The following is a 72,089-nucleotide window of genomic DNA, read 5'->3' on the forward strand; positions in this document are numbered from 1 at the left end:
CGATGTCCAGCTTTTTGAGCGATGTGAGGTGCTAAAGCCCATTGATCAAGTATTTGAGATCTGGAAGTCTGCTGATGCAAAGAGAAATGAGACTGTCTGGCAGCAGTCCCCTTTCAGGAAACAACTCCATCGTACTATATCCACCTGTAATCATAAAATGAGCCAGTGACTTCATTCCATGCAAACCCCATTCTGTGCTAGGCAAGATGCTCTCACAATCGGTAATAAACAGAGATTGTAGTTTGAGGGGAAATCCCTCCTTTGGCAACTTATTAAGCTTCTTACAGTGTTTAATCTTCAGCTTTTTCAGTGAGGTGAGACTGTGAAGCCCTTCCCCTAGATTTATGAGATTTGGAAGGTTCCTATTACAAAGGTAAGTGAGAGTGTTCGGTAGCACCCCATATGGAAAAACCTCTAGTTTACCACATCCACCATCAATCATAATACAAGTTAGAGACTTCATTCCATGAATACTCCACTTCTTTAGAGGCATGAGATTTGTGCAATTGGTTATAACCCGAGAATGTAGATTGGGAGACAATCCCTCTTTTGGCATCAACTCGAACTCAACACAACAGCTGATCTCTAGCTTTTTCAATGAGGTGAGACTGTGAAGCCCTTCGCCTAGGTTTATGAGATTTGGAAAATTGTTGATGCGAATGGAAGTGAGAGTGTTGGGTAGCAATTGCTCTTCTGGAAACAACTCTGCCTCACTGCATCCACCTTCAATCTTAAAACAAATTAAAGACTTCATTCCATGTAAACCTATCAGGAAGACATGAATTAGAAGAATCAGAAGTCAGAAAATAAGAAGAAAGGAATGAAGAATAGAACGACACAGCAGCTACAAGATGTTAAATAAATAGCCAAAACTACAAGTAGTTTAGGTATTGATTTTAGTTCCAGATAAGTCACACGTGTTGTTACTAATCCTTGCACGTGCTGTAACTAATTCCCTCATTATTAGGATAGTTAGTTAATTAGTTATACTCTGTTATGGACGTTTAGGTCCAGAGGTTGGGATTACTGTATATAATTCTGTTTTGTGTACAGATTCATTTATTCAATCAATTAGAGAAATTTCTATACCTTTCTCTCTCTCATTTTCTCTGTGATAGCATAGCCTCTTTTCCCTTTATTCTCTTATAAAACCCCATTGCTTCTGAGGCGTGAGATTGTTGTAATTGGTAATGACCACAGATTGTAGCTTCAAGGGGAAACTGTCTTCTGAAAATGGAAGGAGCTTCGGACAATCAGATAATTCCAATTTTGTTAAGGAAGAGTTTCTTCGGTAAACTTTCAATCGAGGACAATCTTGTATTTGAAGCTCTTGGAGGGAAGGGAAAGGGATATCTAGACCATCATGTGTCCACACACTCCAACATGGCAGTTTTATGAATGACAAAATTTTCAGAGATCTGAATGGCTTGATTCCAAACTGACCGTCCCCATAAAATCCAGAATGCAGCAATTGTAATCTTTCCATCTCTACAATGTAGAGCTCTTGAAGAGAAGATAACTGCCCCAATGATGGCAAGGACTCGCAATATTTACACTCGCTCAGTCGTAAGTTGACCATGTTAGAGAAAATGGCATCACCTAACCAATTGGGAAATGTTGTGCCATCATAGTTTTCAATCATAAGCTTCTTCAAATTTTCATGAGGCTGCAGATTAATGAGTACATTTTCATACTGTTTTTGATGAGTCTGCAGATGGGCGTGTACATTTTTATTTTTTACCTGATGATGAGTAGTCCATTTGCAAAATAACTCATTGAGATACTTCTTGCTTTTCAAGTTGGCCTCTAAAGCATGTTTAAAATAGGCTACATTCTCCAGCTTTGTGATGGAAAGTGTACGAAGATGTGAAAGCTGGCCCAATTCACTTGTCTCTGAAGAATGAAGATCTTTGCTTACAACAAAATCAGTCACCACTTGAAGATTCTTTGATCTTCCAAATCTGGGTGGCATCATTCTTGTTAAATATTAGCATTGATACACCATGTTGAATATGCTAGTATGGATGCGGAAGCGAAAGCATAAAGTATAAAACACAATAACACACGAGGGTTACGTGGTTCAGCCTAATGGCCTACATCCACAGAGGAAACCTTAAATGGCTACATCAATAATATATTATAGTGTAGTACAAATCCTGTGTTACAATGAATCATAACATGTGTATATATAGTAGACTAAACCCTAGACTAATAGACTTCTAGTACAAGTAGGAGATTTGGCTTGCACACAAAGTAGAATTAGGCTTGGGCCTATGCTAATGGGCTAATATATCTCTAACACCCCCTCTCAAACTCAAGATGGAAGCTTGATGAAATCTTGAGATTTGATAAGGTTGAGAAGATCCCTTGAATGAAGTTTGGCTCTGTGACGGTAGTTTGAGGAAGGCAATGGTCTTGCAGTGTTGATGCGACTTCTAACGGTGGCTTGACTATACCGGAGAGTTTTAACGGCAGCAGTAGGAAGCCAAAGAAGATGAATGCAGCGAAAAAAAACACCGAGGAAGACAAAGATTGCTCTTAAATATACCGTAAGGACAGAAAACCATGAAATACAATACAATTATTCTGTATTTCTAACATGGTATCAGAGCCACTGCTCTGACCTTTTCTTAGCAGTCTTGTCTTCATTAGTGTGACTTCCTTTCTTTTACTAACGCTTCCGCCATCACAACTGTCGCCGCAGCCTCTCGCCGTTGAACCTCCAATGTCATCCAGCTGTCGTTCTTGGGTTCTGGACCTGCAGACGTCGTCGTTAAGGAGTTTCACACTGCACAGACCACTGCTCCTTGCATCACCGCTGCGAATATTGCTCCGATTTCATTTTTGAAGGTACCACTGAGATCGTCCTGCGCCGATCTACACATTCGTGGAAGCCTCACCGCCATCGGAGACCGCATGCGCCGCTCAAAGTTGCTGCGACGCTGATCACGCGCCACCACGCGCCGCAGTTTCCTTGCACGCGCCGCCACGCGCTGACACGCGCTCTCACGCGCCGGAACCTGGTCTACTGACGTCATCCCCTCTGCCACGTCAGCCCTAGCTGCGTCAGCATCCACTGTTCTGCTGACGTCATCGCCATGTCATCCTGTGACGTCATCTGCTGGCCGTTGACCGTTGACCGACTGTTGACCAGCCGTTGACCGTTGACTTTTCCAGGGTTGACTTTTTCTGTCCAGGTTCTCCTTACCCAGTTTTTCGCGTAGATTTCATTTGTGCAGTCTATTTTTGCATATTTTGCTTCAAAATGAAGAATAGGGACAAGTCTTCTTCCTCTTGCAACAATCGTCGCGACAATCCAACAAACGTTTTTGCAATTTTTGCAAACGTTTTGGCCATAATATTGAGACTTGCTATCAACGCAACAAATCAGCTGTTTCCATTTCTGCTGCTACTGTTGCTAACACTGAGAGTGTCCAACGTATGGCTCCCATCTCTGCAAAGTCTCAGTCTTCTGGATCCACTTTCACCATTTCCAGAGATGACCTTATAAATATCATCGCCAATGTCATTCGTACGGTTGGTAATGCATCTTATTCCTCTTCTCTCTCAGCTTTATCTGGTATGTCTCCTACCTCTTGGCTTATGGATTCTGCTTGTTGCAATCACATGACACCTCACTCGTCCTTATTTTCTGACCTTAAACCTACACCGCACCCTCTTAATATTCGCACAGCAAATGGTTCCACAATGTCTGGTCATAATATAGGTTCCGTTGCGACCTCCAATCTCTCGGTTCCTGGAGTTTTTAATGTTCCTAGCCTTTCTTATAATTTATTTTCTGTTGGACAATTAGCTGAGTTGGGTTATCGCATTATCTTTGATTATTCTGGGTGTATTGTGCAGGATTCGAGGACGGAACAGGAGCTTGGGATTGGTTTCAGAGTTTGGCGTATGTTTCCCGTGGACAACCTTCGTCTTCCACTTGTTGCTCCTGTTTCTGTTGTTGCAGCTGCTACAGCTTCTTCAATTCCTTCCCTTGCACTTTGGCATGCTCGACTTGGTCATGCATCTTCCTCTCGGGTACAACAATTAGCTTCTAGAGGTTTGTTAGGTTCAGTGTCTACAAAAATTTTTGATTGTGTTTCATGCCAATTAGGAAAACAACCAGCTTTGCCTTTCAATACTAGTGAATCAATATCCACTGATATCTTTGACCTTATTCGCTCTGATACCATGTTAAATATTAGCATTGATACACCATGTTGAATATGCTAGTATGGATGCGGAAGCGAAAACATAAAGTATAAAACACAATAACACACGAGGGTTACGTGGTTCAGCCTAATGGCCTATATCCACAGAGGAAACCCTAAAGGGCTACATCAATAATATATTATAGTGTAGTACAAATCCTGTGTTACAATGAATCATAACATGTGTATATATAGTAGACTAAACCCTAGACTAATAGACTTCTAGTACAAGTAAGAGACTTGGCTTGCACACAAAGTAGAATTAGGCTTAGGCCTATGCTAATGGGCTAATATATCTCTAACAATTCTTAAATTGGTGTTACTCACATCTAGATGACGTAAATTAATGAGGCCTCCAATGTTTTCTGGTAACTCACTAAGATCATAACAATTTGACAACAATAATGTTTGCAAATTATACAAAGAACATATCCACTTAGGTAACTCAATAATTTTAGAGTAAGAAAGATCCAAGTATCGTAGACATAGCAAATTTCACCAAGTTGTAAGCAGCTTAGTGATTTTTTGACAAGAAAGCACACGTAAGTGTTTATTTTCTGGCAACCATGTAGTACTAACTATTTCACTTAAAGCAGGGCAATTACCGTTTGACAAGGTTAGTGGAAGGAAAGTCCGCAGAGTCTTTACTTGCATTAAGGTCTTCAAATTTCTCAGCACCATCAAGCTTTCCCATCAAGTATGCAAAATGCCGAACCTTTCCCAAAATTTTATGTGGCTTGCCATGTTCAAACTTGAAACAAAATTCTCCGGATGCAAATTGAGCTAAATCGTTGATAAGGTCATGCATCATAAAGTACCGTTTCTTTTGAGTCGATGGTTGAAAAAATTACCTTGACAACAGTTCACGAAATCACTTGTCTCCAGCCTCTTCCATTGTGTCATTACCACTTGGCTGTTGCAGGAAACCTTCTGCCATCCACATGAGAACCATTTTCTCTTTTTGAATTCATAACTCTTGGGAAATATAGAACAATAAGCAAAACATCGTTTGCGATGTGGAGGAAGATGATAATAGCTTAATCTTAAAGCAGGAAGCATGCTACTCTTATCAATTGGGAGATCCCATATCTTGCTATTCATATATTACGTCATTCGACAGCTTCTACTTCTGATTGCAAAGACCCCCAAGTGTTTTTGCAGCTAAAGGTAGCCCTCTGCACTTTTCCACAATTTTACCACCAATCCTTTTTAAAGTTGGATGTTCATCAGGGTTGCTAGTCTTGAATGCGTGTTTTGCAAATAATGACCAACATTCTTCATCTAACAAATGCGATAGATGATGAGTAACAACTGCCTGCATGATTGATGCAACACTTATATTGCGAGTCGTGACAATAATTCTACTCCCGCAAGCTCCAACTTTTAAGGGAGTTAACAATAACTGCCAATCAATTAAATTCTCATTCCAAATGTCATATAAGACAAACAGAAATCTCCTCCTGCTCAATCTCATCTTTAGTCTGACTTGAAAGAACATTGAGATCTGTGACATTGCAGTCCGTCAAACTGACCGACTCGAAAATTGTTCTTGTTATTTTAAAAACATCAAAGTCTTCTGAAACATGAGCCCATGCTCTGAATTCACCAAAACGTTCCATCACCCTGGGGTCATTATACAAAAGCTGAGCGAGCGTTGTCTTGCCAACCCCAGGAATCCCAACAATTGCAATCACAGGGATTCCAGTTCCTTGTGCAATATCACCAAGCAAAAATTTCATGAGCTCGTCTTTATCTTTATCTCTACCAAACACTTCAGAGTCATCCAGCAAAGAAGTAGTCTGCAATCTGAATGGTGGTTTCACGCTTACACATCCCTTGAGATTGAGGAGATCTCTCCAGTTTGCTAGACTCTCCAGTCTTTCAACTATGTTTTTGAGCCTGTCTTTTACACCATCGTGAAATGGATTTAAAGTAGACGATCACTCCGCTGCCTCATTTTCCCCGGCCTTAGCTTTTCCCTTGAAATAATTAGAAGCAATTTCTGACTTGCGTTTCAAAGAGGCAGTGGCAACCTCCTCCAGCAGATCATCGGCATCGTAGGCAGCATGTTTGAGCTAGTTGAGCCACTCTTTCACCGCTGGATTTGTCATCTGCTTCTCCTCTGCATCAACGAGCACTGCATCAACGGTCAGCAGCGCTGTCTTCAGCTTGTTGATGAGTTTCTCTTCGCTTGCAAACAAGTTTTTCACCTGGCTGCTTGTCAGAATTGTAAACAGTGCCCCCAATAGTGCAGATGCCAATGGTGCGAGCGCCATAACACCAACCATTTTTTCTGCTTTGCAATGGATTAAAGAGAAGAGGTACGTAGGATTGTGAAATGTGCGAAAACCTGTGTTATCTAGAAATTGCTTCTCGCTATAATTGAGTTGAGTCTAGCGAGATTTTCTTCTTCTTTTTCCCGCTCCTTTCTCTACTTTGACTTTGTGGCTGACTGCATGATTTTCAGATTACAAAATTAGTCGTGCTGGCCAGTTTAACCATTTTCCTAGAATCTCGTGGTCGTGGATGAATTATTAGCTTTTGATGTGGTAAATTATTGTTTTCTAGAACTGATTTAACTATAAATAGTGGATGGATGGATAGAATGTAATGCAGCCATCCAAGCTGACACTTGCGAATCAGTCAGTACGTGGACAAAAGAAAAAAAAGTCATCCATGATTTGTTGCCTTTCTATTATTGTTTGGATGAAAAGTGCATAATATAACATAACCATCAATTTATCAAAGATTGAGTTGTATATCACGGCAGAATGGATATCTACCATCTTCTCATTTTATAACTTAACTTCCTAATTCAAGTCTTGAGTTCATAGATCGAGCCTTCTTTTTCTTTTCTTTTTTTTTTAGACTGTAACTTGGAAAAAAAATGATGTATATATTTTTCTAGATTGTATCAATGACTGAATCATTGTATTTTTTTTTTCTTTTCAAGATTGAATCTAAAACTAAGGCCAATTGATTTTTCTTTGTTATTATACATCAATAAAAATGTATTTCATAAAGTTTTTCTTATTTTTTTCTTAATAAAATAAGTGACAATTCTATATACACAAACACAAGCAACATGTCATCCTCGATATGTGTCATCTTCACAACAACACATGCGTGCATGCACTAACAATCTCAAGATTTATTTTCCCATCTATCTACCTCACCTTATTAGTTGGAGTTACTATTGATAGTTTAATAAGCTCCTTTTCTTTTAAAATTATTTTTTTTATGTACACATCCTAGATAGGGATTTTCGTACTGATTTGGTGGCCAATAAAAATACAAAATATATACTAGCTAGCATAGTCAATACCTTAATGCTATGTTTGGAAGTTTGGAAGGAGAAGAGAGTAGAGGGGAATGGTTATTCTCCACTTTATTTGGATGTTTTTAAAATTAAGTAAGAAGAAGGGGGAATAATTAACATTTTCATAGTTTGTAATTTTATTAATATGATAAGGGTAAATTTGATAATTCATTTGGTCAAGCATTTATACTCTAATCTCCCCCCAAATCTCTCCAATTTGGAGGAATAAAAAATGAGGGGTTAGAAGTAGTTAGAATCCCTCCAAATTTCTCCCTCTCCTCCCTTAAAAAACATCCAAATAAGGTAATTTAACTTATTCTCTCTCCCTCTACTCTACTCCCTTTTACTCCCCATCCATCCAAACAAGCAATAAAAGCAAAACCTGGATTGAAATGTCTCATGATTCTAATCTCCTCCTCTAGTACCACACCACCTTCCTCAATTCCTTAATTAAATAACTTTAGGTGTTTAGAAGATTTTCCTCTAGCTCTCTTTACCCCTAACAACCTCATGTTAGTATGTTGAAATAAGAAGATTTACCATTTTCCTTGAGTTTGTAAAATTAATCAAAATCATAAATAATCTCTCTATCTCTCGCTCATAACCGAATTGGATGAATGAGCATAGAGATTGATCAATGTTAACATCAAGTTCGTGTCTTTGTTGCATTTTATTGAGAACATTTTGAACACTATTGCACATCTTTAGCTTGATAGTCATTCTCACTATTTTCTATCCTTCCACTTTTTCATCCCTCGAACCAAATGGACCTAGCGATAAGATCAAATTTCAAAGCTAAACTAAAAAATGAAAACCACCAAAAAAAAAAAAAAAAAAAAAAAATCCAAGAACCATGGTCCATGCTGAGAAGAGCTAGCATGAAAGTGAATCTCATATGACCACCATCATTGTTTGTAGGATTTTGTATCCCTTTTGGTCTTTCAGGCTAAGATTGACGCTTATTGGGTCATTATGAAGATTTTCCCCCTGCTGTGATGCCTGCTATAAGCAATGAAGTTTTTTTTTTGACAATATATATTCTGTGAAGTTTGATATTGCAATCCGTGAATTTTTTAAAGGGTTCCAACTTGCAGGAGAAACTCAAAATATATATCACATCATGGAAAAGTTTGCAGAGAGGTAGTGGGGTTTGTCTCCATGTTGTTTATGTGTAAGTACTTATTTGTATGCAAATGAAGGTGAAAATTCCTAGTCTAAACAGAGAAGCGGCTCAAACAGAGGGTCTGAGGTTTGGGTTTTGAATGAAGAAATTAAGAGAGCCACCGATGACCCACCACAACCATGACACCACTATGACCACCAAAAACAACCCAAAATCTCGTAACGACCACAACCAAAACCCAAATCTCAACCCAATGACCCATACGTCACGCTCCTTATCAAAACCCAAACCTAAAGCAGTTGTGCTCATCCTCCACAAATCAAAACCCAAACCAATACAACCACCTTTGTGCTCCTCCATTGCCACTGTGACCCAAAGCTACTGCCAATCTGAACTAGAGTGAGAGATAAGAGAAACAGATAGAGACATAGAACACGAAAGGCAGTGTCATCTTTTGATTTTCTTTTTTCTTTTTTTTATAAGAAGGAGAGGGATATAAAAGGAGAGCAGAAATACATATTTATCCGTATTTTTAATAGTGGTGGGTTACATAAGACAAACAAATCTTACCTCAAACAGGTAAAGTGACATTTTTTAAACTACGGGTAGATATAACCACAAGTAAGTTTATAGTAATTTCCCCTTATTCTTTTGTTGTTTACTAATTCCTTTAGTGACTGCTTCCTTTATTTATTTATTTTTTTTTTGGTTGAGGGTTCTTCAGTGACTGCTTTAAAAAAAAAAAAAAACCACTCTTTTAGTGACTTGCTAAGAGAGTTGTAGTTCAATTGTTTAGTATTTTCAAATAATACAGTTAACTTATAAATTCCATCACAGTTGTTTAGTGATTTGGTCATTAGGAACTTTGCTGTCCACAGAGGGAATTTTGTGTAAACTCACTTACGTTGAAATAAAATGTTATAAGAGAACTTATATATTATTATAGCTTATTATTATTTTGTTCTCAGTCTCACACGCACCAATCCGCAAAGATCAGCAGAAATGGGGGTTGATCTATGCGAGAGGGATGAAGGTACTTGTGTGATTAGTTTAATGTGTTCATAGGGGCATCTTACATGATTTTATGTCTCTGCAAGAATTTGGAAATAATTATCTTTTAGCTCTTTAAACTTTGAATTTAACAATGAAAATTGTTGCAACATGTGTAATTTAATTACAGTGTCAATCAGGATTGATTGCTTACCTTTTATTTTTTATTTTTTATTATTAATTTAAGGTGACAACTCATGCCATAGTGTGGAGGGAAAAAACAACTAGCCCTTAAAAAATTAATAAAATAAGAAAGTGGCTCATGTTCATGTATGGCTTTATTTCGTTGACTTTAGCATGATTGATCCTGATTGCTTACCCTTATTTATTTATTTATTTAAATTTAATGAGACAATCCATAGTGTGAAGGGAAAAAAAAGAACAATTAGCCCTTTAATAAAGTGGCTGACGTTTGGCTCCATTTCGTGGACAAAAATAATGTGAGAGCATTTGCTAAACAAAGTGAATTATAGATTTACCATCATTAGAGTTGCCTACCATCATCAGTTGGGTAAAGTGTCAGGTGGGTAAATATGGATTCTCTCTTTCTTAACTTAACAAAGCAATTTGAAATTTAAATTGTCTACCTGTTCTCAAATTTCAAATTATAGGTAGGCAAATAAATGGTCAAATTACAAATGAGTAAGTTGTAATTTGCCCTTATTATTTTGTTCTTTCCCTCGCACGTGCCGATCCACAACGATCAGTAGAAATGGGGGTTGATCTATGCAAGATGGATGAAGGTTGTGTGAATATTTTAAAGTGTTCATAAGGGCTTTCTACAAGATTTTATTTATCTGCAAGAATTTGGAAATAATTATCTTTTAGCTTTAACTTTGAATTTAATAAAGAAAATTGTTGTGACATATGTAATTTAATCACAGAGTCAATCAGAATTGGTTGTTTACTTTCTTTTTCTTATCTTTTTTTAAAAAATTTATTATTATTAATTTAAGGAGACAACTCATGCCATATTGTGTAGGGAAAAAACAATAAGAAAGTGGCTCATGGGTGGCTTCATTTCATTTGACTTCAGCAAGATTTGATCCCGATTGCTTACCCATATTTATTTGTTTATTTAAATTTAAGGAGACAACTCATGGTGTTTTTTTTTTGGGGGGGGGGGGGGGGGGAACAATCAAACCCTTTAAAAAATAAAGTGGCTCACGTTTGGCTCCATTTGGTTGACTTTAGTGTGATTGGTTTGATACTTCAATAAAAATAAAAATAGATTTAATTTTTAATGGGAAAAAAATTATTTATAAATTCAATATTACAAATGATGATGTTCTAAGAATCAGTAGGCTGGATGTCCCAGTCCCTTTTGATTCCTTGTTTTCATCTTCCAAGTCTTCAAGATCATCAAGATCCGGAACCTCATCCACAGTCAGTGCTTCCCTGTTGAAACGAGTGATGAAGGACCACAGAATTTCATTTTCTCATTGTTCTATGGTTAACAGACTGGACGATGAATGTTTATGCCTTTGACCTCCAATGAAATTATTAACAAATAACTTACTCAAGTTTTCAAAAGAACTCACTGTATTTGGGGGTATTTTGCTGAACCACACTCATGCCGGTCCTTTAAGAGTAGTAAGGAAGGCTCTATACATAATTTCATCTGGGAACCCTTGAAGGTGCATTGTCGTCTTGAAAGTAGCAATGTGATCAAATGGGTCACGTGTTCCATCGTACGAATCTAATGAAGGCATCTTGAATTTCGGAGGCAAGGGGTGACTGTTGATGGAAACCGTGAAAGGGGAGTCTATTCAGTGGACTAAATCCTCTACTGGATTTGCCCTTCTCATGTTCTCCCTCATCTACTCCATAATTTTCCTCATTTGGTCCACTTCCCTCTCTAAATGTGGGACCCTTCTTGACGTGGTACCCCTTAACTGGCTTTCAGGTTCAACATTTCCTCTATTTTCCTGGCTTGGGGCTTAACCTTTAGTGTACCCCTTGTTGCGTTGCCGCCTCAAATTAATCTCCCTTGTTAATTCCTGATTTTGACAGGTTAACTCCGCCATGGCGGCTGCCATAGACTACATGTGTTGAGCAGAGGATTGTTGCATGATTGGGGCTGATTGTCGATCGCGATGGGGATTGCTTGAAGCATCCCTACTCTCCTGATGGCCTGGGCTGGTAGCCCTCAATCTGGTCCGAACCATTCAGCCTTTTGTCGTAGGAAGACAAATTGTAAGCGGCTGCCATAGACTACATGTGTTGAACAGCGGACTATTGCATGATTAGGGCTGATTGTCGATCGCAATGGGGATTGCTTGAAGCATCCCTACTCTCCTGATGGCCTGGGCTGGTAGCCCTTGATTTGGTCCAAACCATTCAGCCTTTTGTCGTAGGAAGACAAATTGTAAGACAATCGGATGTTTCCCACAGACGGCGCCAACTGATGATGTTCTAAGAATCAGTAGGCTGGATGTTTCAAATCTTGATGATCTTGAAGACCTGGAAGATAAAAACAAGGAATCAAAGGGGACCAGGGTTGACCGGCCACAAACCCTCCGATGATAAAATTAGTTTCTCTCTTTTAGGATATAGAATTCCAGAATTCTCAGAGTTGTGTAAAGAAAAAACTTGCCTTTATTTTGTCGAGGATGGGTGTATATATAGTTCTATGGAGATAGTTATTTGTCTAGTAACTTCCCCACATTTGTGGAGATCAGAGGATAAATGCCATAGGAAGTTAAACATTCAATAGGGAGTTACAATGATACATCAAGATCTCACCACGTGGTTTGATTCATCTAGTCATGTAGACAAAACCTATATTAAGGGCCATCCATGTTTGGACAACCTCATAAGTTCTGGACGACCTTACCAGGTTTGAACGAGGCTCACCAAGTTTGGAGGAGACTTAAGGATCCACATTTGAAGGGAATGACATGATTATCATACTCTTCTAATGAACCACTATTCCAGGACAAGTTCACATTCCTTGGACGACTATTCAAGGATGAGCTATACATAAGTCTTACCCATCAACAAATATGGTGGATTTAAACCCTAAATGTATATATTGAAAATACCAAGAGGTACAAATTGAGTTATAAAATTTTTAACTTAAATATAATTCTTTTCCACGTTAGCTTTAATTGGTCAAGTAAATGAATATATCAAATTTATGGAACCATTTCATTTCCTTTCCAAAAGAGGAGAATGAATTTGAATTTTAAATGTTTATGTGAAAAACACTAAAGACTAAAAGAGTTATATATGTTAAGTTATTTCCTTAATTATATTTTAATTTAGTAGAATATTTATATTATCTATTATAATTTTATAAGATGTTATAAAAATTCAACCAATTAAAAATTTAATAAATTTGGTATATATTTGTCTTCAAATTTTAGTTATGTTTTTAAGGAAGCTATATAACAAGTGAATGAAATAGATAATGACATGATATTTAATATATTCTTTCAATTACTTACTTTGCGGAAAAAAAAGTATTTACCGTCTTATTTTATTATATTTTCAAGTAGTTTTACTTTTTATTTTAAATGTAGCAATTAGATTATATATATATATATGTGTGTGTGTGTATGAGAGAGAGAGAGAGAGAGAGAGAGAGAGAGAGAGAGAGAGAGAGAGAGAGAGAGAGAGAAAATAAAACCTAATAATTTAAATTATAAAAAATATCAATAAATGAAAAAAAATTTAAAATGATAACAAAAATTGAAAATGTTGATGTTTAATATAAAAATAGAACTAAAAATATTAATTTCGATAATTTAATTGTTAAATGTAATGAAATGTATTAAAAAAATAAACAATTATACTCGACACAAGTATTGAAATTCAATTAAGTTGATATATTTTTGTACAAAATGTTTAAATGCGTTTATAGATAATATATATATATTTTTCATTTTATTTTTTTTCTTGTCTAATAAACAAGAGTTTTATTAAATAAATATTTACATATATGTAATCTATATATATATAATAATAGGTAAAGTAGAGAGAAAATCTAATTAAATTTCAAATTGAAATTTAATTAGAGTCAAATTTTGTGCCACGTGTCTCTTCTAATCTAAATTTTAGAATTTTGTATCAAGTGAGTTAATTTAATGTAAAAATTGAATTTCAATTAGAGTTTAATTTTGTGTCATGTGTCTTATCTAATCTAAATTTTAAAATTTTTGTGCTAAATTAATTAATTTAGTGTAGAAAATGAGGAGTCCAATATAATAAATCATAAAAAACATAATCATATAACTAAAAAAAAATTCAAATTTATAAGTCATCTATATATATATATATATATATATATATATTAATAGGTAAAACTTAGAGAAAGTTGAATTAGAATTTGAAAATATAATCCAATTTTGCACGTGTTTAAATTTATGTGGGAACTATACTATAATTATCCACTTAAGCATGTGTCATGGGTCTACTTAAATTTTTTAATCTTTGTATCAAGTGACTTATTGAGTGAAAAATACTAAGAATCCAATATTAATGAACGATAAAATTAAATAAAAAAATTACATATACTCAATAAAAATTACCACATGTTTCTCAATAAATAAATAAAATAAAAATCACCACACGTTCTATCTTATTAAAAATTAGAAAAAAAAAAATGATAATAAGTAGTATTAAATTTAGATAAGAATTTTTATATGTGTCTAATTATCTATATTTTATGATAAAAATTGTGTTTAATTTTAAATGTATCTATACGTATGCGTGATGCATGTGTTACATGTTTTTTAAAAAATAAAAAATAATAATTTGATTAATTATTTATATTTTTATAATAAAAATTTTGTTTAATTTTAAATGGATCCATAGGTTTGCATGGAGTTACATGCTAGTATATAGAATAATACATGTACTATACTAATTATGCAAGATAACTTCATTTTGAGAATCTAACCAAACCCAACCCAATTCCCACAAATTAGGTTAGGTTGGTTTTTAAATTACCATGGGTTCAATGGGTTGAAGATTTATCAATTTGAGGAAGTCGAAATGAGTTGAAAAACATCCCAAACCAAACCCAACCTACCCATGCACACTCCTACTTTCCCCCATCTATTTCTTCCTCTCACACTCCACTAATTTCTATTTCCCTATCTCTCTCCACTCCTATTTCTTTTTTCCCTAGAACAATTTTTGAAAACTCATGACATGGAATTTCAGCTTAAGAATTTGCAAGCACTAAAACGCATTTTTGTAAATCTTATGATCAATACTCACACACAGATTTCCAGCCATTCAACTCTTTAGTGAAAAAAAAAAAAAAAAAAAAAAAAAAAAAAAAAAAAAATAAAAAAACCGTAATTACACCCCCTATCTATTACATCTCAAACAAAGAAATATATTGTGTAAAATAACCCCCTTTTGTTTTTTATAAAGAAAAATGTGTAAAATAACCTTTTCCCTAACCATTTTTCCCCCTCATCAAAACAATACATCAGAATTAATCAAGTACGTAAAAAAAAAAAAAAATCCTCAACAAAAACAAAAAAGTACTTTTGAGGATTCACACTTTTTTAGCATAGGGAATAGGAATAGACAGATACACAGAAACAAAATAGAAGAACCTGAGCTGGGCTAGATCCGACCTGGGCCTGACTTGGATCGTGTTTCTGGGCTGTCTTTCTCCAATAACTTTGTTTGTTCCAACTTTCGACTGGGTCAAATGGGTTTCAAACTTGCACATAAACTGCACCTGTGCTTTCTTTTCCAATTGGGCCTGTATCCATTCATTTTAAAGAAATCCTTGTTTTTGAGCTCACGGCCCAATTATACATTTAGCACCCTTGAACAGCATCATTGAGGCCCACTTAAAAGCCCTTACTTAAACCCAGTTGCTGTGAATGGTATCGAGCCCAGTTGAGCAGCATGCCCAGGCAACGTTGATAAGGCAAGTCTTATTGTGAATCGTAGCTGGGTGCTATTGTTTCTCTTTTTCATCCCCTATAGAACTATTGAAATCTCAACCACATTTGTCACTAAGTTCAACAAGGTTATTATCTAAAAAAAAAAAAAAAATTCAATTAGGGTCTCAAATGTCAACTGTATTGCTAAGAAGCATGTTTGGGTTACTTTTGATTTCACCTTATAATTCTGAGTGTTCTAATATATGTTCTTTTGGGATTTTGATTATTGGTTGTTGTATTTTATATGTTGGATGAAATTTATTTTTTAAGTAATATATGATATTTTGATTCAATCTTTTCCTCTCATTATGTTGTGTAGGCGGCAACCAAAGTAAAAGAATTAGACTATTGTTAAAAAATAAATAAATAAATAAATAAAAAGAATCAAACTATTTTATTATAGAAATTACAGCAATGAAGAGTAAATATACATGCTGCTAGAGGTAACAATGTAAATTGCTTCAAACAGACAATAATTTATTTTGATTTCTTTGTTTGTAATGTCTATAATTTGATTAACTTAAGATTCTTGTCACCAGACTAAGAAAAAGATAACAATAGTATTATATTATTTTCTTTAACCTTGGTTGGCTAGATCAAGCCATTAAGCTTCTATGGAATTATGTGAATTCCTTCCATACATTTTTGGTATAGCTCAATATCGGTGTCCTAATTAACCATTTGTGTGACTCATTGAAAGGAGAGGTTAATTGATTTTAAAAAAGAAAAGAAAGAAGAGGTTCATTTATTTGAAAGAAATTTCTCTCTACCCAAAAAATAAATAAATAAAAAGTTTCTCTCTTCCCCATTCCCAATTTTAACTAAACTTTTTCACAACCTTCTCTTCATTTCCCTATCTTAAGTAGATTTATAAAACGAGTTAAGTTGGGTAAGGTCAGGTTAATTGGGTTTAGATCATAAAAAAATTATCTTAAACGAGTTACAAGGGGTGGGGTTGATTAATTTACGGATCTGATTAATCGGATTACACTATATCAGTATAATAATCATATTATTATTATTCAATACAATACAAAATTAGTTCAAAAATAATATTTAAATAATATAGGGTCAATATTATTCAACTGTTTGGTAGAGAAATTATGCCCAAATGACAACGGAATCAACCAATCAAGTTGAGTCTTCAAGCCTATGTTAGTTCCTTTTTAAATTTCTTTGATTTCCTTAGTTAGTGTGTATGCAGGCTGAGGAGTGAATGCATAACCACCTCTCATTTTGATTTTTTCTATAAAATAAAAAAAAAAAAAAAAAAAAAAAAAAAAAAAAAAAAAAACCAAGCTTTTTTTAATATTTATAGTTGCAAGCCAGGTTAATAATAAAAAAAAATGATTGTAGTAGAAATATGTTTCCTTTCTTTTTCATTTAAAGTCTTGTATTACTTTCCTCAAAATAAATATTGCAAACCCTATAATTACATCCATCTCCTGCTTTGTAACTTGTGTAGCTCATATGCATAATTTAAATTCAATTTCTTTCTTGTATGCATTTAGAAGGATTCAACTTAGTTAGATCCTTAGTTAAACATGGCCTTAGTGATATAAGTGAAGGCTGATCCTTGGATCAGGTGAGTTTGAGTGACTAACACATTCTCAAGCCTGTAACCTAACTTTGGACTCATTTATAGTTAAATTGGACCTCTATATAAGAATTAAAATTAGTTCTTGGACCTATAACCAAATGCAGGCTACTTTTTTTCACCTTAAATATGAGTCAATGATATATTGGCAAACTCATTTTTAGGATGAGCCTACACCAGGCAGCCCTAAGAGAGACATTTAGTTGGCGGGTAGTAGGATTCACAATACATGCATTGAGTGGTTCACAAAAAACATAATATATGATTTATTTTTTATTGTTTGAGAGGGAGAGAGCATGTGCCCAAATATGCTTCGTTTGAGTTTTTATATCTTTCCCAAAAAAAGAAATAAAGATTGAAGAAACTAAAAGTTTATATATTTATATATATATATATATATATATATGTGTGTGTGTGTGTGTGTGTGTGTGTGTGAGGGATTTCACAATTCGCTTCAATACCAGTGGACTTGGTTTGCAATAGAATGCTATAAAATATTTGTGCCCCCTTATCCTTCACCAATTGGTCATTGGATGGATCGGTAAGGCACACGGTCCGACAAGTGGTATCAAAGCCTGATCATAGGTTTGAGTCGTTGAAGCCGCATTGTGAGAGAGGGATTGTGAGGGATTTCACAATTCGCTCAAATATCAGTGGGCTTGGTCTGCGATCGAATACTATAAAAGATTTGTGCCCCCTCATATTTCACCAATTGGTCGTTGGATGGATCAGTAAGGCACACAATCTGACAATATATATATATATTATATGTTCTTGAGTGATGCATTTAGATGCTGAATTATAAGGCTATGCTAATGTTTGTTAATCTATTAACCATTTTGGCCAAATAAATTGTCATTTTCTTTTTTTACAAGATAGAAATTCTACTATAACTTAATCTAAAGTGTGTATGAGTGTCTTTTTTTCTTTTTTCTTTTTTCTTTTTTATTTTAAAAAAAAAAAGGAGAAAAGAAAAGAAAAAAGTGTGCATGTGTGAAACTCTTTTTTAGAGACTTGAACTATAGCCTTTACTTCTCACATCTCGCAAGCACTTATACTTGTGAAGTAATCATCGCGTCAAGGGTGCATGGTGGTACAAATTGTCAATTTTGAAATCCCTTTGCAGTTGGGAATTTTGTTTTGTATCTAGGAACATTAATGACTTTGCTCCTAATTTCGCTTGTTGGACTTCTTTTTGTAAATGAGATAGGCCTATAGCCATCTCTTCTCTTTCTAATTGGGTTCCTTACCCAGAATTTAGGCCCTCACCCTCTCTTTTCTCTTAATATAATCTTTATTTATCAGAAAAAATGTACTCTTAATATTTATCAAAAGTAAGTTGTTTTTTGAATTGTTCCCTATGAATGCCTTCTTAAGGCACTACCATACTAAGGTATATAAGATTATATACTTTTTATTTTTATTATAGAGTTTCAATATATGACGTCCGTTTCTTGATTTTTATTCTTTATTATCAGACCAAGATACCAATCATTTTTTTGTGTATGCGAGAATTGAACTCCGGATCTCTTATTCAATCATTAGATATTTTACAAGTTGAGTTTACTAGAACCCACATAAGATTATATACTTTAATTTCTCATTTGAATGCACAATTTGGATCTCCCTTGGATATTAAATTTGTTTTCTTACTCTTTGTATTTCACATTTTCAATTTCCTTACAATTTTTGTTATGGTTCAGATCTATATTTCTAGTCTACTACATTCAAATTTCATAGATAGTGTCAATATATCAAAATATAAAATGTATATAAAACTTTTGTAATCGATATTGACATTAAATCATGAAAGGGTGATCATTAGAAGAGTTTTTGGGATTATTTGGGAAATTCACCTTCGATTCAATCTTATTATTTTCTTTTCATAAATTGGTTTTTAGTTTTCTTTTCAAAAATTTACCTTGAGACCAACTTTCTCTGCGTACAAGTATTTATGGCATTTGTGTAGAATACTCAAATACATTCGAACCCTTATGCAACAATTTTTTTTTAAATTTTTTTTTTTTACCGAATATCAAATTTCTAAACAGGTCACTATATATTGACCAGAGGGGATTTGAGCGTATGCGTTACAATTTGCAGAAGGTATTTCATTGTTGTTACTTAGGTAAATGGGTATCATGAATGAAATAATGGAATTAATGGGAAATATGAAAGTGGTAATGCATATAGATATACAAAAACCCAATAAACAATTATACTTACTCTTATAATGTTTGGCAATTGAATGATCAATGCATAAAAATTATAGGGACTATAATGAATTATAGAATTTGTCTTAAACATCAAGTTAAGGAATTCAAATTTCCCTGAATCATTTCTTTCTCATTTGTAAGTCACTCTTTCGAAATCTTCATCACATCTCTTTAAAAGTTCCTCATTCAGATTATCTAATTATTTGCAGAAGAGCAACTAAATAAGTAACTAAGTGTTTGATTTTATAGAGCTAAAACAAGAGGAATATATCACCTACAATACTTTTTTCCATACAATTGTAACCAAGATCTAGACCACTCATACAAACACAACAATATCAAATGCATTTTTATGAGAAAATAATTGTCAATTCCTCCTTGCATGCATCATTAGACAACAAATTTTAACATGGTTCGACTAACTATAAGCCTACATCCATGAATATTGCCAATCAATATCTATTACCAACAGTATGAATTACAAACATTCGACCAACTCCTATTAACTAGCAAACCCTCACAAATTTACATCAAGTTTTATCTTATTACAACCAACTCAGACTTCTTATTAGCTGTCACCTAAATCAATGTCAACTTACAATCCCAAGACTTCAATACATATAATGACACACCTCACTCAAAAACATAAACAAACACTTGAACAACATCCAACTTAAAAACATGCATCTTTAAAACCCATAATATACCAAACTAGCTCGTTGAAGAAATCCACTCCACTTATTTTGGTGCCTTCTTCTAATGCTATAACTCCCCCATATAAGAAGATGCCTTTGAGCCACATAATGCTTAGAGCAAATGAGCAATGGGAAATTCCTCAAACTTTTGCAGAAAGCTGGAGTTGGAAGCCCTCAAAAAGATTCACATGACACTTTTGATTGATCACGAAACAAAGGCAGAAATATACACAACAAAAACATGAAGTAGTAGACCCAATGTGAATAACTGCAGAAGAACCCATGTAGAAACCTAAGCAATTACTGGTGATCCAATAAGAAGAAGTCTTCAAAGTAGCCCCAGTTTAAGCGCAAGATGGAAAGAAAAGATTATTAGCAAGTGCAAAAATTGATTCACAATGTAAAGTAAATTGAATTGACATTAAGCAGGGCAATTGTTATTCATATACTTATAGAAAAAGTACCTTACTGAAATTGGATTTTCATTGCTTCAAACTATGGCTCTTCCAGGAGATTTACATCATCGTCAGTTTCCTTGCAAGAGACATCAGCTATCTCGGACCAGTCTTTTATTATTTCATCATCTATTTCTATGCAAGAGATATGAGCCAGCTTGAACCATTCTTTTCCTTTATTATTTAGAAGTTTTGATTTCAGCAAAGAGCACTCCTTGATGCAGAGAAGAGATAGGGAAGATGGCAGACCTTCAGGCAAGGACTGGAGTTCATCACAGCTGCTAATTTCAAGTGAATTGAGAGCAGTAAGGTGTTGAAGCCCATTGTAGTCCAGATATTTGAGATTCGAAAACCGACTGATGCAAAGAGAATTGAGATTGCTGGGCAGCAACTTCTCCTCTGGAAATGACTCCACGTTTTTACATCCACCTTCAATCTCCAACTGACTAAGACGGTGAAGCCTGTGCAAGCCCCACTCCATCCCGAGCATGATTTTATCACAGAAAGTGATACTGAGTAAACATAGGTTGGAAGGCAAACCCCCTTCTGAAAGTGATACAAGCTCTAGGCAATTATTTACAAACATTGACTGGAGAGAAATCAGAGTGTGCAACTGATTAGGCAGTTCCTTGAGACTCTTGCGATTAGAGAAACAAATGGATGTCAAGTTGGGGGCTGGCAATCCTCCTTCTGGAAAAGATACTAGCTTCGGACAATCTCTGATCTCCAAGGCCTCAAGAGATGTGAGATCTTTCTGAAGTCCCTCTGGCATTGTAAGGGATTCCAGATTTGCACAATCCCAAATAGAAAGACTTTTAAGCTTTGGGAAGAAGCCCAATGGGAGGGATATCAGAGGGTCACAGCTACTCCCTAGGCACAAATGTTCAAGAAGAGCATACTGGTTTGTCTTTGATGCAGGTGGGAGAAAATCTAATCTCTTGCAGTTCTGGATATAGAGAACCTTTAAGGTAATGGTTGGATTTTTTTCAGGAAAGGACTTGAGAGAATAACAATCAAAGATATACAAATGTTGGAGAGAAGACTTGTTGTCTATCATTCCTTCAGGTATGTCCTCCAGAGCATCACATCCTTCAATTTTGAGGCCATGTAGCCCCGTTGGCAATTCCATCAGTTGTGATATTTCTGAAACTTCCATGATTTCAAAAGAGGAGAGGTCTTCAAGTCCATCTTGGTCGGTCAGATCATGAGCATCATCAGTGTTTGGAGTCTGACCGGGCAATGAGGATTCTGCAGCCCCTTCATCACTTCTCAACAACATATTACCGTGATAATATAAATTGGTGTCCATCACTCCTTCAGGTATGTCCTCCAGAGCATAACTTCCTTCAAGTTTGTGCCTATGTGGCTCTATTGGCAAGTCCGTCTCTTCTGAAATTTCCACGATTTCAGAAGAGGAGAGGTCGTGCCGTCCATATTGGTTGGACCAGGTGTTGGGCAATGAGGATTTTGTGACACCTTGAGTTATGGTCATTGAGGATTCTGCAGCACCTTCATGTGTAAAGACAGTCCTTTGCTTGATGAATGACTCAGCTTTATCATCACTTCTGAACAAAATCTTATCATGATAACGTAAACGCCATTTGAGTGACGATGCCTGTGTCAAAAGTGTACTCACAAGCTCTTGAGAATCAAAAATTTCAACTTTTTTTATGGAAGGAAATTGCTTGGGTAAGTTCCCCTTCAGCTTGGGGCATCTCCGTATGCAAAGCTCTTGCAGGCAAGGGAATTCTCCACCAGGACATTCAAGTGAAATCCATTCTTCCCATTCCAACATCCTATCAAATGTTAAAGACTTCAAAGAGTGAAATTTCATATTTGGCCCACAGAAGTCAGGACCCACCTTCTTCATTTTATCCATCCCTTCAATAATGAGCACTTCAAGGGATGGCATCCGCCAAAATGGTGGCATGGATAAGCATTTCTTGCAATTGCTAAGACATAGGAACACCAAGTTGAGGAATTCTTTATTCCCCAACCAACCTCGAAAGCTTGTACCTTGATAAAATTTAATGCTGAGCTTCTTCAAATTTGCATGAGGCTCTAGCATCGTAAGCATCTCCCTATCATTTTCTCGGTCAGCACTGTCATCACCCCATTCCAACACTAGCTCATCAAGTCGTGCCTTTTCTTTCAATATGGCCTCAGGCGCATCTTTGGGAGAGACTATGTTCTGCAACTTTGAAATGTGAAGTGTTCCACGAAGATACAGAAGGCCCCCCAACTCTTTAATTGTTGAGCCACTTTCTTTGCCCACAACAAAGTAAGAAAGCGTCTGAAAATTTTTTAATCTGCCCATTTCTTTTGGCATCTCATATAAGTCAGTTCCACTAATATCAAGATGGCGTAAGTCAAAAAGCTTCCATATGCTTTCAGGCAATTCAGTAAGAGTTCGACAATGCAACAATATCAATGTTTGTAATTTGCGTAGAGCACAAACTGATTCAGGTAATCTCCTAATTGCAGTGTGAGAGAGATCCATGTACCGTAAATGTTCCAAATCACCAATTGAATCAGGTAGCTCAGTGATATCATAATGAGATAAAGAAAGCACTCGCAAGAATTGCAGTTTGGGCAAAAGATCCCGCAGTTCATTACTAGTTAAATGGCATGATTCATGATCGAGTGGCAAAAAGGTCCTTAAAAACTTGGCTTTATTAATGGTCTTCAATATCATTGAGGGATCGTATTTACCTGAAAGTGACAAGTACCGGGCCCTTTCAGAGATATGGGAAGAGGAATTATCCTCCAATTTGAAGCAAAATTCCCCAGAAACAGCAATAGCCAGGTCGTTCATAAGATTATGGATCACAAAATGTGATTTATTGCCACTTGATCGTAAAATAAAAGATCTATGAAATAATTCATGAAAGTAATAATCACCAACCTCTTCTGGTGTGAGCTTGCCTTCGGTCTGTGGCAGAAGACCCTCAGCCATCCATAAGAGGATTAACTTATCCTTCTCAAATTCATAACCCGCAGGAAAAATTGAACAATATGCAAAGCATCGCTTTAGCCGTGGAGGAAGATTATCATAGCTCAGTCTTAATACATCGGGAGAACGATAATCCTCTATAAACTGGACTAGTTTAGTGCGCCACTCCTGAAATAGCTGGCCAAATTCCTTATTTGCTTCCAGCCTATTAAACAAGAGGGCACCAAGTGTTCTTACAGCTAAAGGCACGCGGGAACACCTGTACACAAATTGTCTGCCAATATTTTCTAGTTCGGGTTTTGAATTAAGGCGTTCGTCTCCAAAAGCATATTTTACAAGTATCGACCAACATTCTTTATTTGATAATGGCATCAAATAATAAGCAGTGATACGAAAAGGATTGTAACCCTTGGTGCGCATGATTGACTCAACCGCTTGATTGGGTGTAGTTACAATAATACGACTTCCCTTTGCAGCAGCATCTATAAAAGGATTTAGCAACTGACTCCACGAGACATAATTCTCAACCAACACATCATCTAGAACAATTAGAAATTTCTTGTTCTTGAGAATCTCAAACAGTCTATGTTGGAGCGAAGTTAGTTCCTCGAGATCACAAGACTGTGAAGTGAACGACTTAACGATTGCTTTTGTTGCCTGTAACAAGTCACCTTTTCCTGGAAACCAAGCCCAGGCCTTGAGGTCAAAATGTTCACTCACCCTGTGATTGTCATAAACACGGCGAGCAAGAGTGGTCTTTCCCATGCCACCCTCGGCCACTATAGGAATCACAGACAACCGTTCACCAGTTCCATCATCTGATAGCAATAGTTCAATAATTGCTTCTTCATCACGATCTCTTGGGATTCTTGTTGACTCAGGCGGTACAGATTGTTGTGGGTGGCCATGATGCTTAAAATCTTGAACGCTTCAAGAAAGTAGTCTTCGATTTCATTGGAATGAATATTGAAAAACAAGTCCCAAATTGCCACTGCTACCGGAGAGTTAAACATATCGGCCTTCATCGTGAAAAAAAGGGAGTTGAATAATGGAGAAACAAACAGGCGGGCTTTAGATTTTGCAGACTATCAAACGATGCTTGAAAATGTCACACAAAGAAGGAAGAAAGCTTTCTTCAGGGAAATCTGAAGGGTTCTTTTTTTTATTTTTTCACAGGATATCAAAAATTAGACTAGAAAGTAGAAAGGGAAAGGCTAATAAGGGGACAAGAAAGAGTTCAGTAACCGCTTTCGAACATCTTCAACAGGTTCTATAAAGCCATTTTCCTCTCCATTTTGAAGAGCAAACCCACAAATATGAAATATAAGCTCCAACAGTCTCTCCAAAATGCAAACAAAATTGCTAGAGTTAAAAGAAGCAAGCACTGTTCACTCTCCACACCATTTTTTTTCTCCTTAAAAAAATTCCATGAATAAATTGGAATAAAAATTTGGCAACCATTTCTCAATAGCTGCAAATTACAAACTCAGGCCTTATCCTTTCTCTCTCAAACGTCTCATGAAGGGGACACAATTGAAACTCAACATACAATCTTTCTCATTAAACTAATGAAATCAGAATAAAAAAAATAAACAGAAGCTGATCAAACCCACCCGCCTGGGACACATGTCGTTGGCGATGGGGAGAAGGACTAGTGGCAGTGGTGGTGGAGGCAAACGAAGCGGCTTTGCACGTTGAACGTTGATCTCCGCTGGCCCTCACCCTTCAAGCGACTCTCTTTGCCGGCCTTAGTTCTCTCTCTCAGAGCTAGAGATAGCTATATTGGGTCAGACAGAGGAAAAAAATAACAAAGAAGAAGAAGATAAAGATGATCTAGAAACGTATGGATGAAAAAGAAAATAAACATTATATATATTGAATTTGGGCCAAATTCAATCCAAATAAAAAAGAATTGATAAATTTCAAATTTAATTTTTAAAACACGTGTACAAGAGTAACGTAAATTTGATAAATTTCATATATATATATATATATATATATATATAGACAAAACTTAAAAGAATTCAATTAGATTCCATAATTAAAATTCAATTTTCTGTCATTAGTTCTATGTTATTTATTTTTAGAGAAAAATTATTTCTTAATTTTAAGTTAAATGTGAGACCACATCATAAATATCTGTCCAAGTGAGTTATTGCGTACAAAAATCAAAGAGTCTAGAATTAATAAATATAAAAAAATTTAAAAAACAAAAATAAAAAATAAAAAAATTTACATTTTCCACTTAATAATATTCTTACCGAACTTTTTAAAGAGTTAAAAAAAATTAAAATGCCTATTAATATTTAAATTATGTATATAAGAATTATATTATGCATCTTAATATATATCTTTTAAGTATATCCATGCTTATAAGTTAGTTATAATAAAGGCTAACATTAAAAAAAGCATAAAAATTAAAATTAGATGTTTTTACAATTTACTATATGGTTGCCACAAATTCTCTACAATATTTGTGAAAAAAAAAAAAATCCATTAAAAATTTTAAAAATTCTAAAGTTAAGAGATTTAAAAATGTTACATAAATGTTATAAGCTGCTTAAGATGCTTTAGGTTACGACTTTCAAGCAGAAATGGAATAAGTCTTCCTTTATATTAGCATTGAGTCACCTAACCTCTTTCCCCAAAATTTCAAAAGTTTCTCTAATAAAAATTCTGAAATTTTGTTAAGGCAAAGTTTTTATTTTTTATTTTATATCAACAGTGCGACCTATTGGTTCTTTTGAAAAAAGAAAAGGAAAAGAAGAAGAACTGCGCTCTATTAATTCTTAAAAAAAAAGATTAAGAAAAAAAACCTAGCACATCCTATTATAAATTAAAATAGCTTTTAAATTATCATTCTTACATTATTATAAACAAAGTTACGAATACGTTTCTTGGTGCCCATTATGATTTGTCAATTAAAAAGAAATATTTCAATATCAATTTATTTTGACATACAATTTTGAGATTGTAGCATTAATATATATATATATATATATATATCTATTACTAAATATAATTGTAGAAAATAAATCCACAATTTCCTCCTGTTATCCCATGTGGCTTACTTTAAAAATAAAAAAAATTGTTCAAGCCCAGCAAACATAATGTTTCGCCCACAATGCAACACCGCTTAATCCACTTTCATTTAAAATTAATATTAAATAAATAAATGATAACTTGTCAGCCATCCAACTTAAAATTTATCAAATTTATCTTAGTCTTCAAATTATGACCTGGCTATTGCCTCTTTTTTCTCTTTGATACCAATATCCAATGGATATAAAATCCTCTATTTTGTTTTCACATATATTTCATTAAATGGTGTTCTTATTGTCTAAGAAACCTAACATAATAATAGGTTTATAAAAATAAAAGGACTTTTCTAAGTTAGGCTAAAAATGAGTGCATGATACAGATTACAGAGGCTACATATAAATGACGCTGACAATCAGGAAGCTAGTAGATGTTAGATATACTGATACTGTAACAGGTATATTTGCACAAGTACTATAGCAAAAATACGTTTTCCACAATGAATGTATAAACTAATATGGGTGATTTTTCGGTTTGATTCGGAAAGCTTTGGCAATTATGCTATTTTTCATTTATTGATGCGAATGCTCTAATGGTAAAATGAAAGGAAATAACAATATGAATAAATGAAAGAAAACTAAGAAAAAATATATTTGCAACACTCTGGATGTAAAAGAATTCCCATTTTAAGGTGAGGAAGAACCCCTCAATCTCCCCCACATTAAAAGGTTGCTTTTTCTAAAAAAAAAGCACCACTTGTTTCTTTTCTTGTTTGCTTGGTGACATGTCATGATGCGTGTATGTGTTACTAGAGTGATGTATGTGTGAGTAAGTCTCTTTATTTATTTAATAGGGTAATTACAGTAAACTCACCTGTGGTTTTGCCCAAAATCACTTTGTCTATCTGTGGTTTCAAAAATGTTACTTTATCCATCTAAGGTAAGCTTTGTTTGTTTTTCGTAACCCACCTCTGTTAAAAACAAGGGTAAATATGTATTTTTGCTCACCTTTTATATCTCTCTCCTCCAAAACAAAAAAAAAAACACATACAAAACCAAGAGAATACAAGATAAAAAAGGGAAGGTTTTGTAAAATTTAGAAACTTAGCTCAAGAACTCCAATGAATCACAAAATGCCACATACTCATAAGAAAATAACATAAAAGGAAAAATTTACTTACCACACCCATTAACTTACTTCATTTCCTATAGATTAATTTATTTTTCATGCTCTTTCTCTCTCCTCTTCTTCTTTCTCTTTCTACCTCTCTGTTCTATCCATATATCTCTCTCATATCTCACACTCTAGGTTAGATCAGTGCTAGCTTTGGGTCACGGTGGCTTTGTTGGTGATAGTGGAGGAGCATGTGGTGGCTGTATGGGTTTGGGTTTTGATTTGTGGAGGAGCACAACTATTTTGGGTCTGGGTTTTAAGGAGGACAACGTGGCTGTAGGGGTTTAGGTTTTGATTTGTGGAGAAGCATGGCTACATTGGGTTTGGGTATTGAGGAGGAGCACTTCTGCATTGTGATTTTTTTTGGCTTACCTTAGAGCATTCGAGTAGTGGAGCTAAAAATTTAGCAATTTAGCTCCACTAAAAGTTACTTTATCTATTTTACCTACACACATGCTACAGCAGTGGATCTATTTTAGCTTTCAACACAATAAAATAATATAAACATCTCAATAAAATAATATATCTACTACAATAAAATATTCTATCTCACTACAATAAAAACTCCACAAATGGATCCACCACCACGGCCAACCAAGAACAACCGCCCACAGCGACCATGAAATCCAACCAAACCACCATCACAAAACCCAAAGATGGGATGGCGAAAGATCGGCAATGAAGGACTGGGCGATGAAGATTGGCGATGAAGATCAGCGATGAAGGACTGGGTGATGAAGATCAGCGATGAAGGATTGGCGATGAAGATCAGCGATGAAGGATTGGCGATGAAGATCGGCGATGAAGGACTGGGCGATGAAGGATCGGCGATGAAGATTGACGATGAAGGATTGGCGATGAAGATCGACGATGAAGGACGGGGCAATGAAGATCAGCGATGAAGGATTGGCGATGAAGATCGGCGATGAAGGAATGGGCGATGAAGATCGGCGATGAAGGACTGGGCGATGAAGGATCGGTGATAAAGATCGGCGATGAAGATCGGTTATAAAGATCAGCGATGAAGGACTAGGCGATGAACAGTCAGCGAAGCAAAGAGTAGATGAGGGAGAGAAAAAAAAATGAGAAGGAAAAAGGAAGAAAGAAGAGAAGTCGGAGAGAGAAACAGTGAAAAAGAAAGAAAGAGAAAATATTTTTTAAATGAAAGAGATGAGAGAAATTTATTAAAATATTTTTTTTTTTTTAGCTTTCATGAACAATGCACATCTATAGATAGATGTGCACTGCAGCAAATCAGCTAAAAAAAATAAGTATAGCTCCACTGCTGGAGCTTACTTTTTGTGTTTGTGTAGCTAAATTTTAGCAATATAGCAATATGCCTCCACAGCTGTGAATGCTCTTAGGGGGGTAAAGTGAGATTTTTTAAGTTACGGGTAGGTAAAATGATTTTGGGTCAAACCACAGGTGGGGTTACTGTAATTACCTCTTATTTAATTTTATGGAGTCACCACCAATTGTTGGTTTATTCTAAATCTGAGTGGTCATTTATTGTCTAATTCATTTTAATTATCTAATAAACTAAAAGTCATTCCTAAGGGATAATTAAGGTAATATATGTCTCGAACCACATATTCTTGAACTTAGAAGCTTGGTAGGAAAGGTAGGCTCCCTTGTTGTTTATCCAAATGATAGTACCTTATTTTAATTTAATCTCAACAATTCACATTTTGAAATATAACTTAAATACTTGGCATTTTCTTAAGAAACTTTTGTACAACAGTATATATGCATAACATGTGAATAAAATCTTTACGTATAAATAACATGTGCTATTATTTACAAAAGGTAATGTATGTACAAACAAACATCTGAAAATAATTATAAATACGTTGTAAAAAATATTATACATATTTATCATGTGAATATTTAATAAATATTTAGCGTATGAATGTTACTCTACAACGTAATATAAAGGAATGAGATTCTGATTTTAAGGTCTTGGATCTCTTGGTTTTCTAAGCTTTTGAAAATTAAAATAAATAAATAAAACTCAAAATATGATTTGTCAATTAATAAATGATGTGAAATCATTACTTTAAGATTGCTGGTGAATTAATGACGTAGTACAATCAACAATCTGAACCATTTATTTTATGGAAAATGCTAAAACTAGATACTATTTTATAATTTTTTTTTTACAAACTGCTGATGTAATGAGTAATTATTGGTAAGTAAAAAATTGATGTCAATAGTGAACTTAGATAAGACATTATAAGAAATTGTCAAGTCAATAAGTTTTAAGAATGTTGTAAAATAGTTTGTAATTGTATTATTAAAAGAACATCACGCGACAGAGTTTCCTAAAAACTTTAGAAGAATACTTTTTTCTATTTTTTTTTTTATGAAGGACTTTCTAAGATCTTGATCATTTACTGTATATATCTAAGATTTTTGAAAAATTTTGGAGGGTTATGGCCCCTAAGCCCTAGCGTGACCCCACGAACTAATGTAAGAGTAATCTCTATATATTAAGAGAATTCAAAAAGTTAATTATTGCAATTTTGAATTCCAAAAATACATTTAATTTAATTAACTTATCCTTGTTCCTAAAATGTAAGAAATGTTAAAACTGTAAATCGATAAAAATTAAAAACAAAAGACCTACCCAACATTCAAAAAAAAAAAAAACCTTCCCACTACCCTACATTCTATATAAATAATTAATACAAAAACTACCCACAGTATCTATCAAAAAAGAAAAACTTTCATAATTTTTTTTTTTTTTTTTTTAAAAGACCCATGTAGAAACCTATAGGGAGTGGGACAATTTCCACTCAGGCCAAAAGCCCAAAAAGTGGTCGGGCCATGAGGAACGACTTGGGTTTGGCTTGTGTATTGAAAGGAATGCTTCGAAGGTCGTAAACCATGAAAGAAGTGAAAGTTGGATCATCCCAAGTATTGCGGGCAAAGATGAGTACCACAGTAAATCAATTCCTGCGGAAAAGGGAAAGCATTAACTTACCCGAGGCATAGCATGGATAATCAACGTATCACCTTTAGAGGATGATGGTCATCGCAGGAAACTACTAGAATGCACAAGAAGAGTGAAGATTTTTACCTCCGCATTAATGAGGGGATTCTTACCTAACCTCTGCCATATTGAATGCCCATAAGACAGCTTAAGCAGTACACGCATCCCTCAACAGTTAAAATTCCAGGATTAGGTGGGGAGAAAACCGATAAAGTAGGAAAAATATCCCTGAGACTTTGGATAGGTGCAAGACAGCTATGGTGATAAGAACAAGAATTGAAGCTATAAAAAGAGGGGAGGAGGCAAAAGGTAAGGGGATCCGAAAAAAGAAAAGAAAGAGAGAGAGAGAAAAGATAGGTAGAAAAATCTATCTATGAAGAGAAATAGAAAGACAGAGAGAGAAAAACTAAAGGTAACACCACGAGAACAAGGGAGTTTCCTATTCTAACATCTGTAATTGTAATTGTAACACTTATGGCCAAAGAAATCAATTGCTATTGTGGAGTGTTTATCCCTTGTTATTTATTTATATTTAGATTGTGTAAATTATTGTAGCAGTATTCTGAGGAGCTTTCCTTGGGGGATAGTTTCTGTGTCCCTACAATTGGCGTCATTTGTGGGAATCACTCTACCAAGCAAAAGACTCAAGAGTTGGATTGTCTGAAACCATGGCCAATCGATCACGGAGTGGTGTCGTTCATCTAGAGCGCGCTAGTATTTGGGAAGAATTTGTCCACGTGGATTGATGTGTGAGGTCCAAAGTTCATAAGGAGACTCAGCAATAGCCTAACCCAACTCCATAAGGAGAAAGGTTAGCTACCAATACAGAGAGCCTGTCCTACACAAATAAGGACATGGAGGTGGAAAGGTTAAGGGAGCAAGTGGTTTTGTTGCAAAGGAATGCGGAGAAGGACAAGAGTTGCTTCACCGTAAAGACAAGGAACTACATCATCAGAGAAGACCAAGTCCAGCACCTAGTCACTCCCAAGGGGATGAGTGCAGAGTGGGTGATATGAATAAGAAGAGGGCTAGGAGATCACCCCCATTCTTATGGGGAATGAGAGAAGAGTCCCCTAGGGAGAGAACAGTTTCTCCACCTCCTCGTAAGAGCAGAAGGGAGGAGCAAGATGGGGATAGGTTTAAAGGACCAGTCCCTCATTCTTGAGTCCATATAATGCCACATGTTTCTAGTGAGGATGCCATAAGTAAGGCTCTACATCAAATATCTCAATCCCCGTTCTCGAAAGAGATAGAGAAAACAAACCTACCGAAGAGGTTTACTAGGCCAACTTTCACAATTTATGATGGAAAGAAGAATCCCGTGGAGCATGCCAGTCATTACAATCAAAGTATGGCCATATACTCTAAAAATGAGGCCCTGATGTGTAAAATTTTTCCTTCAGTTTGGAGCCGATAGCTATGAGATGGTTTGATGGGTTAGAAAAAGGTGCCATCTGAGGATATAATGAGCTTATTAGGGCATTCAGGGCTAGTTTTGTGATGTACAATAGGACCCCAAAGCCATTTGCCTCACTCCTCTCATTGGCAATGAACCTAATTGCCTAATTAATTTATGGGTTTATATGCATATCATTATCTTAATTACTTTTAGTGCATGAAGCTTTGATTTTGTGATATTATAGAACATATATGCCATTTTAATGTGATGGATATAACTTTATAAAGGTAAGGATATATATATGTGTGTGTGTAAAGTGATATTATTCTTTGTAGATAAGTGTGAATACAAAGAAAAAATAAGTGTGAATGCAAAGAATATATATATATATATATATATATATATATATATATATATAAAAGTGTGAATGCAAGAAAATTGGAAAAGTGGAAAGTGGGTGTGATATTTTTTTCCCTAGCCATACACGTATCCACCCCAATTTTCCTCTTCTCTTTTCTTCTTTTGTGCCCCAAAAGTCTTCTTACTTTTCTTATTTTCTTGGCTGCATCTGAAGTCCAGCAGCTGCTTTTCTTCTTTCTCTATTTCCTCTTTCTTTCTTCTTGTTTCCTTCTTCTCCCCTTCTTACACGGCAGCTCTCTCTTTCTCACCAAAACAAAATATCCCTCTCTAAAGAATAAATTAAAGGATTGACACTAAAATTTCAGCTTCCAAGTTTGTAGGTAAGTAATCAAAACTTCATTTGTTTATTTCTACTTCTTTATCCTCTATCCTGATTTTAGAGGCTGAACTATGATTCTGTTTTAGTGATTGAAATTTTGATGGTATTTTGATCAATTGAATGCTTAATAACATATTTTAATATGTATACTATAGGTATAAAAATACCCAAATGAAATTAAGACCTATTGCTATTTGTTGATGATTTTGTAAGAATGTGTACTGAAACTGTCTCTGTGACAGATTTGATGTTTACCACAAGAAAAATATGTATTAAATCATATTCTATGAATTATGATGCTAGGAGTAGTTTTTATGAATTTTAAGACACACATGGTTGTTATGGAAGTGGTCTCACAGAATTTGGATGAACATAAAAATAATTGTTTAATTTGTAAGTTGCAAGAAATTCTGTCAGGACAGATTTGAGTATCCTGTCTTGTGTGATTTTTAGTAAATTATGGGTTTATTCTTTGACTCTGAAATTTTTATGGTATATACTGGACATACAGGGTAATAGTTATGTAAAATTTCATGATAATTGGATGTGTGTGGACAGCCCGTTTGTATTTTACAAATGGAGCATATGTAATGAGCAGTGAACAACCTATGCTACACCTGACTTTGTGGATTTAATTCTCAAGTTAGGGTGTATGTTTTGAGCTATAATTTAACAAGCTCATCCTTTGGTATGTTTGAAGCATATATAAATTTTATGGATTAGTTTCTCTATGGTTTGGCTGCAAAATGTGTTTGATGATTGTATCATATGTTTTGGGGAACTTTATATGATGGGAATTAAGATTTTCTTAAGTTTGAGAGTTAGGTTGTGATTGAGGTATAAGTTTATATATTAGGAAGAGTTTGTCTGTAATAAGTTTTTTTTTTTTTTTTTTTTTTTTTCGTTTCGTTTAGGTGGTGAGAACGAGAACACGGACACTTGAGCTCCTCGTGTACAATCTCTCCCGTCTTCTATTATCAGGTAAGGGACTTGTGACGTGTGCTTTTAATAAGTATAAAAATTATCTTGAAAACTATTATGCATTAAAACTTGTTGATTAGAGATATTACATATAAGTATGATTTAAGTAAAATATATGTTCGTGAATTGTTCAATCTTATATATATGATAATTTTAGCATATTAATGCTAGTACCTATATCACAAACATAATATTTCAGAATGAAGTGGATATGCTACTATTATGAAATAATTATGTAAAAGCATAGCTATCAGAAAAATATAACATTCGGATTATTCCATTGTTATGATCTGAACTCAGCCAGTAGGGGTTATAGTACTGGCATTTCCATGGAAATTCTGATTGGTCATTAAAAGTGGGACTAGCTCTGCTATACCCGCCCTTGTTGGTAATAGCCAACTTATGGAGGATGTCAACCTACCCCCATGGTTGAAAGTATGTATTATGATATGATTCCGGAATTACCTGGCATTGTGGGGAATGTTGGATGCCTGGCACTCTATGCTGGAAGCCTCCCAAAGTAGTGACAAACTTACAATTGGATTAACTAATATGTATTATAAATGAGGTATAAAGCTATTTGGAAATTATAAGAAAAGTATGATGATAAGAAAGGTATATTGAATGTGTTATAAGTCGAATGAGAAGTTAGGATAAAATGTTTGATAGTCTGTTCAAAAATAAGATTTCTGAATTATATTTCTTTATTATATGAATGGAAAATGAAGTATTCTCATCTAAAGATCTTAAGTTATTTTTATGAACAATATGAACCATATGAAGGCTATTTTATCAAATCTGGCATATCCATAAACTATTTGACTTACATGCATTCTTATTAAAGGCCCATGGAGTTTTAAAACCTTATTGGGTTTCATAGCTCACCCTATTATATTTCAGTGCACAGGTTTTTCCTGGAAGCAGCGAGAGTATTAGAGGTGGCAAGGATTCTGTGTTTTCTCATTTGTTAGAATGTAGAGTTTTGTTGTATAGCTGTTAGCTCTTTTGTTGTATAGAAGAAATCAAGATGTACTTGATTCTTTGAGCACAGATGTAATTCGGTACCTTAATTTGTTTTGAACCCCAGTTGTATGTCTTTGGGGTTAGGTTTGTAATAAGAGTTTTGCTAAACGTTTGGTTATGTAATATTTACGTGTATACCCTAAGTTTCAACCAGGTGGTAATTTCCCAAGTTCAAAGGAAATCAAATTTCAAGGTTTCCATTATTTTGTATGTTATGGCTTTTATGGAAGAAAATAAGCAGGAAGTCATGAAATAATTCTTGATAAGTACCTTCAGTTTAGGTTGGTTCATATTAGTATTGAGGTAAACTTAATATTAACATGCCGGTCATGCTCTAAACTCTGAAGTACAGGTTTGGGTTGTGACAGTTAGAGCTTATTCAAACCTTCAAGGTAGGCCTTCCCATTGATTTTGACTTGAGGGCTTCACTGGCCTTAAAGCCAGTCACGAATATGAACAAGCTAATGGAATAGGCAGAGAAGTATAAGAGATTAGAAGATAATCAGTTGCAAGATAAGGCTAAAGCAAAAGTACTTGAAGTAGAAAAGAAAGAGGTCAAGGGAGATCAGGCCCTCGACCTTAGAGGAACTTTTTCCCTCAGGCTCAGAAGTAAAGGTTAGAAATGGTTAGCTCATTGTATAAAGAGCTTGTTTATTAAATTGTGGAAAAGATTAAGAATGAGTCATACTTTCTTTGGTCGAACAAGATAAGCAGGGATGTTACTAAAAGGAATCAGAGCCTTTACTATTCATACCACTGAGACTACGGGCATACAATCAAGGATTGTTGAACCTTGAGGGACCACTGGTGCTAGCTCGAGAAGGCAAGTTATTTGGCAAAATTCCTAGTACTGGAATACACACACCCGCAAGACCTAAAAGGGGGAACCACCACAGGAACATCGACACCAGCTCGGGGCCTCATAGGGGTAATACATGCAGCTAGGAAACAGATGGAGACTATGAAAACACCACCTAAGGTGTTGGTCGTGAATTCGGCTTCTGACACAAAATTGGAAGGACCCGTGCATGGAAATAGTCGTTAGGAGGACGAAAGCGTTGATTTCATGGGGGAAAGACCTCAAGGATACTGTTCAGCCCTAGGAGGATGCCCTAGTAGTTACACTACGGATTGGGGGCTTCAATGTCAAAAAAGTCATGATAGATCAGAGAAGTGGGGCAAAGATAATGTATCCAAACCTATACAAGGGATTGTGACCTAGTCCTGAGAACTTGAGGAAGTATGATAGTCCCTTGGTGGCCTTTGATGGGAGCATTGTTATGCCAGTGGGGCAAGTGACCCTTCCCGTAGAGATGGAGGGAAGAAAGGAGATGGTCTACTTTATAGTGGTGCATTCACACTCCCTTTACACTGCAATCCTCAAACATCCCTGGATCCATTCCATGGGTACAATACCCTCATCATTACATTAGAAGGTGAAATTCCCAATTGAGCAGGGCATTGTAGAAATATGGGAGACCAATGCATGGCTCGGAAATGCTAGATAGCTACTGTGGGGCATAAGTAGGAGATTGAGTTTAAGTCAGCAAATCCCTTATAGCAGCTACAATCCCTACCCGAGAATACCTACAAGCAACTGGAGAAAATATGTATTGACCTTGGGGATAAATATTTCCAGGTAAGAGCTAACCTCCCTATTTTGGAAAAAGTAGAGTTAATCTTGTTTTTAGTAAACAATTTAGATGTGTTTCCATGGAGTCCATATGAAGCACCCGGGGTGGATCCAGACTTTATCTGTCATTGATTTAATGTCGACCCTTAGTGTCCACCAAAGAAACAAAAGCCTTTTAGATCCTCGGATATACATACTAAGGCGATGAGGGAAGAAATGGACAAACTTAAAGAAGCTGGAGCAATTAGGGAGGTTTATTATCCCAAATGGCTAGCTAATACGGTGGTAGTGAAGAAAAAGAATGGGAAGTGGAGAGTGTGTGTAGACTTCACGGATCTAAACAAGACATGTCCTAAAGATCCTTTTCTAGTGCCCAAGATAGACTAAATTGTTGATGCAATGTATAGGTATCCCATGATAAGTTTTCTTAATACTTTCCAAGGGTATCACCAGATAGCTATGGCCCTTGAGGACTAAGAAAAAACTTCTTTCATTACCCCTATTGGTAATTTTCATTACAAGGTCATGTCATTTGGGTTGAAGAATGCGAGATCCACCTATCAAAGAATGATAACCAAAATGTTCAAAGAGCAGTTGGGTAGGAATATGGAGGCATACATTGATGACATGGTAGTGAAGAGTAAGGCCTTGGAGGATCACCTTACTGATCTTACGAAAACCTTTAAGACATTACAGAAGCACCGTTTGAAGTTGAATGCCTCAAAATGTGCCTTTGGGGTCAGCTCGGGAAAGTTTCTGGGCTACATAGTGACCCACCGGGGTATAGAAGTTAATCTAAATCAAATTGTAGCTCTACAAAGCCTAAGTCTCCTTGGAGCCCTAAAGAGGTCCAACGCCTTACTGGGATGACTGCGGCTCTTAATCGATTCATTTTGCGGTTCGCGGATAGATGTCAACCCATCTTCTAGTTACTGAAGAAATGGAAAGGCTTTCAATGGACGAATGAGTGCCAGCAAGCATTTGATGAGCTGAAGTTGTAACTGTTTCGGGCACCCATTTTGTTAAGGTTAGTTCCTGGAGAAACACTATATATGTATTTGACTACGACTGATCATACGGTGAGTACTGTCCTGTTAAGGTTGGATCAGGGAGTTCAAAAGCCAATCTTTTATGTCAGCAAGACTCTTGTGTAAGCAAAAACGCGGTATCTCCCATTGGAAAAAGCTACGCTAGCAATAATTCATACTATACAGATATTGCCCCACTATTTTCAGGCCCATACAGTAGTTGTGCTAACCGAGCATCCTTTGCAAGCATTACTTAGAAGGTCAGATTTCACAGGAAGGATAGCCAAGCAAGGGGCCTCTTTAAGAGCTTTTGATATTCATTATAGGCTCCGAACCTCTATCAAAGGGCAAGTCTTAGCAGACTTCGTTGTGGAATTCACACCCAGGCAACCTAAAGTTTTGCAAATAGAGGGAAGCAGAACAATGGAACCTCGGGAAGACATATGGCAAGTGTATATGGATGGAACATCAAACTGCTGAGGAGCAGGGGTTGAAATTGTTAGGTTAAAAAGAATTGAACCCTTGCAATTAATTGATTAATTACCCAAGTTAATTAATTAGATTAAATTTCATGCAATAGCGTGGCAGTGTAAACAAATCACCAAATTATCTAAATGTAGTGGAAAATAAATTTGACACAGGTGATTTGTTTACAAATGGGGAAAACCACCAAGGCAAAACCCCACTGGGTGATTTTAAGGTCACTACTCCCGAGAATCCACTATTATCATTCACAAGCAGTTACAAGTATAAAGAATCTTACCAAACCCTTTGGCCTATCCTGAAATACCAACCTACAGTTGAACCCTTACTCCAATACCCAATTAGACTTGTATTATAGCGGTAATCTTTCCCTTAATGCATGAATCTCAGTACGTGACTAACCAATATGCACGGATCCCAGTACATAACAAACTCCAGCAACTTGAAGAGGTTGTTGGGTACAAAGTTCTTCAGTTCATCAACAATGACGATCAGGAAGCTCCTTGGTCACAAAACCCTTGGCGTAAAGACACAGTAGCATCTTTAGAGAGAATAATGAACTAGGGCACTTTTTGCATGCGTGACGGCCTTTTTAAAATAAGCCTTATATATGTCTAGGGTTGTAAGAAAAGAAACCCTATACAAATATACAAGCATGAGCCGAAAATCAGATCTGGAAATTCTAATTTCGTAAGTCTCGACAGAAACAGTTTCTATCGAGTTTTTGTCGAGCTTCGACTTTAAATCTGGATAGAAGTCCTTTTTGTCAAGATTATTGTCGAGCACTAATGAACAGTTTTTCTTTACTTATTTCTTGGTCCAATCTTCATGGCTTTAATACTTGACTTGAACACTTGTTTCTAGAAGTACTAAACTCATACTAGATCTACCCAATTACAAGTAAGTGCATTTTGTCAAAGGATTTGCCAATTACATAAAATATGTCTTCAATAGAAATTATACTTATCTCTCGGGAAGGGATCAGAGGGGAAAAATTATTTAGACTGGGTTTTCCTGCGTCCAATAATGAGGCAGAGTATGAAAATCCTCCTTGTGGGGTTCAGAATGTCTAAACAAGTTAGGGCAGACAGAGTATAGTTGTATTGTGATTCATGGCTGGTTGTTAGTCAAATCACGGGCAAGATCGAAGCTAAAGAACAAAGAATGATAAGCTACTTGAAGGACGTCGGGATACTAAAGTATCAATTTAAGAAGGTAGAGATCTCACATATCTCTAGGGGCAGCAATAGTCATGTCGACTCCCTAGCTACTCTAGCTTCTTTAGTGGCTGATCCCTTTCCAAGGGTTGTGTCAATTGAACTTTTACCTTTTTCCAGTTTAACTCCTTCTGACAATGGTTTAGTCCTAAGCATACATCCGTCCACAAGCTGGATGGATCCCATTGTGGCCTATCTTTGAAATGGGATTTTGCCTGAGGATAAGAAAGAATCCAACCGGATCAAATGTACGTCTCTGTGGTACTGGGTCTCCAAAAATGAGAAGTTATATAAGAGGTCATATTTAGGACCCTATCTGCTATGCATACATCCCTAGGTAGTTGAAGTACTTCTAAAAGAGTTGTATAAAGGTATATGTGGAAGTCACACGGGAGGTAGGTCATTGGCACAACAAGCCCTCACTTAGGGGCATTGGTGGTCGAGCATGCACAAGCAAACGCTGGAATTCTCTAAAAAGTGTGATCAATGTCAAAGGTTTGCTCCTAGCATTCATCAACCTAGGGGACTTCTCAACCCCATATCCAGCCCATGGCCTTTTGCATAGTGAGGGCTAAATATAGTAGGACCTTTTCCTAAGGCCACTGATAATAGGAGGTGGCTCTTGGTGGGAACAGATTATTTTACTAAGTGGGTAAAAGCTGAGCCCTTCGTAAATATCCGAGATACGGATGTCAAGAGATTTGTATGGAAGAATATTGTGACGCGGTTTGGTGTGCCGGAAGTTCTCATATTAGATAATGGTTTACAATTCGATACCAAGGCATTTCAGTGGTATTGCTCGAAATTAGGAATTACTAATAGGTTCTCAACTCCATCTTATCCCCAAGGCAATGCTCAAGCTGAAGCAACTAACAAGTCTATTGTAAATGGCTTGAAAAGGATACTAGACGATTCAAAGGGATGGTGGACGGAAGAGCTTTCAAGCATGTTATAGGCGTATAGGACCACTCATTTCTTAATGACATATGGTGCAGAAGTCGTGATACCCATGGAGATGGGGCTGCCAACCTCTCAGACTGACGTGTTTGAAGTCAAGAAGAATGATTAGCTACTCTACAAGCATCTGGACTTAATAGAAGAAAATTGTGACATTTATTCGGTAAGATTGACAAATTATTAGCAGAAAATTAGTCGAGGATATAATAAGGGTGTCAAGAGCAGGGAGTTTATTCTAGGAGATTTGGTGCTGAGGAAGGTTTTGGGGAATACCTAAGATCCTGTTATGGGAAAACTTGGTCCGACCTAGGAGGGGCCTTATAGGGTAACATCCATTGCTAGGATTGGTGCTTATCAGTTGGAGGATCTGGATGAAAGACCTATAGCAAGGCCATGGAAAGTATTTAATTTAAAGAAGTATTACTTTTGATTGTTATATAGAAAATATGCACTATTTGATCTTCTGTTTTGTTTCAGTTTTGTAAACAGTAGTAAGTCCTATGAAGGCTTAACTTAGGATGCCAAAATAACAAAGGGAAATAAACACTGAGATACTAGACCTTGCCTTTGCCTCAAGTAAGTTTTAAAGTGAGTATCTTATCTTAGTTCGACTCCAAAGTCACTAACATGAAACAAAATTAGAACTTTGCAAAAATAATCTCTGTGGTACTAGACCTTTTCTTTGCCACGGGTAGGGGTGTGCAAACTATCACCGGAGCCGACAACACCGACCAGCACCGATCCTCCCGCACCGCCATTGGCACCAACCGACAGAGTCGATGCCGGTGATCGGAACGTGAACGGAGCTCCGATGCAAGTGCGGTGAGGACATCAGAGACGCAAAGCACGCACTAAGTAGAGCCAAACCGAACCGATACAAACAGAGAGAAATATTTTCAATTCAAATCAGGGGTACGGCATCGTTTAGGTGTGTATCTATTTTAAACTTTTTTAGTAAAACGTTGTCGTATTGGGTTATTATAAAAAATAATAAATAAATAAAAAAACACAAAACGACACCGTTTTATGTAAGTTTTCAGACACAGACACTTACCTCACTATAAATTCATTCTATTCACATCTGGGACCCTTAACTCTCTCTCTCGCTCTCACCCCAGTCGCCTCGCCTCTAGCCTCTAGCCTCTAGCCTCTAGCTCGTGGTCTCGCCGGCCTGAGTCGCGCCTTGCAACAGTAGTAGCAGCTCCCCGCGGCAACCCACAGTAAGCCATCAGCCCCTTTCTTTTGGTTTTAATGGAAACGGAGTGAGAGAGATTATGTTTGACTATTTGTAGTTGTGCGTGTGAGTGTGAGTGTGACTGTGTGAGTTGTTGACTTCTTGTTGTTCAATGTTCAGTAGGGAAGTGAGTTAGAGACTTAGAGAGTTAGAGTTAGAGATGGAGATTGGACAAAGGCGTGCGTGTGAGTGTGTTGACTCAGTTAGTTAATTTATTTAGTTATTTATGTGTGTGAGTGTGAGTCATTGAGTTGTGCCGTGCGTGTGACTGTGTGAGTTTATTTATTTATTGAGTTTTTATTTAGTTAGTTTTTAGTTAGTTATTTATTTATTTATTTTACTTTTTACTTTCTGGTGTGTTGACTCAGTATAGTTAATGTATTTAGTTAGTTTTTAGTTATTTATTTATTTAGTCAGTTGACTCATTTTAGTTAATTTATTTAGTTGGTTTTTAGTTATTTATTTATTTAGTCAGTTGACTCAGTCTACTAAGTAGTAAGCACTAACATTTTTTTTTTCTTCAGCATTTTAATTTTTGAGGGAGACGAGATTGAGACAGTTCACGCTTTCAATCCTTCACCGAGAGGTAATCACTAAACACTGACTATATTCAACATTATGATTTTAAATTTTCAGTGCTTAGTAACAATTGCTTTAAGTTTATATATAATTATATATAAAATTAGCTTTTATTTTATATTTATTCAATATAAATATAAAATAAAAGCTAATTCTCTAGTTCTGAATTGTTGTTAATATTAGTGACATAAATTGTTGAGTAATGACTAATGATTAATAATTGTTAGTCTGTTATTGTTTGTTGCCTTGTTGTAACTAAATTGATTAGTGATTGCTATTATTGAATCTGGTTGTGACATTCATTGATTGAGAGTGAGCTATTTGATACTACATTTGCTGGAAAAATTATAACTTGATATTGTTGTGGGAACTTTGTTTTTTTGTTGTTTGGAAATTTTTTTATTAGATGGATTTCGATGCTCCACCTGGATTTGGTGCACCCAGGGACCCTAACCTACCTCCTCCTAGTCCTGGTAGTGCTAACCCTAACCCACCTGAACCTGCAGCACCAATTGGACTTGGTGCATCACTTCCCCCACTATCACCTAAACAAGGTGGTAAGGACCCGTCTATAGTATGGAAACACTTCATTAAGTTGGCTAGTTTTGATCCCAAAAATCCTAGATCTCAATGCAAGTATTGTAAAAATCAATATAAATGTCATGGTAAGAAAAATGGTACTTCGGGCATGTTGCAACACATGAAGGTGTGTAAGAAGTGGCATTTTCCCTGTGATGATAAGCAAAAAACTTTGTCTTTCCAAGCGAAGAGAGAAGGGGAAAGTGGTTCAAATGTGTTAGTGGTTGCAAATTATAGTGAAGAGGGGATAAGGTTGGCATTGGCAAAGATAATTGTCATTGATGAATTGCCTTTTAAATTTATGGAGCATCAAAGCTTTCAAGAATTTATGGAAATAGTTGAGCCTCGGTTTCGTATTCCCCATCGCACTACCATTGCAAGGGCTTGTATGAAGATTTATTCTAGTGAAGTGGATGTTTTGAGAAGGGCTTTTGTTGGGCAATCGGTTTGTGTGACAACGGATACTTGGACATCCATACAAAACTTGAACTACATGGTAGTCACCACACACTTTATTGATGGGGATTGGACTTACCAAAAGAAAATCTTGAACTTTTGCCCTATAGCTAATCACAAAGGGGACACCATAGGTAGAGCGGTTGAGTCATGTTTGTTGAAGTGGGGTATAGACCGATTGTTTACAATCACCACGGACAATGCTAGTTCTAATGAGGTGGAATTGATTATGTGAAGAAGAAAACAGAAGAAAGAGATAGTAGCATATTGGGTGGTGAGTTCATGCATATGCATTGTTGTGTACATATCTTGAATTTGATTGTGCAAAGTGGGTTGAAGTCCATTCATGAATCAATTGCCAAAGTTCGGAATGCGGTACGATATGTGAGAGCCTCTCCCGCAAGGTTTGAGAAGTTTCAAGAATGTGTTGAAAATGAGAAAATCAAACCCAAATGTTTGTTGTCCCTTGATGTGCTAACAAGGTGGAATTCCACTTATCTCATGTTTAGATTGTGCTTTGAAATTTGTGAGAGGATTTTATACGTTGGAAGAAGAGGATGGGCATTATAAACTTTATTTTTGTGAAGCGGATGGGAATGGGAAAAAGCCCATTGGTCCTCCTAACTATCTTGATTGGGAAAATGTCAAGACCTTTGTGAAATTTCTATGCATATTTTATGAGGTGACACTTAGATTTTCTGGGTCATTGTTTGTCACTTCTAATACATATTTCCATGAGCTAATTAGTATTAAATATCAATTGCAACAGTTGTGTAATGTTGATGGGGATCCACTTTTGAAGAGTATGGCGGTAGAGATGAAAAAAAAATATGATAAGTATTAGGGAAGTATGGATAATATCAATTTGATGCTTTTTGTTGTTGCTGTTCTTGACCCAAGGTATAGATTGAAGTATGTAAAGTTTTGGTTTAGGGAGTGGTATGGAAAGGGCAAGGGGGGATGCGATGAGCTCTAAGGTTTGGAATGCATTGAAGAGGTTGTATGTGAAGAGAGTAGATCAAAATGGAGCTTTGAGTTCTAGTGGTAGTGGTGCTTCATTGTCTAGGGACTCTAGGCCAAATGTTGGCAATGCTTCATTGTCTGATTGCATTAAAAGTTATAATAATAGGTTTAAGCAACACTTGGTGGACGAGGACAGTGTGGAAAGCAAATCTGAGTTGGATAGGTATTTGTTGGAATTTTCTGAGGATCCTGATGTGGAAGATTTTGACATCTTGATGTGGTGGAAAATGAATTCTTCTAGATATGCAAATTTTTAAGTTTTTTCTGGGATTATAATAAGATTTGTGTTAATCGCTCACACTTTGTTTTTTGAGTCAGTGTTGCTGATTGATAGAACTTTTAGTTAGGAAAAAGTCACTTTAGACCTGTGGCTGTTACATAAAGAGGTCAGTTTACCTTTGTTTGTTTGTTTCTTTTATTTTTTTAAAAATTTCTTTTCATCATCTTTCATTAGATAATTGTGTGAAGTGGATCCTAAGTGGGTTTCGTTCTGTTTAAGTCGTTGTTTCCTTGGGAAAATCTCTTTTTCCATGGGCTTTGTCAGTTTTGAGTAGTTTTGTTGTATTAGATGCCCATGTTCATCAATTCAAGGGTAGCACCGTAGCAGTGATAAGTCTTTATTAGTTTTCTACTTTTGTCTCTATTTGTTTTTTGCTGCATCATTATTGGCAATTTATTTCTGGGAAGAATCTGAAACTGGACTATTTGTGTTTTAGATTAAGATATCAAATGCTTATAAAAAACTTGGTGAAGAGTTAAGTAGCTTGAGAAGTTGAGGAAAGAGAAGAGCCTAAGAATAGGAGGAAATAGATTCTTGAAAAGCATTGATAAAGCTTCAAGATACAAGTGTAAATGACTAATTTTTTTTGGTAATACTTATTAAACCAAATGTATAGCACATTATGATGATTGTAATATATTGCTTTATAATATTTGTTTGTTTCTCATTTATAAGGATCGTATATATAAAATTTTATTTGTTTCTCATTTATAAGGATCTTATATATATAATTTTGAAGGTATTTCATGAGAAAAGTTTAAACTACAATTTTCATCTTATATTAGAGCCAATTCAACATTCAAATAGTTTAAATTTAGAGAAATATTTAAACTTAACATGTTAAAATACAATTTAAAAGTTTTCTGTGTATTGCACGGGTTAGCGACTAAGAAAAAAAGCCTATCTAAAAATAAAGAACCATAATAATCTATCAATAACATTTACAATACAAATATGTATCTCAAATATGTATCTCAAAATTCGAATTGCAAATTGTTGTAGAGAAAAGGTCGAATTACAAACTATGGCAAAGAATGGATTAGTTGCTTAGGTCTAGAAAATCTTCGCCCCACCCGTACACTATATTATTATTATTTATGTTTATTGAATTGAATTTTAACCTCACTCGCATTTATAAGACAATAATATGTCTGATTGTCTTATATTCTTTAAGGTGCAATAGTTGTTGGTCTTTTCTTCTTAGATTTAGTTATAATGTAATGTCCATTCTTATTTTTTAAAATTGTTGAAATTTCTTTATCTCTTTTATTCTGTTCTAAATGAAAATTGTCTTTTTGAATATCTTTAGTTGTGCCAAGAGGGAGAGTTGCGAAACCAAGAGATAGTTATGTTGAAGACAATGGAAGAACAAGTGTATTTCCAAAGTTTCAGAATGAACAGGAGGTAGATGTGAAAAACAAACCGGCGCAGTTTCGCTGCCCAAGAATCATGATTTAGTCATGAGCTGCATTGATATGGAGTTCTTTCCAGCATGACTTCCTCTATTTTATCCTTTCGAGAAGGTCTCTGTGGAACCGAACCTTTCAAAGTAACTACAAGTATACATCCTTCAAAGAGTCCGAATGCAAGTTCTGCAAAAGTTCATTGTTGCATTGCTTCAGCAGTATACAATTAGCTTTTCTCCTGAAAATTTTATTGGTGAAGGTACGCTTGGTTGTGTTTATAGGGGTAAGCTACCCGATTGAGAGGTAAGATTCTTTTAACTTAATAAGAACTAATTTGTCAGGATGATGGCGTGGTTGTTTGATTGTGTGGCTTCTACTTTAGAATGCCTCATGTACGTTTGTATTTGTTTTCTTTTTTTCCCCCTTCATCTTCTCTATCCTCATTAGGAGTAGGAGAGTAGTCGAGAAAGAGCCATAGACAAATAAGAAAATGCTTTAGTGAAGTTTAGAAGAATGCAAAAATTGTCAATATCCTTATGCTTCAAGAAATTTATGGAAAAGGATTGTGATAAAAAGCATCAACCATATGTACATGGCTTAGGAAAGGAGTAGGTAGCTGTAGATTTCTCTATGAGATTTCACAAATGTAACTTTGATTTAGTGCCACCATCTTTTAGTTTTTAATGGGGTAGTACAGTGATTTGTATTGATAAAACTCTACAATTTTAACTTTTTCAAGAGTTTTGGTATTTTTTTTCCTACCCCAACAAATATCTTTTGTGCGGTTTTTGTATGTATTCTTGAAATTAGTTGTCCTCTGTGTAGTTTAATTTGGATAGCTATAATAAAAATCCTATAATCGTGACAACATAGTTTGTGTAATTAAGGTTTTTTGTATTTTCTTTATTCATTATATCTTCATTTGACCATATTTAATGCATAAACACACCCTCAATTTTAAGGGAGTTTCTCATCATTTAAAAAAATAATAATAATTAAGAAAAATAAAAATTAATGAGAAGTTTTCTTCCTTTTTCTTTTAAAAAAAGCAGTTTATTTAATTTTAATTATCTATGGAGTTGTCATAATATTTTTATGATTTTGTATACTTTTTCAAGAATAATAAATAAAAGTAGTCCGCGCATTGCGCGGGTCTTACGCTTTTAATAATAATAAAAGTTCAATGCCAAAATAAATTAGAGTTGCTTGAAGGCAAGAGACAAATAATTGAGAGTGGGGACTAGTTAAGAGAGGTTGCTGAAATGGGGACGGAGTGAGTGAGTGAGTGAGTGGGCTTCTCAATGGAGGGAGGAAATATGGGTTGATACTAATCTTCTTCTTCTCATATTTTCTCCCTCTTTATGTATTTGTCTTGTTCTTCCCGTCTCTCGTCTCTATCCATTCTCTCTCCTCATATCTATGGGAGTAATTAGAGACCACAATTCTTATCTTTGGACTTCCGTGTCTATCAAAGCAAGTGTAGTGGATAAGTTAAAAAATGTGAACAAAAAAACAAAACAACCCTCAGAAAGAGCAAAAACAAAACGCAACACACATGACTCAAGCCATTTAATCATTTCCGTAGTGTTTAGCCAAACACAAGCACCTCAATTGTCCTTTTTTTATATGGAGTATAGATGTGAAAATGATTTGTCAGTGTTTGTTTCATCATAAGATGAAAAAAAAAAAAAAAAAAAAAAAAACTTATATACATGTGCATCTTTCGATTCCAAGATATACCACAAACTAGTTCTTCAAAGAAATGCACCCCACATTGTTGGCCTTCTTCTAACCATATAATTCCCCCATATAAGAAGACCGCTTTGATTTGAAGGCACTTAATCCTTAGAAACAGTGATAAATTCTTCAAACTTGTTCAGAAAATTAGAGTTGGAAGCCTGCAACAATGTAATATTGATTGATCTCCAAACAAAGGAACGTGAATAATTGCAGATGAACTTACGTATATACTTGAGCAATTGCTGTTGGCCTAACGAGGCTTCAAAATAGCCCAAGATTATGCACGATAGAAAGAAAAGATTATTAGTAATTGTAATAATTATTTCACAATGTATAGTAAATTCAATTGATGTCTAACTATTCAAATTGTCATTAATCTACATGTAGAAAAGGTACCTCGCTAATAGACTTGCTCATGAAATTACTTCCTCATCAATTTCTAAGCGAGCGATGTGAGCTAAATTGGACCAATCATTTCCTGTCTTATTTTGGAGTTTTGGTTTCAACGAAGAGTACTCTTTGATGTAGAGAAATAAAAGGGAGGATGGAAAGCCCCCTTCTGGCAATGACTAGAGTTTGTTACAGCAACTAAGCTCCAATATCTTGAGACAAGTATGGTGATGAAGCCCCTTGTAGTGAGATTCAAAAGTCCGCTGGTGCGTAGAAATGACACTACGTTTTTTACATCCGCCTTCAATCTCCAATCGATTTAAACATGCAACTATGTAAGCTCATGCAAATCCCATTCCTTCCCAAGCATGAGTTTGTTGCCGAAAGTGATACGAGGCAAACCTGCTTCTAAAAGTGATACATGTTCTGGACAATTATTTATAAATATTGAGTGTAGAAAATTGAGTGTGTCCAACTGATGAGGCAATTCCGTGAGATTCTTGCAATTGGAGAACCAAATGGATGTCAATATTGGGGTAGGCAATCTACCTTTCGGAAAAGATACTAGCTAATTAGGACAATCCTTGATCTTCAAGGCCTCAAGAGATATGAGATTTATCTGAATTCCAGCTAGGGATTGCAGATTTCTCTATTTCTTTTGATGGCCAAAAGGCAGAGGCAGGGTGACCATTGTGACTCACCCCCCAGGCATGATCATAGGAGTACTCTGCTAGAGAATGCTAGATTGAGCTATATTTATTGTGGTCGAGGGCGGCCTAGTGGTCAAGGTGTGTGATCTCTGTCTTAAGGTCTCATGTTCGCATATTTACATATTTCACTTCAAACAAAGCCAGGTTAATATATTCAGTAAAATTACCTAAATGCCACTCAATAAACCTTTAAAAAAAAAAAAAAAAAAAAAAAAAAAACACCTCTGCCCAAACTATTGTTTTCCTCCTCAAATTTATTTATTTTTGAGGAACATTTCTCATCAAACTAATACACCAAAATTCAACAAGAAGTGCATTAAAAAAAAAAAAAAAATCATCAACCAGAACAAAAAGTACTATTTAGCCTTCACACTTTTCTAGTATATACATAATCCAATAGATTAGGGGTGTCCACAGGTCGGTCCGAGTCGGGTTTGTGCCTAACCCGAGACCAACCCAATAGAATCGGGTCGAGAAAATCCTGACCCGTTGCCGACCGATGCGGTTGGTTTTGCGTCGAAAACACGGTCGGGTCTGTTAGAACTGTCCACGGTGAAAAATCCAGCCAAAATAGTTGATTTCAGGCAAAAAAAACCAAAATATGAAAATTTAATCGGATCTGGTGAGATCTCGCTAGATCTGGTGAAATTTCACCAGATTTGGACGAAATATCACTATATCAACTTGATAAGTTGCCGAAATATGAAAATTTGTTTCTAGAATCTAAAAATTTGAAGTTGGAATCTGGAAATTTAAGGCCAGAATCTGGAAAATCTCCCTAGATTCTGGAAATTTTTGCTGGAATCTGGAAATTTTTGGCTGGAAATTCTTAGTACATTAATCGGATCAGGTTTTTTTGAGTTTTGGGGAGGAAAACCGAAATTGACCCGTCGGAGTCGATTTTTGGAACAAATGAGCTACTGTCGACTGGTGACTTGATCGGGTCAGCCGGTTTTCGGGTTGGATCCGGTCGAAACCTTCAAGTGGGTCGGGTCGTCGGATTGGATGGACAGCCCTACAATAGATAGATCATCGATAGAAATAGAATAGAAGAACCTAAGCTGGACTAGATCTGACCTGGGCCTGACTTGGATCGTGCTTCTAGGCTGGCTAGCTCTAAGGCTTATGGCTGACTTTCTCCAGTAACTTTGTGTATTCCAACTTTCAACCGGACCAGATGGGTTTCAAACTCTACTCTAGTTACTCTACATGTGCTTTCTATCGCAATTGGGCCCATACCCAATCAATTTTTTTAACAAATTTATGTTTTTGAGCTCACATCCCAATTATACATTGAGCATCCTTAAACAGCATCGTTGAGGCCCACTTAAAAAGCCCTTACTTAAACCCAGTTGCTGTGAATGATATCGAACCCAGTTGAGCGGCATCATAATTCACAGCCCAGGCAATGATGATGAGGCAAGTCTTATTGTCAATTTCCTGAGTCATGAATGGTAGGTATAGGTGCTATTGTTTCTCTATGTTATCCCTATAGAACTATAGAAATCCCAACGATATTGTCAATAACTTCAACAAGGTTATTATCTATAAATTATAAAAAAAGAAAAAAAGAAAAAGAAATTTAACTAGGGTCTCAAATGTCAAGTGTATTGATAAGAAGCATGTTTGGGTTACTTTGATTCCACCTTATAATTCTGAGTTTTCTAATATATGTTTTTTTGGTATTCTGATTATTAGTTGTTGCATTTTTTTTTTTTTTTTTTGAGAAACTTCTTGTTGCATTTTATATGTTAGATGAAATTTCTTTTGGAAGTGATATATGATATTTGAATCAATTATTTTTGCCTCATTATGTTGCGTAGGCAGCAACCAACGTAGAAGAATTAAACTCTTTTATCATAGAAATTATAGCGATATAAGATAAATATACTCAGTGCTAGAAGTGACATTATAAATTGTTTCAAATGGACAATAATGAATAATCTATTTTGCTTTCTTTGCTGTAATGTCTATGGTTTACTTAAGTTAAGAATTTTAACAATAGTTTATAGTATTATCTTGTTGAACTTGGTTAGCCAGCTTAAGTCTAAACATTTGTAGAATAGCTCAAAATTGGTTGCCCTAATTAACAATTTGTGTGACTCATTCCTTGAAATAAGAAAAAATAAGAGATTTATTTATTTGAAGTAAATTGCTTTCTACCCTCCAAATAAAATTTAAAAAAAATCTGCAACCTTGAAAGCCTAGAATGTTCAGATGGAAAATGTTAAATAACGCCTATTAAACTTTCTTATCAATTTTGTTCCCCTATCCCACTTCTAAACTAAACACTTCCACAGCCCTCTCTACATTTCCGTATATATCTTAACTCTTAAGAGGTCCTCAGCTCTTTCTTTTGTACGTTGAAAGATAGGGAATTGTATTGAGTAAACATTCGGTCAGGTTGTGGCGTAAAACCAGTGTTTTATGCTAGCCAATAGGAGGCTGCCATGTCATCAATTAAAATATCTTTTCTCTCTCTCTCATACTCTCTCTCTTGTCTTCTCTGTTTCACAGGTCTCTCTCTTCTCTCTCTTTTTTTCTTTCTTTCTCACTTGTTCTCTTCCTCTCTCCAGCCCTCTCACCCATATCTTTCTTCTCCATCTAAAAACAAATCCAATTAAAAGTTTCAAGGCCATCAGCCCCTCCCCTTCTCACTTACAACAAAGCCAAAGATCTCACTACACAAACCCATACCACTGGTTGTGGTGGCGGCAACAACAGAACCTAATCTAGCTACCACAAGTGACGACCACCATCACACCTAAACACAGAACTTTATTGGAGTGATGGAGATGAGAATATGGAGGAGATAGACGTGATGGAGCCATGGAAAAGAGATGGCCCTAAAGATTTGGGTTGGATTTGAATTCAAATGGAGAAGAGAGACATGGGTGAGAGGGAGAAAGGGAGGAGCTGATGGCCTTGAAACTTTTAATTGGATTTGATTTTAGATGGATAAGAAAGGTATGGGTGAGAGGGCTGGAGAGAGGAAGAGGACAAGTGAGAAAGAAAGAAAAAAAGAGAGAGAAGAGAGAGACCTGTGAAACAGAGAAGACAAGGGAGAGAGTAAGAAAGAAAGAGAAAAGACATTTTAATTGATGACGTGACAGCCTCTTATTGGCTGGTGTAAAACACTGGTTTTATGCCATAGCCTGACCGAATGTTTACTCAATTGTATTTTATGGCTTCCTTTAATATTTACTAGAAGTCCAACATAAGGAGAAGAGTAATGTTACACAGACACAAATAGACCATCTTTTTTTTTCATACTAGTTGAGTTTGTAAACTTTTATTGGTACTTATCTAGATGTACCACTTACATCACTTTTTTACATACCACTATTAATCTACCATATCAGTATGTATTAAATTATTTGTTAAATTTTGTATGTTTCTAGACTTTCTCGAAATAGAATTATTAAACTTAGTCCACCGACTAGTCAAGCCGATGAACCAATGACACAATACCTAAATCGATTTGAGTCATTAGTTAAATTGTTTAAGTACATGACCCAGTTAGTTCAACTAGTAAATCTTTTGTTATTGAATAAGAAATTTGTGTTCAAACCTTAGATTTTTTTTTTTTTTGGGTGCTCAAAATCACTTCTATATTTAAATTTGAAAATTTTTTAATAAATAATTTGGCATTTTGGTTTTTCAGGAAAAACAAATGCAATAGCAAGGAAAGAAATCATCAAATACAAAGTCTTAGATGATTTCTTTGTGATTATTTTCATAAATATGTCTCTTAATTAATTTATATAAAGTCATTACTATTAAGAAACATATAAAATTTCAAAATGGTTCAAATTATTTTCAATGTTTCAAAGTTTTTGACTTTTTCATAATATTTTTCTTTAAATCGATTATTTCTACTTTTTATTTGTGTTAACATTATCAATATATGTCACGCCCCAAACCCAAGTAGAGCTAGGCACGTGACAATAGCCATACACTTATTAAGTTTACACCCTATAAGTGTGTAAGGCCCTTTTAACAATTAAAGAATTATCTTCAAGAAAATTTCATCAATAAATTAAAAATATCCTCAATAAAGCAATTCTCAAAAGATCTCCAAATAATAATCTTTCAACATCTATTAAAAATAAACTAAATCCTTTAAATCAAAAGGACTACACAAATAGTAATCTTAAACATAAAAGTTCAAATCTTATTCCATTGATTTCTTAAACTTCACTCATGCACACATCCCAGCGGAAGCCCAAACATATGCTACTCTTCTTGATCAAAATCTGAAAGGAGAAAGGGGGTGGGGGGGGGGGGGGGGGGGGGGTGAGTTGATAACTCAATAAGTAACCACAATTTGAATAAGTTCTATCCCATAATAGGTCTGTAAAGTAATAAGATGTAATATGAATCTTTAAAACTTATAATATGCTATTGTTTTCAAAAAATAGTTAAAGGAGTTTCATAATCTTAAATTAATACTTTGCAAATAGATCACATACTTTAATCTTACAATTATATCATAGATGGTTTAGAAAGTAGTCAGTTTTCCATATATCAAAAGTTATAACTTACAATAGGTTCCAAAAACACATAAGCAGTTGTAGTGACACAAAATAGTTCAAGTACTCAAACATTTCCAAAATCACATATGTAGTTTTAAGGACTCAAAATATTTAGATATTTAAATGTAATTCATATTCTTAACAATCATATGACTATGGTCACGCTATATCCTCGTAACTGGGCATCAGAGTACCAATGAATAACCCCCATTGGTTTGGATATCAAAATACCAATGAATAACCCCCATTGGCTAGGTATCAGAGTACCAATGAATAACCCCCATTGGTTTGGGTATCAGAGTATCAATGAATAACCCCCATTGACTGGGTATCAGAGTACCAATGAATAACCCCCATTGATTTGGGTATCAGAATCAATTCATAGTCAGATTGTCCATAATCATATATATGAAATCATAGTTTCTAACAAAAGTACATCTTATTCAAATACATATATAAATATATATATATATATATATATATATATATATATATATAATCATATATTCAATTTTCAAATATATTTGTGATATTTCTATATTCTTTACTTTAAATCAATATAGCTAAAAGAAACAATTAAATAAAATAAATCTTATATTCAATGCTCATAAATATTTGTGAAAGTTCTTTATTCTTTACTTTGAATCAGTATAACTAAAAATAATTAAATAAAATATATTAATTTTCAATAATTAAAAAGATGCAATAGTAGTCAAAATAAAAACCAATTAGGATAAGGTTACTTACCTCAACTAGCTCACCACAAAGAACTTCTCCCTAACACTGTCTCTAAAATTCTTAGATATCACCTAACAATTTAAAGCACCATTTACCCAATAATCAAATAATAAGAATAACCTCAAGTTACTTGACCAGATGAAAAACTTCTAAAGTACCCACTAATTTCTCACTATTAATTCTCCTACAGTTTCTCTATGGCTATATTCCATATTCTATCATTTGTATTAACTCCAGTTAAAATTTGTTTCATGCCAAATCCCAAGCACTGTGTAATATGAGACTCACCTCACACGATTATTTAGGCTAAAAAGTTAAAAGCATTCATAAAGATTGAATACTCTGTAAAGCTGAGTACAATCTCTAACAAAAAAAAAAAAAAAAAAAAGCCTTTGACTCTTATCTCCATAGACTCTAAAGTCTAATAGGCTATTGGACTAATGGTGGTCTAACCAATAGTCCACTGTTTCTTAAAATTAAATATTCACAAAAGAGTATTATACACCCAAAGCAACTCCATGCCCGACAAAACACTAGAATTAACAATATTACAGAGAAAGCCGTGCCACCAAAAAAAAAAAGGATTTTATTGCCCAAATCCAATCCTTCTCTGTTTACACTTACGTCGTAAAACCCATAGAAATTTTAGATAATTCCACTACTGGCCAAAACAACCAACATAAAATATACTCTAAATCCTAGCAAAGCTTAGATTTGACAAGAAAGAAATTTATAGACTCTTACCTCAATTGTGTAGTAAATCCTTCTCTACTTCAGTCCTTTGACTAGTCTCCTCTCTCAAATATCTCTGCCAGTATACGATGACATAAAAATTAGACTATATAAAATAGGGCTTCAACCTTATTTTCTAAAAAACCCCTTAGTAGTATTAGTTATAAAAGTTGACCCCATAAACAAATTTACTTAAATACCCCTCCTTTTATTTATTTATTTATTTTTTCGGGGTATTACAATATATATCTAATTTTTCTTCTATAATTGTATCTTTCAAATACAATTAATACATTTTCAATTCATTTAATTATAGAAAACATTTATTTTTATTTTTCATAGCATTCTTGTCTTCTACAATAAACGAGTACGTATGTGTAATATATGGAAAATATGCATATTTTACTAATTATACAAGATAGTTTCATCCAGAGGATCCAACCTAACCCAACCAATTCCCACGAATTCGGTTGGTTGGTTTTTATAAATTCAATTGGGTCAAAGATGTATGAATTTAAGAAAGTCGAAATGAGTTGAAATACATCCCAAACCTAACCCACACTCCTAGTTCTCCCATCTCTTTCTTCCTCTCTCACTCCACTAATTTCTATCTCCTTACCTCTCTCCATACCGCTCTCCACTCTTTTTTTTTTTTTTTTCTTTAACCCCATGCACAATTACTAAGTGGGGGTTTGGATTCACGTCCAGCGTCTACGTTTTGGGAGGGACACGTTTTAACTTTTTTTTTTCTTTTTTCTTTTTTGTTTTTCCTCTGCACGCATTTCAGCTAGGGGACAAAAGTTACTGTTCACACTGTGCGGTTACTGTTCATGCACTATTTCATACTGTTCATGCATTGTTCATATACTGTTCACGCACTGCTCAGCCACTTTTTCATTAAAAATGGGTCCCATGGCACTATTTACACATTTAAAAATTATTTTACTACAATATTTTCAGTTTTCAGTTTTCAGCTGTATCCAAACGGACCCTAAATAATCAAATACATTTTTGATAATTCATGACATAGACTTTCAGCTTAAGATTTTTTTAAGGACTAAAACGTTTCACAAATCTTATGATCAATACTCACACACAGCTTTCCAGCCACACAACTCTTTAGTGATAAAAATTAAAAATATAATTACATCCCCTATTACATCTCAAAACAAAGCGCGGTTAAAAAAAACATTTTCCCAAACCATTTTTTATTCCCTCATCAAACCAATACACCATAATTCATCAAGAAGTGCATAAAAAAAAAAAAGAAGGAATTTATCAACAAGAACAAGCATAGGTAATAGATAGATATATAGAAATTGAATAGAGGAACCTGAGCTGGGCTAGATCTGATTTGGGCCTGACTTGGATCTTACTTCTAGTCTGGCTAGATCTACGGCTTATGGGCCTATGGCTGGCTTTCTCCAGTAACTTTGTGTGTTCCAACTTTAGACCGGGCCAGATGGGTTTCAAACTTGCACATAAAGTCATAAACTTTACGCGTGCTTTCTTTTGCAATTGGGCCCATACCCGGTCAATTTTTTTTAACAAATTCTTGTTTTTGAGCTCACGGCCCAGTTATACATTTATCACCCTTAAACAGCATCGTTGAGGCCCACTTAAAATGCCCTTACTTAAACCCAGTTGCAGTGAATGGGATCGAGCCCAGTTGAGCTGCGGCTCAACTGTTTTCATATGAAAATCCTGGGCCAAAATGGCCCATTAGCATTAATTTTTGAAATATTTAGCAACAGAGCACTGTTTCGGAAATAATTAGGGAAATACCACTTTTTCTGGTACTCGAGCTTGGTGAGCTCGAGTACCATCTTTTCATTGGTCAAACATCTTCTCAAAAAAAAAAAAAAAAACGCCGCTATAGGGCCCCTTGAACCTGTTATGGGGACTTATAAAAAAATTTCGCAGGAAAACGCCGCTATAGGGCCCGAAAACGTCACTATAGGGCCCCTTAACCTAGTATGGGGGCTTAAAAACGCCGCTATAGGGCCCGAAAACGTCACTATAGAGCTTAAAAACGCCACTATAGGGCTCCTTGAATATGGGGCGACAGTGGATTAAAAAAACATGGTACTCGAGCTCACCAAGCTCGAGTACCAGAAAAAGTGGTATTTCCCTAATTATTTCCGAAACAGTGCTCTGTTGCTAAATATTTCAAAAATTAATGCTAATGGGCCATTTTGGCCAAAATCCTGACTTCAATGTAAAGCGGCCATTGCACCAGAGAGAGAGAGAGAATGTAATATATATATATATATATATATATATATTTATATTTATATGTATATTTTGGTGTATTGATAAACAGTACCTCAATAAGTGCATTGAGGTATTGTTCATATGTTATTTTTGCACACTCGAATATTGAGCTTGATCCGTGGTCATTTTAATTTGGGATAATTATCTTTTATTTCTTTTTAGTATCAATTTTGAACACTTATATAGTTATCTATTATTTACCCTTTTGGATCTTATTTTTGATTTGTATTCTAATTTCTAAACATAATTTATTAGGGTTTATATATATATATATACAAGATAGAATTCTACTCTAGTCTAATCTAAGTGTATATGTGTGTAAAGCTCCCTTTTGGAGACTTGAACTCCGGCCCTTACCCCCCACATCCTACAAGCATTTATACTTGTAGAGTGGTCATCACACCAAGGGTGTGCGGTGGTCATAATTTATTAGTTATGAATTCATTTTATTATCTATTATAACTCTTAAATTGATATATGTTTAATAGTATTTGAACAAATCTATATATATTTAAAAGTTAAAGTATAGTATTTATTATTACCACGCTCCTGTTATGCCACCTCATCATCCACGTTGTCACTACATCATTATTTTTTTCATATTTATTTTTTACCTTCATTTAATTTTTTTGACAATAATAAACATATAAATACATTGGCTTTATAAATTTATCATAGGAGGATATAATTTTACATATTCATCTACTTTAATTTTAATGTTATAATTAAGTATTGTCTATACATATTCTTCTTAGATGGTTTTAATTTTGCATATAATTTTGCCCATTTATCTTTCTTTATTTAGGTTGTTCTTATTCTCATTCTCTTACTATAAAATTGTCACTCTCCCATTTTATGCATATTTTTTTCTCACACAAAAAGGTTATCTCTCTCTCTCTCTCTCTCTCTCAATTTTTTTTTTTTTTTTCATTTTGTTTGATTTTTTATGAGGTTTGTACTCCCATTGTCTTATTATTGACTAATTCATATGTTTTCCTTGATGCAAGTATTTTTTATCATTTTATTTACAACACTAAATACTTTTAATTTTGTTGACCATATTTGAGGAAAAATCATATTATAATATGTCCATAATTTGTGTTATTGTCAAGTTTTAGTTTATTTGGAAAACAGCAGGATAGTCTGGACAATATGATGAAAAACAGTTAGTGCAATTGAAGAAGATGGTCATTGTGCAATTTCATTTTACTGTTTGTAAATATTTTGTTTAACGAATTAGCATCAAATTTTTATGTCTTTATTAGATGATTTTTTAGATGCTTGAGTAATTATTTTAAGCATATACAAATATTTTGTATTGTTCATCTTTCTTATCTTATTAGTGTATTCTTTGAGATTTTTAAGTTATTTATCTATCTATTCAATTTTGCACATGTTGGATTAGATGTTAAATTAGATTATGATTGTATTAACACAATACTTCTTTTTTTTAAAAAAAATTCTATACTTTTTTCCCCTTTGTACTCTTAGGTTTTCTTTTTTTTTTTTTTTTTTTTTTTTTTTTTTTAAAGAAAAAGGAGTTACAATCATTATGTATAAAGGTATAACCAACACTTTTGCTTGGGAATAGTGACATATTAATATTGCGTTACTTCAAAACCTTATTAAATATTTTGAGTCTGATTATAAATTGGATATTTGGCTTGATCACATCATGTTTGAAATGTCTTAGAGAATATTTCGAGCAATAATTTTATAGGTAATTCATGTTGTATGCTCATTTTGTGATTGTGTAGAGAGTAGTTGTATGATGTTTTTTTTGTTTGTAATTTTGAAGTTGTTTAGAATTGTAATTTATAGTGTTTTGTTTCTTTTATGGATTAGTGATTGTTTAAATTATTAGCAATTATTTTTCATTGTTTATTTACTGAATAAAAGCCTTTCATATACCCTCTACTATAAAACTGAAATCTTATAGTATTGAATTTATATATTTCAATTGTAACTAATGTTTAATAAGCTGCCCAAAGCCCCAAATTGTTACAGGTAAGACAAATATATAAGTACAAAAATATATACTCATGTTTGTGAGTTTGAATGGATATTTACGTAGCTTCTTTATCCTTTAGTCTTGAGTTATTAGCATTTTTTTTTGTTGTTGTTTTTTTAGTGAATAGAAGCCTTTCATATACCCTTTACTATAAAGGCCAAATCTTATAGTATTGAAGATATATTATCATTGTAACTAACGTTTAATGTTCTACCCCATAAAGTGTATCAATATTGAGATGTCTTGATTTGAATTGATTTGTGCTGCATAATTCTTATTCACCAACCTAGCTATGCCTTAATCAATATTATAGTGTTTTCATTAGCCATCACGCATTCCATGTATCTAAATGGTCAGCAAATGATGAGGGCACCAAATAAATTAACATGGACATTTGAAAAAGTTTGTTTAAAACTAAAAAAATAATTTCCAAATTTTATGTACTTTTTAATGATACACAAAATTTTATAATTATTTTTTATTAAAAAATAGTGTTTTTTTTATTTTATTTTTTAAACTTTTTTAATTCCAAATAAAAATTGTATTGTTTTCATTTTGGTATGACAAAAATTATATATATTATATTTGTGCTTGTCTCTATAATAACTAAAAATATGATTATGAAATACATTATTATTTATTAAATTAGTCCAAACTACAAAAAATAAATTTAACGAGACCACCTAAAAATATTATCAGGTACAACGTGCGGGGTTTGCGACTAGTAATATTTAATAATGAATTAATATGTGTATTCCCACCGTTTTGTGTCCTAATTTTTCAAAAATTGCGTGTTCTTGTGTCTTACTCATACATGTATCTATGTTTGTGCTTCCTAAATTTGCATTATGCTACTCAACTCATGATCCATTTTCATATAGAAGATAGTTTGCTCATCCTACACTGGATCACGAATATTGAAATAAATTTGGAGATAACTCTTGAAAGAAACGAAGTAGATACTTTTGGAAATTCAAAATTTGGAATGGATTGGATACAAAAAATGTACAGGATAAGTAGCAGCTTGTCGAATTTCCAAATTCAAACATGATGTGTAAGAGGAAGGGGTGTTGTATCTGTGCATCCCAGGTCCATTTTTATTGTTTTTGGCTAATGATATAGTTCTTAATGCTTTCAGGCAGCAAAGACTCACTTGACAGAACTGAAATTGGAAATTCACATGCTAGCACCATATCTATGGTGACCAAACATGTAATGCTGGCTTGGCTTGTCCAAAAATATGATTAGAATCAGAACCTTCAAAGACAAAGAAGTACCACTATTTGATAGAAGATATACAACTAATTGCTCAAACTGGAATTGCATTCGCAAATCCGCAAAGGGGATGTTCCAATTCTTACCCTAATCCTCTGATTTATCTTGTTCACACTACAATTTTAGATGTGGACAATACCAAATAGGCTGGAATGTAAAGCTGGCTGCCCCAGTTTGGGCAAAGATTGGTGTTTTAACAGACTCCCAATAGTCTCATGTTTCTTGTAAGGTAAGATTTCATAGCCCCCCAGTCGTCAGATACGGATTGAAGACCTAAGAGCCTCTGGATGCTAAGAAAGGTTATAGAGTCAAGCTGAATATACTCATCCGAATACGCTGGCTAAAACAAAATCAAGTCTAGTAATACATAAATTTTCACAACTTCTAAGATTGGCATATGTCGGCATCAACTTCAAGCTCTTTGTAGTTGTTAATAAAGCTAGCTACATCTGTGCTATACCTCAAAAGGATTAATCACAATTAAGGCTCTTTATAGTTGTTAATAAAGCTCAGTTCAATCCAATATATACATGATGTGGGACTCATCACACACTCACAACAAGTATCTGAGTTTCTGAACGAGACTTGCATAAAAAATGAGAGATACCAAAAGAAAAGTTCTGTGTTCCACTTGGTATCACTACTTTAGTGGATGAACTTGAAGTATGTACACATGCTGGCTCCGACCCTTGTTCTAATACATCTGAAACTTCCATGCTTTTGAAAGAGGAGAGTTCTTGCAGTGCATCTTGGTTGGACCAATTGTTGGAGGGAATATCAGCTTCATCTCCAATGTTTGGAGTCATGTGCAAAGAAGTTTAAAATGTTTTTTTTTTTTTTTTTTTTGAATGAATATGTAAAATGAATTTATTACCACTGAGATAGCTCTCACATGTCCAGCAGGGCCGGCTCAAGGCCTAGGCCTAAGGCCCCACTAAAAAACAAAATTTTTCTTGAGAAAAAAAGCCCCATTTTTTATAGTTAAAGGCCCAAATTTTTATAAAATTATATATATATTTTTTAAAGGTTGTACTTTTTTTCATTAGTGATGTACAAATTTTATTATTAGTTTACAAATTGTCATGTTATTAATCACAAAAAAAATGTGATATAAACATTCATTAGTTAAATTGATGAAGTTCATCAATGAGAAACAATATCACATTATATTTTGAATATTTTATAGTACTTTTAATTAGCGCATTTTTCTTTTTCATTTCTATTAAGACTCTCAAAATACGAGACAACCTTAACTCAATTGAAACCCTAAAATATTTCAAAAAGATGTTGCAAATGTGTTAAATCATCAATTATAGATTAATCTCCTCCAATAGTTTGAGACTTTGATTTTTGTAAACTAATATCCTACAAAACCATACACCAAATAATATATATATATATATATATATATATATATATATATCTCTCTCTCTCTCTCTCTCTTAAAATCAAAATATAAAATTAAAAATTAGATTACAACTTTATTTAATTATGCATAGTCTTATACCCAAAATAAAGTATATTTTTCAATCGCAATATATTTTTATTTCTTTTTATTAATATTTATAATTCAACTATGATTTTCAATTCTCTATATGAAATTAACATTAGTCTAGTTGGTATTATTTATGTATTTAATGTATCAAATTAACCTTAATTTAATTAGTATTAAATAATTTTGTTTAATTAATATTTACATATTAAAGGCCCCGCATAAATTTTTCGCCTTAGGCCCCAAATTATGTTGGGCCGCCCCTGCCAGAGGCACATACACATGCTCAACGCCTCAACCTTTTAAACTGTCTAGCAAAATTAGGATGTGCTAATGGCACTTTAGGTCAAGTCAGTATACCTTATTATCTTATGATTTATGAGCATGGATCATATCGGATGAAGTCTTGTTAAGAAAAAAAGAAAAGAAAGTGTTATTGTCTAGTATTCAGTTAATAAAATTTTATTTGTTGTAAAATACATGTTAGATTCAATCCTAGTTAATATATAACATAGCTAGAAAAATATTCTTACAGCCTTTTTAGAATATTCACATTGGAAAAAAAAATATTCACATTGGTAGTGCTAAAAGCATTTAGTATCGAAAAAAAATACTTCATCTATTTTAATTAACTATTTCTCAACTTACCTTATATCCTATCTCTTATATATTTTTCACATTATAGTCAAACATTATTCATCTCTCTCTCTCTCTCTCTCTCTCTCTCTCTCTCTCTCTCTCTCTCTCTCTCTGAAGTAGCCACCCCTCACAACCCACCATCCACCACTTCTGCAAACCCACGGCCAACAACCAAAATCATAACTTGTTGTGATAATTGGGTGAAATAAATCTGTTTACACAAGGTTAAAGAAGAGAGAGAAGATAATATGACATAAGGAATTTACATGGTTTGGCAATATGCCTACGTCCACAGGAGGCGACAAAATAAATTTTCACTATAATTGTGGAGATTAAAACAATGACTTGAAGACACTCTCACACAAACCCAAACCCCAAGTACACCCTTGGTTCTCTCACAAGTAAATAGAGAACACCCTATTGTATTTAGATAAATTGCAAGACACAACTTCCTAGCTCTAGTGCACACACACAGAAGAAGTTATTTTGTTATCTCCCTAGCTCACGTAGGAACTCTCCTTTTTCTCACAGCCTATTGCTCTCAATTGCTCCTCCTCTATTTATAGCTAAGCTCCAGCCGAAATACCACATTTCAGCACACTAGAGACTTCTATTGTTAAGGAAGTCAACAATAGTGGCTAAGCAATCCATGCAACATTTAATGCATGAGTATTGTGTTTCTTCGCGCAAGCTTATATACAAGGAATTGTATATCTTTGACTTTGTAAATCAAGTCATACTTTCACACATAGACATGCATCCATTTATGGCCTATAAAGTCATACATTTCGGCTGGAACAAAGAATGCATGAATATAGTTCAAGTCGGTTTTGTTTCCTTGCCATTTTCTTTGACTATTCATACAACATAGCAATTAATGCTTAGCCGAAATGTTAATCCACCATCATTAAAATTCAAGCCATTTCAACAAATCTCCACCTTGGCTTAAATTGTATCAAGCTTCACAAACTAAACTCTTCAATCGCCTCTACCTTAGCCCTTACGGGCTATCACAAGCCACAAATATTGATCAAGTCCAAGCAATGCTTGAACTTGCTTGTAGATATTGGCTTCGTCAACATATCAGCTGCATTTTTTGAAGTGTCAATCTTCTCAAGAAAAATTTCTCCTGTAGTAGTCAACTCCCTTATCTTATGGAATCTCACATCAATATGCTTTGTCCTAGCATGATAAACCTGATGTTTTGCCAAGTAAATGGCACTTTGACTGTTACAATGCAACTGAACTCCTCCTTGGTTCAAACCAAGCTCTTTGACTAGCCCTTTCAACCACAATGCTTCCTTTGCAGCTTCAGCTACCGCCATGTACTCAGCTTCTGTAGTAGACACGGCTACTAGGGATTGTAGTGTGGATCTCCAACAAACAGGCCCTCCTGATAGTGTGAACACATAACCTGTTGTAGACCTTCTGTCATCTATATTGCCTGCATAGTCTGAATCCACATATCCTACCATTGAATTATCCCCATGTTGCCTCACAAACAGGATCCCATATCCTGCGGTTCCATTCAGATATCTGAATATCCACTTCACTACATTCTAGTGCTCTCTGCCTAGGTTTGCCATGTACTTACTGACAGTACTTATTGCATGAGCTAAATCTGGCCTGGCGCAAACCATTGTGTACATTAAACACCCAACTGCACTTGCATATGGAACCTTTGACATGTCTTCAATTTCTTTTTCATTCTTCGAGCACTAACTACCAGATAATTTGAAGTGATTCGCCAATGGGGTGCTTACAGGATTAGCATCTTGCATGTTGAATTTTTCAAGAACTTTTCTAATATAATTCTTCTGAGATATCCACAGCTTTCTTGAATCTCTATCCCTGCAAATCTCCATACCCAAAATTTTCTTAGCGGTACCCAAGTCTTTCATGTCAAACTCTTTGCGCAACAAAGCTTTTAACCTATCAACCTCACACATGCTCTTTGCAGCAATTAACATGTTGTCAACATACAGTAACAAGAAAATATAAGAACCATCATCAAGCATCTTAACATATACGCAGCAATCATACTCACAACGGTTATAACCAATCTGGATCATATAGGAATCAAACCTCTTGTACCATTGTCTGGGAGATTGTTTAAGCCCATAAAGTGACTTCTTCAATCTGCAAACAAGATTCTCCGTACCAGGTTTCTTGAATCCCTCTGGTTGTTCCATGAAGATTTCTTCCTCCAAATTCCCATGAAGGAATGTCGTCTTCACATCCAATTGCTCTAATTCCAGATCCTGATGTGCTACCAAGGCCAGCACTACCCTGATAGAAGTATGCCTGACCACAGGTGAGAAAACCTCATCGTAGCCAATCCCATGTCTTTGTGAATATCCCTTTGCTACCAATCATGCTTTGAACCGTTCTCCTTCCTTTTCTGATATTGCTTCCTTCTTTCTGAACACCCACTTGCAAACTATCGATTTCTTTCCCTTTGGAAGTTTTGGCAACTCCCAAGTCTTGTTCTTATTCAAGGACTCCATCTCCTCCACCATAGCTTCCATCCACTTGTCCCTTTCAGAGCTATCAATTGCTTCCTGAAAAGTGGAAGGATCCTCACTACTGATTACTAAGCAATAAGAAGCAAGATCCTCGAAACCATACCTGACCGGTGGTCTTATGTTGCATTTAGGCCATCCTGATATCATGTTGTGATCTTCTTGATCACTATTGTGAGGTTCCTTCTCTAGCTAAGACTCCACTTCATCTAGCTCCACCTGCACCACTAATCTATTGTTGTCACTACTGCTTCCCTTTTCTTGAGACTCTTCTTCCTTTCTGAAATCTTTTATCATGGACTTCTCGTCAAACACTACATCCCTGCTAATCACCACCTTTTGTGCTACTGGATCCCAAAGCTTGTACCCTTTTACTCCTTTCTCAAACCCGAGAAAAACATTTCTTGGATTTTGAATCAAGCTTTGACCTTTCTTCTATAGGAATATGAACATAGGTTGGACACCCGAATATCCTCATCGACGAGTAATCAACTTCTTTTCCTGTCCATACCTCTTCAACTACTTTCCCATCAAGCGTAGCTCTAGGTGATCGGTTAAGAATGTAACAAGCCACGTTCACTGCTTCAGCCCAAAAGACTTTAGGAAGCCCAGCATTCAGTCTTATGCATCTAGCTATCTCACTGATTGTCCGGTTAAGTCTCTCAGCCATTCCATTCTGTTGAGGTGTTCTTCGTACTGTAAAGTGCCTCTTGATACCATGCTCTTCACAAAACTTCAAGAACTCCCCATCCTTCTACTCAGTGCCATTATCAGATCTTAGGCACTTGATCTTCCTTTCAGTCTGGTTTTCCACTTCGGCTTTCCACTTCTTGAACTTTGCAAATGCCTCAGACTTGTTTTTCAAGAAGTAAACCTAAACCTTTCTGGAATAATCATCAATGAAACTCATAAAATACCGAGCTCCACCTTTAGAGACCACTTGCACTGGCCCCCAAATATTAGAGTGTACATAATCCAATATAACCTCTATCTTATGCGTGGCTGTTTTGAATCGCATCCTATACTGCTTTCCCATGACACAGTATTTGCAGAATTCTAACTTACATGACTTAACTCCAGCCAACAGATTTCTCTTCTATAATTCCCTCATACCACGCTCACTCATATGCCCTAGTCACATATGCCACAAGAGTGTATCATCCTGCTTAGATTCAGTCACTGTAGCAGCTCCACCTACAATGGTATTGCCGAGTAGCTTGTAGATATTACCTTCTACTTTCTGCCCCTTCATCACAACTGTAAGAACCAAGTGCAAGACTTCTGGACCTTAGGTCACTTGGGCTCACAATTTACTTGTAGTGGGCTTAAGTATTTCCTACAATGGGTCGTTCTCGGCAGAGAGACTCAAAGTAACACCCAGTTAGTACCCTCTCCTTGACTGTTTTCTCTCAATTTTTCTGAACCCCTTCTTCTCCCAACTTTCTTCTATTTATAGCAAAGGTCAGTGGGGAGATCATGATTACAGTCACCGTTAGTGCTACTGAAGGTCCAGTATTATTTGGTTAAAGTGGTTGTTTAGGTGAAAGGGCGGTGCAGCATTTATGATCTTGGAACTTGGTTCCATTTTCACCGATTATGTTCGGCAACTCACGTTCCCGTGCATATCATGACCTTCCCGGATATGACTCATGCGCTCTACCGAGAAAGATTTACCGGTCAACTCTGGGAACTTAACTCCCAAAACTTGTTTTTACTCTAAGGCAGTTTCAAGAAGGGCATAAGGTAACTGGAACTTTCTGCTGGGCCTGCACCCAAGGCCGGTATGGGCTTGGGCCCGGGGCCTAGATGGGTCTGGGCCCAAGGCCAATATGGGCTTTGGAAGCTCGGTGCCGTACAATAGCCCCCCCTTGATTCATACTCGGTCGCCGAGGAAAATCAAGGAGCTGCCTGGGCTTTTTGACCTCGGGAATCTTCTAGCCTGGGACTTTTGGCTGTCACTTCTCATTAATATTCATCTCAAAAGACGCGCCATTTCGCGGCGCCAGGCGCAGTTGTCATTATTGCCTGACGGTTCGTGAACCGAAGCGGCGCGCAAATTGGTTACGATTGGCATTCGTTGGGTCGCTCGTAGGCTGTGCCCATTTATTGCTTGATTAAGCGTTTCTTCTTCCCCCATCTCTTTTGGCTCTATAAATAGTCCTTCCCCAAACATCATTCCATTTTTCCTTCGCCTCTGATCTTTAGTGCCTACTCTCTGCCGATCACATTTCTGTGCGCTTGCTTGCTCAACGCTCTTTTCCTCCTTAAAACCCAAAGTAAGTCTTTCTTCCCCTTCCTGTTCCTTCAGCTTTGTTTCTTTGAGTTCATTCTTGTAGTTTTAGGCTTTATAGATGGGTTATTCTTACCTTCTAGATACCCCGGCCGCTTTGGCCACCTTTAGGAGTAAATTTAGTATTCCCAATGACGTGGACGTGGCTTACTGCCATGAGAGTGATATGGAACTCCACCGAGGGCAGGGTACAGCTTTCTTTCCTTTGATGTCCATTTTAGAAGGTGGGGTTAGGTTCCCGGTAGATCCCCTCCTGATAAGCACACTCACCTACTATGGGCTGTGCCCCGACCAGCTTCCCCCCAATTTTTACCGGGTAGTTAGTTGTGTCAGCCAGTTGAACCATACCTTTAACTTACAATTAGACCACCATGATATTAACCAAATGTACAGCCTCTGTGGGAGCAAATCCACAAATTACTACTTAAAGACGAGGGATGCTCGGGTACGGCTGATATCGTGCCTACCCGATTCGAACAGGAACTCCGCCGGGGAGTTCGTCAGGGTGCGCGGCAATTGGTTTGCCGGGGAGATCCCTTGCCCCCTCACACGGCGTGAAGTGGGTTCGTACCATCCCCTTCTTATAATTGTTTGTGTAAAAAATTTTTTATTGTTAAAAGCTAATGCATCACCTGTTCTTTTGCAGACGACAAAGTGTTTGTTCAGGACCTCAGAGCCGTCCACACCAGGGACTTAAACTTCGTCCTCCGTTCCGAGATCTACGTGCATTGGGACGGGCAACTCCGGGCCTCACACCTGATCCTCAGCGTGGAACCGGTTTACTCTACTTGGCAGCCTTTCAAGCAGGCGCTGATAGTTGACAGCCCCCTGCTATCGTACATAGACGTCCGGTACGTGAATTTCTTGCCGCCAAAGCTTACAACCGGGGAAGCGAGGGAATTTGGTCGGCGGTTCACTGCCACGGACGAACTAGTCCCCCTGCGAGACGATTCCGCGGAACGGGTATCTCGGCGCCTTAGAGAGAGAGCTCACGAAGCCATACAACAAGGGGATCAAGCCCAAGAGCAGCCCCATCCCGAGGATCCACCCGCCGAGCCTCAACAGCAAGTGGTAGAAGCGGCTAACTTGCTAGCTGAAGCGATCCAGCCTGGTGCAAGAATGGTGGCAAGGAGAGTAATGACCCTTGACAGGTTCGTGCCTGGTGCCCGGCCGACCAGCCAGCCCCCGCTTACTCAAGGTCGGGGTCCAGTGTCTCAGCCTCCTCCCCCTCCGCAGTCCGGACGGGCCCGTAAGAAACAGAAAGTAACCGAGCAACCCTCAATGGGCCCGGGGGATGCCGCTGTCCAGACTCCTCCCCGACCAACAGGGGGAATTGTTATCCGCGAGCCGCCAACCGAAGTTGGCACGGGGGGCGCGTCCTCCTCCCAAGTGGCTCCTGCGTGGGAGCCAAAGTTCCTTCTGGACGGCAAGCCATTGCCCTCAACCGCCTCTGTTCGGATGTGGGATAAGGGCGAGGGCGGCCGTATTGCCCAAACCTTGGCCGGAGCTCTCCAACTTCCCGAGGACGTGCACGCCTTTGATGATGGGTCCGAGGAGTCCGTGGGGCGCCGGTTAGAGTGGCACGCCATTGCGGTAATTCTTTTGTCTATTTACTCCATGTAAATTTCCTTTTGTCTCTTTGCTAACCTTCGTGCTTGCTAGGCCGCTCAACTGGCTTACATTGTGGCTGCCCGGGCACGGGAGCTTGATGAGGAAAATGAGCGCGAGAAGGGGGCGCGGGAGTCAGCAGTAAAAACGGCTAAGGAAAAGCTGAAGATCGCTGAGGCTGCTGAGAAGAAGGCTGCTGCCGCGGAGAAGTTCCGGGCATTAGCTGAAAAAAGGAATGTAGAGCTCCTGACCAAGCAAAATGAGATGGAGCTCAAACTAGCCGAAGCCCTCAGCCTCAACACTTCCCATGCCGAGGAGATAGCCGATCTCAGGGCAGGCTTGGCGGCCGCGGAGCAAAAGTGGTACGACGTAGGCTTTGCCGACGCCGAGAATTCCGCAGAGCCGGTAGTGGCTCGGGCTCGGCATATGGGTTTCGAGGCCGGGTGGTTTGCCGCTCTTCAGGCAATGGGAGTTCCTGAAGATTCGCCGCTGAGAGACCCCGGCCAGATCCCATTTCCGAACCCTGTACCTGCCGTCCAGGACGCCCCGGCTGCTTTTGACGAGGAGGAGACGGCCAGTATGAGGGAGTTGGTTGAGCAAATCGATTCTCATGCCGAGCCTGAGGACATGGAGGTCACGAGCATACCTACCGTGCAGGAGCTTCTTGGTGAGGGCCAGCCTTTTCCCCTGACCGTCCAGCAGGAAGTGCCACCCCCGACTCAACCTCCCAGCTGATTTTACTTTTACTTGTTAGCTTATTTTTATTTTTATTTGCCTACGTCACCGGGATGTGGTGATTGAACAATTGTTTTTACTTATTGGTTTTATTTGCCCACGTCACCGGGATGTGGTGATTGAACAATTGCTTTAACTTGTTTAATTAGTAGTCTGTTTTCTTTTTCCGTTTCAATTTGTTGAATGAAATTATCTTTGTTTGTGTTTTGCTTGAATTGTACCAGTGCTATGGCCGCTTAATAGAATGGTACCCCCGAAAACCTGTTGTGCGGCGCTGTGGGTAATTTGAGAGCGCTATTAGACTTAGTTTTTGCAAAAGGGTTAGGTTTTTATCAGGTTTTGGTTTAACCGAGAATTGTGTTTTCGTCCTTATAGATTTGATTGTAAGGTTCTCATCTGCTCGGCGATATTGATCGAGCCGAGGGTCAGGTTTCCGTCCTTAAGATTTATTTGTAAGGTTTTCACCTGCTCGGCGATATTGATCGAGCCGAGGGTCAGGTTTCTGTCCTTAGGATTTATTCGTAAGGTTTTAACCTGCTCGGCGATATTGATCGAGCCGAGAGTCAGGTTTCTGTCCTTAGGATTTATTCGTAAGTTTTTCACCTGCTCGGCGATATTGATCGAGCCGAGGGTCAGGTTTCCGTCCTTAAGTTTATTTGTAGGGTTTTAACCTGCTCGGCGATATTGATCGAGCCGAGAGTCAGGTTTCTGTCCTTAGGATTTATTCGTAAGGTTTTCACCTGCTCGGCGATATTGATCGAGCCGAGGGTCAGGTTTCTGTCCTTAGGATTTATTCGTAAGGTTTTAACCTGCTCAGCGATATTGATCGAGCCGAGGGTCAGGTTTCTGTCCTCAGGATTTATTCGTAAGGTTTTCACCTGCTCGGCGATATTGATCGAGCCGAGGGTCAGGTTTCCGTCCTTAAGATTTATTTGTAAGGTTTTAACCTGCTCGGCGATATTGATCGAGCCGAGGGTCAGGTTTCTGTCCTTAGGATTTATTCGTAAGGTTTTCACCTGCTCGGCGATATTGATCGAGCCGAGGGTCAGGTTTCTGTCCTCAGGATTTATTCGTAAGGTTTTAACCTGCTCGGCGATATTGATCGAGCCGAGGGTCAGGTTTCTGTCCTTAGGATTTATTCGTAAGGTTTTCACCTGCTCGGCGATATTGATCGAGCCGAGGGTTAGGTTTCTGTCCTTAGGATTTATTCGTAAGGTTTTCACCTGCTCGGCGATATTGATCGAGCCGAGGGTCAGGTTTCTGTCCTTAGGATTTATTGGCGATTCTCTTGGTGTGGTTACAGGGTCAAAAACAGCACAGACAAAAAAGTTCATCATGCTCTTAACCTTAATAGAATACAAGTTTTGGCTTACATCGATGGTTACGCGTAGAATTTCTTCAGGTTGTTGGCATTCCATGGTCGGGGGAGCGGCCTCTCGTCCAGGTCCTCCAAGTAGTAGGCCCCTGTACCTGCGACAGCTGTGACTCTGTATGGTCCCTCCCAACTCTGAGCAAGCTTCCCTGCAGCCATGTCCCGCATGTTTCCCACTACCCTTCTTAACACTAATTCGCCGGCACTGAATTCCCTGGTCTTTACATTTCGGTTGTACCTTTGCGCCAGCTTCTGCTGATACTCGACAAGACGTACGGTCGCGGCCTCCCTGCATTCTTCTAGCCAATCCAAATGCTCCATCATAAGGTCGGCGTTCTGTACGGGGTCAAACCCGGCGACCCGTGCACTGCATAAGCTCACCTCGGTTGGTATCACTGCTTCTGCTCCGTATGCCAGAGAAAATGGGGTTTCCCCCGTGGATCTCCTGGGGGTCGTGCGGTAGGCCCATAAAACACTGGGTAGTTCTTCTGCCCATCTTCCTTTCGCTCCATCCAACCTTCTCTTGAGCCCGTTCAAAATAGTCTTGTTTACTGCTTCAGCTTGGCCGTTGCTCTGGGGGTATGCCGGGGTTGAATACTTGTTCTTGATGCCGAGCTCGCTGCAAAAGGTCCGAAAAGCGTTGCTGTCGAACTGTAGCCCGTTGTCTGTCACTAGTGAATTCGGTACCCCAAACCTCGTGACTATGTTTTTCCACACAAATTTTTTCACGTCAGTATCCCGGATATTGGCCAAGGCTTCAGCTTCAGCCCACTTTGTGAAGTAATCCACAGCCACCAGTACAAAACGGCGGTTCCCCGTTACTCGGGGGAATGGCCCGAGGATGTCAAGCCCCCATTGTGCAAATGGCCACGAGCTGCTGACAGGATTTAGATGTCCTGCCGGCTGATGGATCATTGGGGCGTGCTTTTGACATTGTTCGCAACTCCGAACGTATTCGGCGGCGTCCTTCTGCATCTGTGGCCACCAAAACCCCTGCGTCATTGCTCTGTGTGCTAAAGATCGTCCCCCAGCATGCCCGCCGCATACTCCTTCATGCAGCTCGGTTAGAAGCTCCTTGACTCTTTCAGGATGCAGGCACAAGAGGTAAGGGCCCGCGAAGGACCTTCTGTACAACTTTCGGTCCGAAGACAACCAGTACCTGGGAGCCATTCGTCGAATCTTGTTGGCCTCGGCCTCATCCTCTGGAACTTTATCTTCGGAAAGAAAGTCTATGATCGGGTTCATCCAGCATGGTCCGGCCACCGCAACCT

At 36.4% G+C, this 72,089-nt stretch overlaps 1 protein-coding gene and 2 long non-coding RNA genes across 4 annotated transcripts; 2 read left to right on the top strand and 1 right to left on the bottom strand.

Annotated features, from left to right (window-relative positions):
* Nucleotides 1-19,795: 19,795 nt before the first annotated feature.
* LOC126723771 (putative disease resistance protein At3g14460) lies at nucleotides 19,796-25,349 on the bottom strand. 2 transcript variants are annotated; one of them, XM_050427565.1, is made up of 3 exons: nucleotides 25,148-25,349; nucleotides 20,591-24,874; nucleotides 19,796-20,452 (listed from the first exon to the last, which is right to left on the bottom strand). In XM_050427565.1, exon 2 carries the CDS (start codon nucleotides 24,297-24,299, stop codon nucleotides 20,622-20,624), a length of 3,678 nt encoding a protein of 1,225 aa, XP_050283522.1. In that variant the 5' UTR covers nucleotides 24,300-24,874; nucleotides 25,148-25,349; the 3' UTR covers nucleotides 19,796-20,452; nucleotides 20,591-20,621. The 2 variants fall into 2 exon arrangements, with proteins under 2 accessions (XP_050283522.1, XP_050283521.1); XM_050427564.1 differs by lacking the exon at nucleotides 25,148-25,349 and having other exon boundaries at nucleotides 20,591-24,961.
* A 7,251-nt stretch (nucleotides 25,350-32,600) lies between these two features.
* LOC126723772 (uncharacterized) lies at nucleotides 32,601-35,090 on the top strand. Its single transcript, XR_007654461.1, has 3 exons — nucleotides 32,601-32,877; nucleotides 33,791-33,857; nucleotides 34,758-35,090. It is a non-coding gene; the product is annotated as an uncharacterized LOC126723772 (long non-coding RNA).
* A 9,230-nt stretch (nucleotides 35,091-44,320) lies between these two features.
* On the top strand, nucleotides 44,321-46,506 carry LOC126723773 (uncharacterized). The gene is made up of 2 exons (XR_007654462.1): nucleotides 44,321-44,455; nucleotides 45,659-46,506. It is a non-coding gene; the product is annotated as an uncharacterized LOC126723773 (long non-coding RNA).
* The last annotated feature ends 25,583 nt before the right edge of the window (nucleotides 46,507-72,089 follow it).

Source organism: Quercus robur, chromosome 4 (assembly GCF_932294415.1).
Source record: "Quercus robur chromosome 4, dhQueRobu3.1, whole genome shotgun sequence".
Lineage (NCBI taxonomy): Eukaryota > Viridiplantae > Streptophyta > Magnoliopsida > Fagales > Fagaceae > Quercus > Quercus robur.

Excerpts from the sequence above, each read along its gene's own strand:
- LOC126723771 (XM_050427565.1), bottom strand. The coding sequence starts at position 24,299 with ATGGGAAAGACCACTCTTGCTCGCCGTGTTTATGACAATCACAGGGTG.